The sequence below is a fragment of the Salmo trutta genome, chromosome 10, assembly GCF_901001165.1.
Source record: "Salmo trutta chromosome 10, fSalTru1.1, whole genome shotgun sequence".
Classification (NCBI taxonomy): Eukaryota; Metazoa; Chordata; class Actinopteri; order Salmoniformes; family Salmonidae; genus Salmo; species Salmo trutta.
In genome coordinates this window covers 4,214,378-4,271,001 of record NC_042966.1, presented here as the reverse complement: position 1 = coordinate 4,271,001, position 56,624 = coordinate 4,214,378, and the positions used below count along the sequence as shown (strand labels likewise).

Here is a 56,624-nt window from a genome sequence, read left to right as displayed (position 1 = left end):
AGCAGCCGGACCGCTACCTCCGCCTTTGTGCAAGGAGGAGCAGGAGGAGCACTGCCAGAGCCCTGCAAAATTACCTCCAGCAGGCCACAAATGTGCATGTGTCTGCTCAAACGGTCAGAAACAGACTCCATGAGGGTGGTATGAGGGCCCGACGTCCACGGGTGGGGGTTGTGCTTACAGCCCAACACCGTGCAGGACGTTTGGCATTTGCCAGAGAACACCAAGATTGGCAAATTCGCCACTGGCGCCCTGTGCTCTTCACAGATGAAAGCAGGTTCACACTGAGCACGTGACAGATGTGACAGAGTGTGGAGACGCCGTGGAGAACGTTCTGCTGCCTGCAACATCCTCCAGCATGACCGGTTTGGCGGTGGGTCAGTCATGGTGTGGGGTGGCATTTCTTTGGGGGGCCTCCATGTGCTCGCCAGAGGTAGCTTGACTGCCATTAGGTACTGAGATGAGATCCTCAGACCCCTTGTGAGACCATATGCTGGTGCGGTTGGCCCTGGGTTCCTCCTAATGCAAGACAATGCTAGACCTTATGTGGCTGGAGTGTCAGCAGTTCCTGCAAGAGAAAGGCATTGATGCTATGGACTGGCCCGCCCGTTCCCCAGACCTGAATCCAATTGAGCACATCAGGGACATCATGTCTCGCTCCATCCACCAATGCCACGTTGCACCACAGACTGTCCAGGAGTTGGCGGATGCTTTAGTCCAGGTCTGGGAGGAGATCCCTCAGGAGACCATCCGCCACCTCACCAGGAGCATGCCCAGGCATTGTAGGGAGGTCATACAGGCACGTGGAGGCCACACACACTACTGAGCCTCATTTTGACTTGTTTTAAGGACATTACATCAAAGTTGGATCAGCCTGTAGTGTGTTTTTCCACTTTAATTTTGAGTGTGACTCCAAATCCAGACCTCCATGGGTTGATAAATTAAATTTCCATTGATTATTTTTGTGTGATTTTGTTGTCAGCACATTCAACTATGTAAAGAAAAAAGTATTTAATAAGATTATTTATTTCATTCAGATCTAGGGTGTGTTGTTTAAGTGTTCCCTTTATTTTTTTGAGCAGTGTATTACAGACTGCAAAAGGGAAGCACAGCTGCAAGCTTCCCAGGGACACAAGCCTACCAGACGAGCTAAATTACTTCTGTTTGCTTCAAGGCAAGTAACACAAACATGCATGAGAGCATCAGCTGTTCCGGGCAACTGTGTGATCAAGCTCGCCATAGTTGATGTAAGACCTTTAAAACAGGGCAACATTCGCAAGTCTGCAGAGCCAGACGGATTACCAGGACGTATTCTCCAAGCATGAGCTGACCATTTTCAACCTCTCATCTGAATCTGTAATACCAACGTTTCAAGCAGACCACCATAGTCCCTATGGTGCGTAAATTACGACCGACCCGTAGCACTCACGTATGTGGCCATGAAGTGCTTTGAAAGGCTTGTCATGGCCCACAGCACCATTATCCCAGAAACCCTAGGCCCACTCCAATTTGCATACCACCCCAACAGATGATGCACTCTATTCAAGTCTCAGAGAATGTTGGGGCAAACCTTGCCTAGTTTAAAGTCATTGAATACCTTATTCAGAGGATTGTTGTTTATTAATACATGCCAAACTTCAGAAATTGTGGTAACATGTTGAAAACCAACTGAACTGGGAAATTAATGTGTGCAGAAAAGATTAAAGCAGTTCAAGCAGCAATCACTGAAAATGTGTCTACATACACTAGATGCTGTAGTCGTTACCATTACTAGACAATGTTTCTGATGTTACAATGGTCGTAAAGAATCAGTCAAAGCATGTATTCATTCAATGTTTATTTCGCAGGTCAACTGAAAAAACGTCACTTGACACATCTGCCCCGACTACACTGCCAAAAGAAAACCTGTCACACTGCAAATGCAGTAATCTTGTCAATACACAATTATTCAAAACTCAATTAGTCGAAAAAACATTCACTCGACAAAAAGAGTAGTCAATACTGATATTACACTGCAAAGTATTCATAGATACGGAAGCTGACAGTTTTCAAGCTGGGAAAGCTTATTAATGTTGTACAAAGGGAGAATAGTGTAGTAGAGGTGCAATGTCAAGTGATGTAACCCAAGATGATGTTTTGGAATGAAGACTGGCTGGCTCTGTTACACCAGGTTCCTCTGGCTCAGTAGTCTCTCCTATCCTGGTTCTGGTAGCCCCCTTTGTAGCCCCCCCTGTAGCCTCCCTGGTAGCCACCGCCTCCCTGGTAGCCCCCTCCCCCCTGGTAGCCCCCGCCTCCCTGGTAGCCCCCGCCTCCCTGGTAGCCTCCCCTGTTCTGGCCCTGGTAGCCACCACCACCTCTGTTTCCGTCTGTGGAGAGGACCAGAGATGGAGACAAAAAAAGAACGATTCAGAGATTAAATTAAGAAAATGTGTACAGAACAGTGACACTAAAATGTCCAGACAAAATGAGATGACAAGACATATCACAATATATGTGGGCTAATGCTAACAAGTTGTGCAAAGAACAGAAGTGAAAGACTGCAAGAGAGAATGGTGTGTGTGTGGGGTTAGAGTAGCCAAAAGGCTCAGGCATGGAGGGAGGATGAGAGGGGACTGCAAGTCACAGACTGTGGCTTTAACAAAAAACGAAAGTAAAATTCTGACATTAATAGGATAAAGGTGGCATAAATTCATAAGCACCTCTGTTGTAACCGCCCCTCTGTTGGTAACTGCCTCCATCTGAAACCAACCAGAAATGGTAAACATGTGCAAGGCATGTTCAGTATAACCTACAAATTACTTCTTTGTATTGGTGCTTATGCAGTGGTTAGTTGTTTTTATTTCCATGCAGGTTTAAGGTACTTTTTCTTCCTTCTCATAAAAATAAGTTTTTACTGGGTTCAAGACATGTTAATTCTGTTAATTCTGAGTTTTAGCTCAAGCGATCCACAAATAAAATAATTTCTTTCCAAAGAAAAATAAAGTTAATAGTAGGTTTGAAATACCGGTTTCTTTAGACCTACCTAAACATACCCAATGCATTGTGTTTTTACAATGGTATATATATTAAATGGAATTAGCACACTTAAAAAAAGTAGATTTTTACATTTTTATTCTATAGGCATGAAATCCCATTGGTTCTAGACTACTGTTAATAGTGCCCAAGGCTCGGGCATAGCGGAATGGGAGATAAAGGGGCGAGCAGCTTACTGAAGGTGGCTTTTAGAATAAACAGAAGAAAAAATGATGTCAGAAAATAAAGGTGGTATAAAATGGTTCATAAGCACCTCTGTTGTAACCGCCTTGCCTCTGTTGGTAACCACCTCCATCTGAAACCAACCAGAAACTGTAAGCACGAGCGAATCCACAATTCAACGTGGCCAATATAATTCACTACTTACTTGTGCACTTTTAGAACTACAGTTATTTTCCTTTATGTCTATACATTTGTGTTCTTTTAGGTGTTTGTCACTAGACCTTGCATGCGGGTTTAGGTAAAAAAATATATAATAATCTCATAGCAAGAAGCCGTTATTTGGTTCAATTACATGTTCTTTCGGTTTCATAGTTTTAGCTAGAGCAATCCAAAGCTGAAATGTATAAAACAGAAAAAAAACAATGACATAGTATGTACACAGTACAGTAATGAAAACATTGTGTTCTTAAAAATTCTAACTTATGGTCTCCCAATGTTTCTGAAGAACTGCCTAAAGACAACCAAGGCATATTATTGTGATGGTATACATTAAATGGAATTATTACACTTTAAAATGTAGACGTTAAAAAGATAGTTGTTGCCGCCACTCGGTGTCAAATGCAGATGTCTTATCATTCATAGACAGAGGGGAGTGCAGCTCACTCATAGTGACTTTAAAAATAGCCGGATCTCTCTTTTTTTCAAAGAAAGTCTTCAATTAGAAAATAAAAGAGGTATAAATTGGGTCATAAGCACCTCTGTTGTAACCTCCCTGCTTCGGTTGGTAGCTGCCTCTCTGACCATCTGAAAAAACACAACAGTTTAGACACACAGCCATGACACGTCTTGGGCATAGACACACAAAGGGGATTAAAAAATAAAATTAAAACATTTGACTACATACATATATACTAGTTATTTGTTTCTCACTTTCACATATACACTGAAATAAGACAAATATACAGTCGCTCTCATAATATTCCGACAATAATGCATTTCAATCAGTTATTTCAAACACCTCGGTTGTAACCGCCTTGCTTCTGTTGGTAACTGCCTCTCTGGTCTGAAACCGTACAGTGAAAACAGTTTAGAAAACACACAGCTGTGGCATGCAATGAGCGTGGGCGTAGACAAACAATAAAATAAAAATCATACAAAATATACAGTGCTTTCAGAAAGTATTCAGACCATGACTTTTTCCAGATTGTTACATTACAGCCTTATTCTAAGATATATATATATTTTTTTAAATCTACACACAATACCTTGACAAAGCAAAAACTGAAGTATCATATTTAGATAAGTATTCAGACACTTTACTCAGTACTTCGTTGAAGCACCTTTGGCAGTGATTACAGCCGCGAGTCTTCTTGGGTATAACGCTACAAGCTTGGCACACCTGTATTTGGGGAGTTTCTCCCATTCTTCTCTGCAGATCCTCTCAAGCTCTTTCAGGTACGATGGGGAGTGTTGCTGCACAGCTTATTTTCAGGTCTCTCCAGAGATGGTCGATCGGGTTCAAGTCCAGGCTCAGTCCACTCAAGGACATACAGACTTGTCCCGAAGCCACTCCTGCGTTGTTTTGGCTGTGTGCTTCGCCACAGTCTGAGGCCCTGAGCACTCTGGAGGAGGTTTCCATCAAGGATCTCCCAGTCCCTGCCGCTGAAAAATATCCCCACAGCATGATGCTTGCCACCACCATGCTTCACCGTAGGGATGGGGCCAGGTTTCCTCTAGACATGATGTTTGACATTCAGGCCAAAGAGTTCAATCTTGGTTTCATCAGACCAGAGAATCTCATTTCTAAATGGTCAGAGTCTTTAGGTGCATTTTGGCAAACTCCAAGCGGGCTGTCATGTGCCTTCTATGAAGGAGTGGCTTCCGTCTGGCCACTGTACCATAAAGGTCTGATTGGTGGAGTGCTGCAGAGATGATTGTCCTTCTGGAAGGTTCTCCCATCTCCACAGAGGAACTCTAGAGCTCTGTCAGTGACCATCGGGTTCTTGGTCACCTCCCTGACCAAGGCCCTTCTCCCCTGATTGCTTAGTTTGGCCAGGCAGCCAGCTCTAGGAAAAGTGTTGGTGGTTCCAAACTTCTTCCATTTAAGATTGATGGAGGCCACTGTGTTCTTCAATGCTGCAGAAATGTTTTAGTACCCTTCTCCAGATCTGTGCCTTGACACAATCCTGTCTTGGTGCTCTATGGACAATTCCTTCGACCTCAACTGTGGGACCTTAGACAGGTGTGTGCCTTTCCACATTTTTATTGTTGTTTATTGAACCTATATTTAACTAGGCAAGTCAATTAAGAACAAATTCTTATTTACAATGACGGCCTACCCCGGCCAAACCTGGACGACGCTGGGCCAATTGTGCACCGCCCTATGGGACTCCCAATCACAGCCGGTTAGGATACAGCCTGAATCATGTCCAATCTATTGAATTTCCCATAGGATGACTCCAATCAAGATGTAGAAACATCTCAAGGATGATCAATGGAAACAGGATACTGAATTTCACGTCCCATAGCAAAGGGTCTGAATACTTATGTGAATATGGTATTTCTGTTGAATTTTTATACATATGCAAACATAAAAAAATAATAATAATTTGCTTGGTCATTATGGTGTAGTGTGTAGATTGACGAGGGGAAAAAAATATTGAATCAATTTTAGAATAAGGCTCTAATGTAACAAAATGTGGAAAAAGGGAAGGGGTCTGAATACTTTCCGAGTGCACCGTACATATATGTTTCACACGATACATGTCTATTGCCTCCAGGCCCACATGCACACCAATATCTTTTTCACACTATCGTGCCAGTCATACTTGTATGTGCTAGCTTAATATTTTATTTTCACATTCTCTCCAGCACGGTTCCAGGGTTTATAGTGGATGTGTAATCAGCTTGGCCGGGCCCAGTACTGTGAAATAGGCAATACGCTCAAACATCTTCAATAAATCATCATAATTAACTTTCAATATCAGGGGCAATAATTTAAACATTCATGACAGCGACTTCCTGCGATGCATCTACTGTAAGAAACATGCAGGTTGGCTAAGGATAATGGTACGGAAACACACTCCCTAAGGGTCTACGGCAGACGCCCTGTTTGTTCAAGATTGGCACTTACCTCTGTTGTAACCACCCTGCTTCTGCTGGTAGCCACCTTTCTGATCTGTAATAGACACACACATACAGGACCCAACAAATCACTTACAGGCAGTGTTATTTGTGGAATGAGGTGCCTTATGTGTCAAGTCCCAAGGCACCAAGAGGATTCAGTAAGTGGTATTGTGGCAATTTTCAGCTCACTTAACAGGGCATATTTAAACAAAATACTGATACATAATCAGTATGCTTGTATTTGTGATTGTTGGGACTATGTACGAGTAAGGCATATCAGTCTACTCCAGAAGCAGCCACATTTTAAGCATATTTCAGTTAATTTGATAGTGCCATTGATAGACCACTCTATATGACTGATTTGATAAAAGACTGATCTGATTAAGACCCTGGGTGAACTAACCCTTGCATCTAGTAAATGGTGGGTGATACACTTACCCACTTCATTTTGGATTAAATTGACTACTACATGGCTAACGATAAAGAGCCTCTCCCCTGTCTCTGTAGTGTGGAGTTATTTTATGTTATATTTGCACATTAAGTAGAGGGGGAGATGCATGAAGAGGAGATCACATGAAATGGTGGACACGGGATCGAACACAGGATCATCACATGCTTCGTAAAGATAGATATATATTTACAGTACCAGTCAAAAGTTCAGACATCTACTCATTCAAGGTATTTTTTTTTTATTACTATGTTCTACATTGTAGAATAATAGTAAAGACATGAACTATAAAATAACACATATGGAATCATGTAGTAACCAAAAAACATTTTATATTTTAGATTCTTCAAAGTAGCCACCCTTCGCCTTGATGACAGCTTTGCAACACTCTTGGCATTCTCTCAACCAGCTTCATCTGGAAGTAGTTCCCACATATGCTGAGCACTCGTTGGCTGCTTTCCTCCAATCTGCAGCCCAACTCATCCCAAACCATCTCAATTGGGTTGAGGTCAGGTGATTGTGGAGGCCAGGTCATCTGATTCAGCACTCTATCACTCTCCTTGGTCAAATAGCCCTATATAGCCTGGAGGTGTGTTGGGTCATTTGTTGAAAAACAAATGATAGTCCCACTAAGCACAAACCAGATGGGATGGCGTATCGCTACAGAATGCTGTGGAAGCCATGCTGGTTAAGTGTGCCTTGAATTCTAAATAAAATCAGACCATGTCACCAGCAAAGCACCCCAACACCACCTCCTCCATGCTTCGTGGTGGGAACCACACATGCAGAGATCATGCGTTCACCTACTCCGTCTCACAAAGACACAGCGGTTGGAACCAAAAATCTCCAATTTGGACTCAAGACAAAAGGGCAGATTTCCAACGGTCTACTGTTTATTTGCTTGTTCTTCCTCGACCCAAGCAAGTCTATTGTTCTTATTGGTGTCCTTTAGTAGTGGTTTCTTTGCATCAATTCAACCATGAAAGCCTGATTCACACAGACTCCTCTGAACAGTTGATGTTGAGATGGGTCTCGTTACTTGAACTCTGAAGCATTTATTTGGGCTGCAATTTCTGAGGCTGGTAACTAATGAACGTATCCTCTGCAGCAGAGGTAACTCTGGGTCTTCCTTTCCTGTGGCGATCCTCATGAGAGCCAGTTTCATCATAGCATTTGATGGTTTTATGACTGCACTTGAGGATACTTTCAAAGTTCTTGAAATGTTCCGGATTGACTGACCTTCATGTCTTCAAGTAATGATGGACTGTCATTTGTCTTTGCTTAAATGAGCTGTTCTTGTCATAATATGGACTTGGTCTTTTACCAAATAGGGCTATCTTTGCCCTATTTGCGGAACAGCCCTGTCTGTTTCCATCCATTCAGCGACGCACACTGAACTTCCGCAACACGGCACGTTTCCTTGCTAGTCATTGCGCCCGCGCCCATTACCGTTGCGGAGAGCAAAGCATGTGTGGGCAAGAAAGTGTTCTGGCTTAGTTGACTAAACGCTGTAGCTAACTACCTTTGTCGTAATGACGCCTTAGCTAAGGAGCCAACTATGAAATAAATAGTGGATATGTGCTTGACTAACGCATACAATTTTGGAACATGTATTTGGCAAATCGTTGGTTCTCCATTTTTCCTACCCTTTCCCCCCCCTCACACATCAGTGGTATCAACAGACAAAGTGGAGTGCTGCCATCCAGCTTGAGAAAGGAAACTACTATGACTACGGGGGTGGGTTGGAGAGCTAGAGATGCCCAAGTCCTCTGATTGGCATCAACTTCAGATGGTTGAGTCAAAAACAACGTGATAAAATATGCGAAAATAGGCTTCTAGTTGAGGTAGTTTTTCATACTTTTTCATGTACTTTGGCCTCAAAATGTGTGAATGATAGGCAAAATGTGTGCAAGTTGGCAGGTCTGCATGTATTCTATGGGGCAGCCCCACTAACCTCTGTTGAAGTAGCCACCATACACGCCCTGCTTGAGGTCAAAGATGCGCTCATTGTTCTCCACCAGGCCGCCCAGCTTCTCGGCCAGCTGCAGGGCCATGTTCTGCAGGGAGGTGGGCTCTGTGCGGTGCATCACCACAGTCTGGGTGGGCTGGTCCAGGGACGCCTGCGTGAGGGGAGACACATGACACACGGACAGACAGATACACACAGGAGAAAGCCATTCAGACAGACATATCATATCTAGCTTAATTAAATCTATGGGGCTATACGATCTACATGACACACAGACAGATACCCATAGGAGAAAGCCATTCAGACACAGACATATTACACCTTCACACATCATATCATCTAGCTTAATTAAATCTATGGGGCTGAACGTCTACACATGACAACGCACAACCCTTTGAGATCACTGACGCCGTGGGTTTTACCATGAGCTCCTCATTGATGATCATCTTGCTGATGATGCTGTGCACTGTGGGCAGCTCCAGCTCAAACATTTCATTCAGTGTCTCCATGCTGAGACACAAAGAGGGGGGGAAGAAGAAATGTCTGAATTGTGTTTATCCATTCTTTAACCAGGTAAGACAATTATATGAGGAGGCACAGTAGATGTAGCCTAGTCCCAGACCACTTTGTGCTGTATAAGCAATGGTAGCCTTGGAAACGCAGGCTTCTCACATTAGTTTGAAAGCCTGGGGAAGTAACCTAAGCAAGACTACCCCGAAGGAGATTGTTAGACGGTGACGTCAACCATTGTCATATTGTGATTATGTACTCATAAAACTAACAAAAACTCGTAAAAACGACAGTTGGGCAATAACACGATATCGAATGCAACTAGACAAATCATGACGAAAGAATTTTGAAAGTCTGGGAAGAGGCTAAGTGCAGGCAATGGCAAAATCTTTTCTAATATTCCTTTCTGGTGGAGGAGCAAAACAGGTGTGTGTGTGGGGCGCGCACATGGAGCAGTGACTGATGAGGAACGGGCCGTTTTACCGTAGTGAGCTACATTATAGCCCTAAATCACTGTCTGCATAGAAGCAGTCTACCATTTTCAGAATTGTATAATTGCTTTAATTCTCTCTCATAAAGCTGTGATTGAGAATAGCCTATGCTACAGATTTCCTTTCTTGTTCTTTTTGAAAGCCACAACACCTGTGTAGGTCAGATTATTTGGGAAATAAGCTACTGTTCATAACTAAGTTGTCTTAAACCTTTTATGATCGGCCTAGTAAGAGGATAGGCTATCGGCCATTCGGTGTTCAACCTCACATGGAGGGATTTTCCCAGGAGCATTAATCATTTATTTCTTAATAAGCTTAAACTTGATTAAATTACCCGTCATCGTTTTATGCATGGCTTTCTCCCAAACAAACAAAATGTAACAGATCTATTTCAAAGTTATGTGAATAACCTAAAAAGTTAAGGTAACCAGAGGACTAATAATGAGAATGGCAGGTAGCCTAGTGGTTAGAGCGTTGGACTAGTAACCGAAAGGTTGCAAGATCGAATCCCCGAGCTGGCGAGGTAAAAATCTGTCGTTCTGCCCCAGTTAACCCACTGTTCCTAGGCCGTCATTGAAAATAAGATTTTTTTCTTAACCGACTTGCCTAGTTAAATAAAGGTCAAATACAATAGCCTATATTGTTTGTTCCCTCTCATTATTAGTCCTCTGGTTACCTTACGTTTTTACGTTATTCACATAACTTTGAAATAGAACTGTTACATTTTATTGTTTGATCGGGAGAAAGCCATGCATAAAATTTTGAAGGGTGGCCTTCAGCCATATTCATTGCCTATCGAATGGAGAGAGAAGGGAATATTGGCTACGTTTTTTTTTTAAACTAGACAAGATGGTGTGTCCGTTATAAAAAAATAATGTTTAGGCTATAGGCTAGTGTTCATGCGTCCTACAGACAACACAGAGAGAAAGTATTTTCTGACTGGACATTTTGGACTGCTTTGGTGGAATTCTCTGCTCCGTCTAGCCCACATTCCTCTCCTGCTTTCTGTTCTTTCCTGCTCTGTACCAGCCAAGTTCAAATAAATACAACTGGTTTAGCCTAACCTTTTTCAGCAGGGACAATTTTTTTGCCAGAATTTCTGGGGACCCAACCCCAAATCTAATGAGGCAACCTTAAAATTAAAATACAGTACATTTTGCATTGAGTGGAGTTCCAAAAAAGATGCCTGACTTGCAACAAACTAGCATGCATAAGACACAAATGAACGCCACACAGGCTACTAAAAAAGACAACAAAATGCCTTTCCTGAGGGGAAACGTAATTTCTACTTAAAGCTTATCAAATGTGAGTGCCGAATATGGTAAAAACCAAAATGTGAAGTTCGCCTGACTTAATAGTCAAGTGGGATTTTGGAAGGCTGGCTATTTTCGAAACACTAAGCCTATAGTAATCTCCATGGTCATTGCTGTCAGCTATACAACACAACAGTTGGGGACCAGGCAACAGTAGTTAAGAATCTCCACTAAATGTGCTTTTCAGTCCAAGACTAGGTGTACTCTGTAACTGGGGAACCACCTCTAACCGTTTTAAAAGTTATTACCTGATGGAGTCATAAACGCTGCTGTAGGTGAACAGGTACGTCCTCAGAGACTCTTCCTGGATCTTCCTGCAACCACAAACCATCAGGAAACGTTACAGGAATGCTACCTCTGAAGGATGCACTGTGTTGCCGAAACATTAGTTCAGTCATGAAATAACCAATTACTGTGAGAAATACAGTGTGCAACTTCATTTTTCTAAAGAAAGCTACTAAAAAGGTAGCGTTTAATTAGCCATTTGACAATCTTGATTGAATTAATTTTATTAAACCATTCCAGGACACGATTGCTTGATACTGACTACTGACCAAACTAGGGACAGTTGAATAAGAGGGGTGTTGATGCAGACCTTATTTATCGGCAATTTTCGAAAAACTCACCGGACGAGCATCTCTCGTACACACTGCGTCTCAGGGAACAGATCCCACACCTTGCTGTTCATCTTCTCGTTGATGATGAACGAGTGGCAGGTGCGCCAGTCGCCCATCTTCATGGACTTGCTGGCCGCCACCACGTGCTCGCGCATGCTCTCTGGGGGTCCTGGAGGATGCACGGATTTGTTTAGTGCTTGTATGTCCATTGTTGTGTCTGTACAGCTAATACAGACAAGTACCAATACAATCTTAACTTAAAAAGGTCTAATGCAGCCGTTTTTTATCTCAATATCAAATAATTTCTGGGTAACCAGTAAGTGCCTTACTGTGATTCTGTTTCTATTAAAATGGTCAAAAAGGATGTAAAAAAATAAATAGCTTAGAAAAATAGCAATTTCACAACCAACAATTTTGCTAGTATTGTCAGAGTGGTCTGAGTGGGGAGGGGAAAACTGAAAACTAGCTGTTATTGGCAGAGGTTTAGAACTCTTTCTTATTGGTGTATTAACTAATTTACTTCCTGGGGATGTCAACACAGTACTAGATAGAGCCATGACTACATGGAACTCTATTCCACATCAAGTAACTGACGCAAGCAATAAACGTAGATTTAAAAAACACCTTATGGAACAGCAGGGACTGTGATGCAACACAAACATTGGATTCAGTACTGTAGAAGTGGTAGTGGTGGAGTAGGGCCTGAGGGCACACAGCGTGTGAAATCTGTGAATGTATTGTAATGCTTTTAAAATGGTATAAACTGCCATTATTTTATTCTATATGCTTTTACAGTTACAATAATATAATTGAACTTAGCGGAATAAAATACAACATATATTTTTCCCAGTCCGGAGCGAGTGTGCATATGAAGTGCCCATGTTGAGCGTAAAAGTGATCCTTTCAAACAGGTTCTATATGCTAGATTGAGTTATTTGGCTAATTGAGTTCATGAATTACGCAAACCTTATGTCTTAGAAATCAAAACATATGGACTGCATGATGCGACTAATAGGCTATTTGAAAAAGTTGCAAAAAAAGGTTATGCTCTGTTCCTTGCCTCAGGCTGCACACGCTGTTCTCTCATCCAGTGATCATATTTTCACCCATCAGATTTCATGTAAAATATGTTTGACTTAGAATGGCCCATTATTAAATGGGCAGGAACAGGGGCAGGGGAAAAAAGACATGTCATCCGTATGCACTCGAAAAGCAAATGGAGGCCACTTTCCCACAATTTGTTTTAAAATGGATTAACTCCGGTTTTATAGCAGCGCAGCTGAGAAATAAATATAGCCTAGTAGCAGGTGGGATCCTCCTTTTTTTAGTGACAACCATTAAAAAAAATATATATATATATATATATATATATATATATATATATATATATATATATTCCTTCACGCAGGATTGTATATAGATATGTCTGTGCTTATTAGAGCTCCTATTTCACTTCACGCATCAACCACTGTTTGAGGACTATGCAGCCACTCGCTGCGCGACAGGTGAAATTCTGCCCAAACTCTGTAGGCCATGGGCTCTCCAATCATGTTCCTGCAGCTTCATTTGGGAAACCAAGTGAAATCTGTTCGGGAACATAGATAACATGTTTTCACAACAAAACATTTGTTAAAGTGTTGACAGCCCCCCCCCCCCCCCATCTCTGCACGCTCAAGAAAGGAATGAAGGAGAGAGGATATGAAAACACACGGTGGTGAGATTCTGTACCTAAAGGTAATGTCAGCCTATTAATTATAAAATTAAATAGAAAAAAAACTTTAAAAAAAAACTTACTAGGCTATTCAAAATCAAACACTATAATTGTAAGATACCGCCGCCGTACACAATCAATGTACCAACAGCGTCACCTAGGCCTATACGTTCTCTCCCAGACTAATGGATAGAACATTTGGAGCGTAGCAGTTAGCATAATAATACAGTCCCCACTCAAAGGCGAATACTTGAATGTGTTTAATTTTGGAGTATAAGCTAGACTAGTGGTCACCAACCGGTCAATCGAGATCGACTGGTCGATCTCCAAGGCATTTAGTCAACCGACAAACATTTCTGTAAAAAAAAAAAAAAAAGCCTTGCGGTCCAATTTTTTGGTAATCGTCTCGCACTGTTGGCGGTAAGTGCACCAGATTCAGCTGCCCTGCGTGCAAGGTAGGCAAAATGTTCTGATTTTGAGCCACTTCATGCCTCTGAAGGTACAAACTCTACCTTACTGGCGGACCCGGAGAGCAAATCAAGTGCACTATAGGCCTACCACTGGCCAATCGGATGGCTGAGATTACCGGGTCTGCAGTAACGTAGCAGGCGTAAAACAAAGCTACAGCAATGTTGATACTGTGAGATTTCAGAACGTTTAAAACCATGACTAGAGACTCAACAAATACAGCAAAGAGCTGCTGTTTTTATGAGTTCATGTTTAAGTTCTTACTCCACACTGTCAACACTTTTACAAGCCTTCCATTCGCGCTACAACCAGCACTGCAATGAATGTGAAGGAAGTAGGAAAGTGTATCGATAGGCTTGCGTTATTATTAGTGGCTTGGGTCATAATGTTGAGGAATATTTCACTTTCTGGGTTCATAGGAGTAACATGAATTTGTGCATGAGGCAGAAATAATGAGGTGCAACTGTAGTTTCACCATCAGCTGAAAGATGGTGTCCCTCTGGTCAGTGTCAGCGGAGAAAAGGGAGAGCGGAGGGACGTTGAGAGGCAGACCCCTCCGCTGAGACTGACCATCAGATGCAGGCACCATCCGCCCAGTAAAATAAAAAGCAAATCATTTAAACATATGTACACTCAGCTGTGCTTCACAAGTAACAACAATGCATTGGTAGGGCAACTGAAGCAAAGCCAATATGCGGTAATGTATTGGGCCTGAAGCCTACTGTACAAACCTCATTGCTACATCACTGTTTTTAATAGGTTAATGTTGCATAGGCTTACCTTTTTTAAGTAATGAGAGGTAGAGCTCGGCTTGCATTTCACCCCCCTTTTCTCCCCAATTTCGTGATTACGACCTTGTCTCGTCGCTGCAACTCCTTAACGGGCTCGGGAGAGGCGAAGGTCTAGTCATGCGTCCACCGAAACATGACACTCCAAGCCACGCTTCTTAACACCCGCTCGCTTAACCCAGCCGCACCAATTTGTCGGATGAAACACCTTTCAACTGACACTCAGCCTGCAAGTGCCCGGCCCGCCACAAGGAGTCGCTAGAGCGCGATGAGCCAAGTAAAGCCCGCCCGGCCAAACCCTCCCCTGGAAGATGCTGAGCCAATTGTGCGCCGCCCTATAGGACTCCCAGGCACGGCCGGTTGTGTGACAGCCTGGGATCAAGCCCCCCCGGCTTGCATTTTAACTTAAAAAAAAAAAAGTTGTTGGCTACTGGGCTAGACCAATTATGTACCAAATACATCTTAAATCAGTCTGCTATTTAATGTTTTTTTTTCTGCAGTGCGTAATATACGGTAGGATATCTGTGTGTTGTATAACGGCACAATCATTTTAATTAATCGTTTTTTGGGGGGGGGGCTTCGGCTCATATAGGTCAATGCATAAGCTCTAATATGCATATGGGTGTTCTACATTCAACCTTTTAAATGCTTTGATTTATTCGATCCCTTAGAAAGAGCTGTCCATTTCACTGTGTTTGGCTTTGAAACAACATCCACAATGACCATGTTTTCCACCGGTTTAACTTTTCTTCAAATTGATCATCACAGCGAGGTCAAAAAATGTAGCCTAACGGTGAGTTTTAAAATCGTCAAAACGTTTTGGTAAGTGTTTGATGTGACTTTCGATTGCATTTACATTGATGTCAGAGTTGTTAAAAGGGACAATAGAGCACTGAGTACAAGGTCGTTAGCGAATTCGGTACTACCAACGCATGTCCAGAGTGCATAAGAGATTACCGTGACTCAACGGTCATGTGAAATTTAACTGCGGTCATGACTACCTGTGGCGGTAATATGGTCACCACAACATCTCTAAATCATTGTGTTGACATCTCAGGATTACTGGATATTTGAGGCCAATCAGAATAAACCAACCTTTTTTGCCCGTCTTAAGTCTTGTCTCTTTTTAGGCATGAGTTACTTATGCCCACCCACCCTTTGGTCCTAAACTAGGCGGACTTCATTATGGCACGCAACGGAAAACTTTCTAAAACAAAAATGAGTTTCTTTTTTGGAAAGGTCGATGTAGTCCCTCTCCATTTCAGTCTGTTATCTTCCATTTGGGGCCTAATGAACACAACCCTGCTTTGTCACCATTGTCTACTGTACGTACCGAGAAGGGGCTGCCTCTCGCCCACCCTCAGCTGGTGGTGAAACTGCTTGCTGATCATCCTGCGGCGGGCGTCAAACTCGTGGGCTGCCATGTAGGGGATCTCCAGCAGCATGGCAGACACCAGGTACACGCACTCAAGCAGCTCCAGGTTAATGTGCATGTGGAAGGGCACCTGGAACAAGATGGACAACAATGTCACGTCGTAAACCAACCCCAGTCAGTGTAGTGTTTCAGTGTACAATAGTCAACAGGTTCCAGTGTATCATCCTTAACAAACGTGAAAATCTTTATTTAATCTTTCCAGACAAAGGCCTTACAGCTCGGAACCTACGCGGTCAAGTTGCCTAGCCCACATTTAGCCCAGCCTACCTGTCTGTCTAGCCGAGATTGGTCTACCAGTAGTCTCTTCTCAATCGTTTCCTGCTCGGCTGGGTTTATCCTTGCCTAGCCTACCTGTCACCTGTTCTGCTGGGTTGAGCCTACCTGTCAACTGTTCTGCTGGGTTGAGCCTACCTGTCAACTGTTCTGCTGGGTTGAGCCTACCTGTCAGCTGGTCTGCTGGGTTGAGCCTACCTGTCAGCTGTTCTGCTGGGTTGAGCCTACCTGTCAACTGTTCTGCTGGGTTGAGCCTACCTGTCAACTGTTCTGCTGGGTTGAGCCTACCTGTCAACTGTTCTGCTGGGTTGAGCCTACCTGTCAACTGTTCTGCTGGGTTGAGCCTACCTGTCACCTGTTCTGCTGGGTTGAGCCTACCTGTCACCTGTTCTGCTGGGTTGAGCCTACCTGTCACCTGTTCTGCTGGGTTGAGCCTACCTGTCACCTGTTCTGCTGGGTTGAGCCTACCTGTCACCTGTTCTGCTGGGTTGAGTCTACCTGTCAACTGATCTGCTGGGTTGAGCCTACCCTACCACTCGTCTCTTCTGCTCTGCATTTGACTAGCCTAGGCTACCTGTAGTGTATTTTCAATCCTCTACTGTTCTGCTTGCTGGCTTCAACCTATCCTAGCCTTAGACTACCAGTAGTTTCTTCCGCTGAGTTAAGCTTAGCCAAGCCGTAGCTTACCTGTCGCCTCTTCTCGATCTTCTCCTGTTCTGCATTCCTCTCCTGCATGTTCCTCATGAGCAGGCCCTGGCCCAGCAGTTCCTTGGCGCGGCCACTCGACTGGATGTCCAGCAGGGCATTGTGGGCGTCCTTGATCATGCCCTGGCGGAAGGCACAGATCCCCAGCTGCACCATGGTCCTGTTGTACAGGATCTGGAGGGGGAGACATGGTCACAGAGTTCTATCAGTCTGTGTGGGTGGGTGTACACAGTTTTTATGTGCAGGGCCCCAGAGTGCAATAATTCAGTTGAATTTTGAGACTGACTTTGTTGTGCAAGTTCAATGTTCTCTTCGTCACATCAGTACGAGCTGCAAATTCTAGTTGATCACTTTACAAGGCTTTCTGTTTTTGGGGTGGCTAAAAGCTTGATTTGGTCAAGCAGGCTTATCCTGATCCCTGCAATTAAAGTGTCTGCCCTGCCCCTGTGACGCTGGCAGGAGCGACTAACTCCCTCCCCCCTTAGCAGTTCGAGTAGACAGAAAGAAAGTGTTCTGATTGCGCAACATTTCAAAATTCAATCGCAAGAAAGAACGGTTTTGAAAGCAACTACTGTTGTGACAGTTGAGGAAAGGAAGGTCTCAGCTTTATGTAGGTATTACATGTTTGTTTATTTTCTCAACTCTAAATAGTCTTTTAGCACCGTTTTAAAAACAAATAAACTGGTATGGATCTTTGAGATTCGGATCGGGCAAAGCGCGTATTGGCCATCTCTGATGATTGCATAGGCTTATATAGACATCATTGGCATGGCTAAGTTTAGGACATTAAATGTACTGTTAGTTGGAATTAATCTAACAAGCAGTTCATTATATTTAGTGATCAGCATGATCCTAAAGTGCATCGTTGCCTTGTTTTGTAGCACATTCCAATGATAAAACGTACATATTTTTGATATACTAACATCCGAAAATATGTAAGTAAATTAATCTCTACTGAAAGAAATGAAATCAGAAGTTCTGGAGCCCAATTAGGAGTGTAAATATAGCAAGACTAATTGTCAACCCAAAATTCATTATAATCACTAGTTTAGGTTGCACATCAAAATATATTGAATTATGCATACCTATTTGGACATGTTAGAATAAACAGTTTCTTGAATCATACAATCTTAGTAGCACTGTGAATTACGTTATATGACTTTGTAAGATGATTGCAAAGGTTTTCTATTGTGTGACACGCAAAATGTTGTGACCAAATCATGGGCAGCTGCCACTAACTGAAAATTTGTGGCACCAGCGCCACCAGGGGAAAGAGTAAGTCTGGAGCCCTGTAGCATGCCGGATAACCAGTGGTGGAAAAAGTACCCATTCTTGAGTAAAATAAAAGATAGCGTAAATTTTTTTTGTGTCACCGGGTAAAAGTATATGGTTTTAAATATGCTTAAGTCTCAAAAGTAAATGCAAACGCTAAAATACACTTATACTTAATAATTTCAAATTCCTTATATTAAGCAAACCAGACGGCATCATATATTTTATTTATTTACGAGTAGCCAGGGGCACGCTCCAACACTCAGACATCATTTACAAAACGAAGCATGTGTTAAGTGAGTCCGCCAGATCAGAGGCAGTAGGGATGACCAGGGAGGTTCTCTTGATAAATGTCTGAATTAGACAGTTTTCCTGTCCTGCTAAGAATTCAAAATGTGATGAGTACTTTGGGTGTCAGTGAAAATGTATGGAGTAAAAAGTACATTTTCTTTAGGAATGCAGTGAGGTAAAAATAAAAGTGGTCAAAAATATAAATAGTAAAGTACAGATACCCCCCCAAAAACCTAAAGTAGTATTTTACATCCCTGCGGATGTTGCCCAGCAGGGTGTCCCTGCTTGTATGAACAGCTTGACATCCTGGGTGCTGTGTGCCCCCACACTCACGTGTTCATACCTGTACGGGTGGGTCAGCATGCTGAATATTATCCTGCAGGTGGCTCATGAGCATCAGGTCACGGGCCTGGTACCAACGCGAGTGCAGCGCGTGGTGGTAAATGTGACACAGGATGGCGCACGTGCGGATGCGGTCCGTGCGGTCCTTGGCGTAGATGAACTTGCACAGGCGGTCCATGATGAAGGCGCTGTCCTCACCCTCGCTCTCCTCCGCATCCTGCTCAGACTAGGGAGGAGAGAGAGAAAGGTGGAGAGGGATAACTCAATGGGAGGGGAGTACAAAGTTGGGTTATGACATTAGCTCATGGATAATAATTATTTTGTATCCAACTATCACTTCGTAGTCATGAAAAGCATTCCATTGACTATTTAGGGGGCCCTCAGAGGTCAGCCGATTAATTATGGCCGATTTCAAGTTCATACCAAAATCGGCAATCTGCCTTTTTGGATGCCGGTTACATTGCAATCCACGAGGAGACTGTGTGGCAGGCTGACCACCTGTTACACGAGTGCAGCATCAAAAGGAATTGGTGGCTGCAAGGAGCCAAGGTAAGTTGCTAGCTAGCATTAAACTTATAAAAAACTATCTTCACATAATCACTAGTTAACCTAGTAATATCATCAACCATATGTAGTTAACTAGCTTGTCCTGCGTTGCATATAATCAATGGGGTGCCTGTTCATTTGTCATCGAATCACAGTTTAGTTCAACTTTGCCAAACGGGTGATGATTTAACAAAAGCGTTTTCATGAAAAAAGTACAATCGTTGCACAAAATGTACCTAAGCATAAACATCAATGCCTTTAACATCAAGTCACTTAAGTATATTTATTTAAACCTGCATATTAAGTTAAGAAATTCATGTTAGAAGGCAATATTAACTAGGGAAATTGTCACTTCTCTTGTGTTCAGTGCAAGCAGAGTCAGGGTATATGCAGTAGTTAGGGCCGCCTGGCTCGTTGCCAACTGTGTGAACCCCATTTCTTCCTAACAAATCCCGTAATTAATTTACCAGAATTTTACATAATTATAACATGAAAGATGGCGCCAGAGAAGATGGCAGACATTTTACGTGCCCCCAACCAATTGTTTTTTGGTTCGTTTATTTCTTTTGTTTGTACCTAATTTTTTTAACTTATTTTGTACATAATGTTGCCGCTAGCGTCTCTTATGACCGAAAATAACTTCTGGACATCAGGACTGCGATTACTCACCACGGACTGGCAGAATCCTTTTTTTTTTTTTTTACCTTTAACGAGTCTGACGAGGCCGACGCGTACGATATACTGCTTTTTCAGGAACAGGCCCAGATCCCCGTGATTTGAGTGAAGAGGCGGAGAAAAAGGGGTCGGAGGGCAGGCTGCCTGCCTTCTGAGAATTTGTAGGCAACCGAATAAACCCTCACTTCCTTCCATTCTGCTAGCAAATGTGCAATCTTTGGACAATAACAATCGACGAGCTATGGGGAAGATTAAACTACCAACGGGACATTAAAAACTAACATCTTATGCTTCACGGAGTCGGGGCTGAATGACGACAATATCAACATACAGCTGGCTGGTTATACACTGCACCGGCAGGACAGAACAGCGGCGTCTGGTAAGACAAAGGGTGGCGGACTATGTATTTTTGTAAATAACAGCTGGTGTACGATATTTAAAGTAGTCTCAAGCCATTGCTCGCCTGAGGTAGAGAATCTCATGATAAAATGTAGACCACACTACCTACCTAGAGAGTTCTGTATTTTTCATATCTGTTTACATACCACCGCAGTCAGAGGCTGGCACTAAGACAGCATTGAATGAGATGTATTCAGCCATAAGCAAACAAGAAAACGCTCACCCAGAGGTGGCGCTCCTAGTAGCCGGGAACTTTAACCTATTTGGGATAGGGGGCAGTATTGAGAATTTTGGAAAAAATATGTGCCCATTTTTAACTGCCTCCTACACCAACTCAGAAGCTAGAATATGCATATTATTGTTCAGGTTTGGATAGAAAACACTCTGAATTTTCTAAAACTGTTTGAATGGTGTCTGTGAGTATAACAGAACTCCTATGGCTGGCAAAAACCTGACAAGGTTTCATGCAGGAAGTACCCTGTCTGACAAGGAGTCGTGCGTCTTGCATCTGTTTATTGAAAAGTAAGGATCTTAGCTGTAACGTGACAATTCCCAGGGCTCCGATAGGCTCTCAGAACCCGGGAAATACCTGAAGGTTGACGAGGCAGCCTCAGGCTGAAACACATTATCGCCTTTGGTAAGTGGCGGATCAGAGGACCTTTGAATGAGGCGCGTGCACGATTCGCTCCTGAGGAGAAATTTAATTCGGCTGTTTACGCTCAATGCATATTCCCGGTCGGAATATTATCGCTTTTCTACGAGATAAATGGCATAAAAATTGGTTTTAAACAGCGGTTGACATGCTTCGAAGTACGGTAATGGAATATTAAGAAAAAAAAAATTCACGCCAATGCGCCATGCGCGAGACTGTGATGTAGCATTCTGATAGTGTCTAGAACTCACGAACAAAACGTCGCTGTTTGGATATAACGATGGATTATTTGGGACCAAACCAACATTTGTTATTGAAGTAGAAGTCCTGGCAGTGTATTCTGACGAAGAACAAGCAAGGTAAGAACATTTTTCTTATAGGAAATGTGATTTTGGTGGAGGCTGACCTGGGTGGGTGTCTAAATAGCTAGCCCTGTGATGCCGGGCTATGTACTTAGATTATTGCAAAATGTGCTTCATCCGAAAAGCTATTTTAAAATCGGACATATCGAGTGCATAGAGGAGTAATGTATCTATAATTCTTAAAATAATTGTTATGCTTTTTGTGAATGTTTATCGTGAGTAATTTAGCAAACTGTTAGTAAATTCCCCGGAAGTTTGCGGGGGTTATGCTTTTTCTGAACGTCACATGCTAATGTAAAAAGCAGTTTTTTGATATAAATATCAACTTGATTGAACAGACATGCATGTATTGTATAACACAATGTCCTAGGTGTGTCATCTGATGAAGATCATAAAAGGTTAGTGCTGCATTTAGCTGTGGTTTGGGTTTATGTGACATGATATGCTAGCTTGAAAAATGGGTGTCTGATTATTTCTGGCTGGGTACTCTCCTGACATAATCTAATGTTTTGCTTTCGTTGTAAAGCCTTTTTGAAATCGGACAATGTGGTTAGATTAACGAGAGTCTTATCTTTAAAATGGTGTAAAACAGTCGTGTTTGAAAAATTGAAATGATTGCATTTGAGGTGTTTGTATTTCGCGCCACGCTGTTCCACTGGCTGTTGAATAGGGTGGGACGGTGACTTACCACTAGCCCAGACAGGTTAAACGTTAGCTTGTTTTACATGGCTCACACTTCACTTTGACTTTCTTCTTCAACACTTTGTTTTTGCATTATTTAAAACAAATTGACCATGTTTCATTATTTATTTGAGATGAAATTGATTTTATTTATGTATTATATTAAGTTCAAGTGTTCATTGTTCATTGAGTCTAATTGTCATTATTACAAATGTATATATAAAGAAAAAAGAAAAAAAATCGGCCGATTAATCGGTATCAGCATTTTTTGGGACCTCCAATAATTGGTATCGGCGTTGAAAAATCATATTCAGTCAACCTCTACCCTCAATAGTCTACTGATAGGTTCTGAACAAATTCCTAGTGAGTATCTGCGATATTGCTTACACCTCTCCCATCCTGAAATCTCAAACGAAAAAGAGATGAGGAAGTAATTTTAAACAATTGAGATGCAGCCTTGGGGTCCATAGAAATAAAATTACTAAAACAGACATTACCATTAGAGTTCTAGGATGTGTGGACCGGCTGCCATATTTAATGTACCCATGACAAGGATGTCATTCTGTCTATGTTGGAGTCTGTCCGTTTCCTTACCTTGGTCTCTCCCTGGAGGCCCAGTGCGCGGCGGTGAGCCTTGTAGTCAAACTTATAGTAGGTGTGCATGATGCGGCGTAGGTAGACACGGCACACCTCCTCCGTGCTGCCCTTGGTCTCCAGGTAGCCCAGCAGGCGGTCGATGATGCCGCACACACGCCCCTCATCCTTCAGGTTGTCCACATACTCTGGGGGAGATAGTGAGTGATTGATCATGTACGATTGCAAGTGAGTGTGAAAGATCAGCTCAAACTGCAGTGGTAAGGAAACACACTAATTATAGGTATGGGGTATTTATAGGTAAAGAATAGTGATCCCAATCATTTGTGGTGTACAGGTTTTCATAGGAATTTTATTGCCGTCTACTCTATCAATAATTTTACTTCATACGAGTCTATAGTGATTGAGTATCAATTTAGTTTGTCCTTGACAAACGCACAAGTGACCTCTATATTGTGAAAAGGGGGATGTGGATCCAAAATGGGCCTCACCTTGAGAGTGGGGGTCAGTGTTCTGCATGATCTTGGTGAATTCTTCATCCATCCTCTCCACCAAGGTCAGAATGCAGCCGCGCACCCTGAATGGCTGAGGAAGATAGAAAAACTGACTTTAGTTGGACAAAATACTTCAAAACTGTAGCCTATCACATGAAGTGTATTGTCATTCTTGCCATGCCTGCCTATTCTTGCCAAAAGGACCAATATGGAAATAAATAAAAGCTTGTTATATTTGAAAGGTTTTTCTAATGTACATACTGCTTGTTCTTGATTGTTTACGTATTTATTTATGTTTAAATTATATTAGAGCTTTATTTTCCTGTGAGGGAACTTCTTGTTTGGAGTAGTTCAAATAAATGTAACCAACCAATCAATAATTCTCTAAGAAATTCAATCAACTAAGAGTTTGAGAATTACCTGAGAGTCGGCTATGGCCAGGTTCTCACTGTCCTCTGCGATGTTCTCGCCGATAAATATGTTGTTGTTGTTAAAGAGGATGTCCAGCAGCTCGTCAATGCAGTCCAGACACGTCTTCCACATGTCAGCCTGGGAGAGGGGTTGTGCAGAACAGGTAAAGGGGATGAGGAGAATATTAGCGGGAATTGGGGTCACGCTCAGGGACAAATTCAGGAGAATCCGGGCTGTACACGGGAGTTTATGGCAGTCAGCACCATTTTGCCAGGACAAATTCCTTGTAAATATACTTGTACAGTGAATCCAAGATGGCGTTGCAGTCAGACGTCTTTGTCCTGTCCCTTGTATATATCTTTTTCTTCGCATATCTTTTTAAAATATTTTCCTAAACCTCAACTTCTAAATACTCTCCTACAACCCGCCTCACCCAATGTAGCGTGGATCTGTTTTTTTCGAAAGTATTTCTATTTACTTCAGATCTGGAATCCCTCAACTGAAGCTAGCCAGTTAACTACCTACCAGCAATCAGTCAGCAAACCATTGCTAGTGGTCATCAGCTAACCTTTAGCTCTCGCCAGTTCGAACAACGTGACTCAAACCAGAGCATAACGGACCTATTATTATTATTAATATTTTTTAAATTCCCCCGTATCCCCGGATTCCTAACGCAAACTCTGAACATTTTCATATGGATCTTCGCAACTAGCTAACCGCAATCCCGGGTGACTACTCCTGGCTAGCTTTTCTATCCCGGAGCAAGCACCAATTAGCCTGAAGCTAGCCCGGCCAGTGCTCCTGTGCTACCACCGAAGCCCACTCCTGGGCTATAATATCCGGACCCCTTCTACTGCCGGTACGGGGCACGGAACCCCGCCGATCCTCTACGACTGGAATATCGACATAATCTGCCCAAGGATTCCAATAGGCCCCTCAGGCGCGACGTCCGCTGAAGGCCCATTCTGCTAACCGCGGCCTACTAGCTACCTAGAGCTACTTGGGACCCTACTAATTCCACGACTGCTCTTAAACGCAAGTAAAACTAAATCTATGCTATTCAGTCGATCACTGCCCGCACCTGCTCGCCCGTCCAGCATCACTACTCTGGATGGTTCTGACTTAGACTACGTGGACATCTACAAATACCTGGATGTCTGGTTAGACTGTAAACTCTCCTTTCAGACTCACATTAAGCATCTCCAATCCAAAATTAAATCTAGAATCGGCTTCCTATATCGCAACAAAGCATCCTTCACTCATGCTGCCAAACATACCCTCGTAAAACTGACCATCCTACCGATCCTCGACTTCGGTGATGTCATCTATAAAATAGCCTCCAACACTCTACTCAACAAACTGGATGCAGTCTATCACAGTGCCATCCGTTTTGTCACCAAAGCCCAATACACTACCCACCATCGCGACCTGTACGCTCTCGTTGGTTGGCCCTCACTTCATACTCGCCGCCAAGTCTCTGCTAGGTAAAGCCCCGCCTTGTCTCAGCTCACTGGTCACCATAGCAGCACCCACTCGTTGCACACGCTCCAGCAGGTATATCTCACTGGTCACCCCCAAAGCCAATTCCTCCTTTGGTCGTCTTTCCTTCCAGGTCTCTGCTGCCAATGACTGGAACGAACTGCAAAAAATCACTGAAGCTGGAGACTCATACAGCTTTTCTCCCTCACTAGCTTTAAGCGCCAGCTGTCAGAGCAGCTCACAGATCACTGCACATAGCCCATCTGTAAACAGCCCATCTACCTACCTCATCCCCATACTGTATTTATTTATTCATCTTGTTCCTTTGCACCCCAGTATCTCTACTTGTACATTCATCTTCTGCACATCTACCATTCCAGTGTTTAATTGCTATATTGTAATTACTTCGCCACCATGGCCTATTTATTGCCTTAACTTCTCATTTGCACTCCCTGTATATAGACTTGTTTTATTTTGTTCTACTGCATTATTGACTATGTTGTTTATTCCATGTGTAACTGTTGTTGTATGTGTCAAATTGCTATGCTTTATCTTGGTCAGGTCACAGTTGCAAATGAGAACTTGTTCTCAACTAGCATACCTGGTTAAATAAAGGTGAAATAATAAATAAATACAGTGGCTTGCAAAAGTATTCACCCCCCTTGGCATTTTTCCTATTTTGTTGCATTACAACCTGGAATTAAAATTGATTTTGGGGGGGGGTTTGTATCATTTGATTTACACAACATGTCTACCACTTTGAAGATGCAAAATAATTTTATGAGAAACAAACAAGAAATAAGACAAACAACTTGAGCGTGCATAACTATTCACCCCCCCAAAGTCAATACTTTGTAGAGCCACCTTTTGCAGCAATTACAGCTGCAAGTCTCTTAGGGTGTCTATAAACTTGGCACATCTAGCCACTGGGATTTTTGCCCATTCTTCAAGGCAAAACTGCTCCAGCTCCTTCAAGTAGGATGGGTTCCGCTGACGTAAAGCAATCTTTAAGTCATACCACAGATTCTCAATTGGATTGAGGTCTGGGCTTTGACTAGGCCATTCCAAGACAATTGAATCTTTCCCCTTACACCACTCGAGTGTTGATTTAGCAGTATGCTTAGGGTCATTATCCTGCTGGAAGGTAAACCTCCGTCCCAGTCTCAAATCTCTGAAGACAAACAGGTTTCCCCCTCAATAATTTCTTGTATTTAGCGACATCCATCATTCCTTCAATTCTGACCAGTTTCCCAGGCCCTGCCGGCAAAAAATAGGCAGCATGACGCTGCCATCACCACAATTCACTGTTGGGATGGTGTTCTCAGGGTGATCAGAGGTGTTGGGTTTGCGCCAGACAGAGTTTTCCTTGATGGCCAAAAAGCTCAATATTAGTGTCTTCTGACCAGAGCACCTGCATCCATATGTTTGGGGAGTCTTCCACATGCCTTTTGGCGAACACCAAACATGTTTTCTTATTTTTTTCTGGCCACTCTTCCGTAAAGCCCAGCTCTGTGGAGTGTACGACTTAGTGGTCCTATGGACAAATACTCCAATCTCCGCTGTGGAGCTTTGCAGCTAATTTCAGGGTCATCTTTGGTCTCCTTGTTGCCTCTGATTAATGCCCTCCTTGCCTGGTCCGTGAGTTTTGGTGGGCGGCCCTCTCTTGGCATGTTTGTTGTGGTGCCATATTCTTTAATAATGGATTTAATGGTGCTCGTGGGATGATATTTTTTATAACCCAACACTGATCTGTACTTCACAACTTTGTCCCTGACCTGTTCGGAGAGGTCCTTGGTCTTCATAGTGCCGCTTGCTTGGTGGTGCCCTTTGCTTAGTGGTGTTGCAGACTCTGGGGCCTTTCAGAACAGGTGTATATATACACTGAGATCATGTGACACTTAGATTGCACACAGGTGGACTTTATTTAACTGATTATGTGACTTCTGAAGGTAATTGGTTGCACAAGATGTTATTTCGGTGCTTCATAGCAAAGGGGGTGAATACATATGCATGCACCCCTTTTCTGTTTTTATAATTTTTTTAAACAAGTTCTTTTTTTCGTTTCACTTCACCAATTTGGACTAATTTGTGTATGTCCCTTACATGAAATCGAAATAAAAATCAATTTAAATCCCAGGTTGTAATGCAACAAAATAGGAAAAAAGCCAAGGGGGGTGAATACTTTTGCAAGGCACTGTAAATTGCGATTCTGAGAAGACATTTCTAAAAACGGGCAAAGTGCAACTTGAACTTGTCCAATAAGTTCAAGTTGTACCCGTTTAACCCCCAACTACTATTGGGGGAATATTAAAAAGGGATAGAATTGCCATTATTGCAGGATTCTCAGAAAATGTATTTTTTTTTCTCTCTCCAAATGAGCAATCCTTTCATAGAGGTGGCGGAATTAAGGCCGCTCAGGCTCAACCCCATAAGACAACGACGGAAAGTCTTTCTGTCCCGTTAGCATGGCCACACATCCATGGAGGAGGCAGATGGGTGGTACTAAAAACACGAAGGTTTTAGCATTTGGCAATTAGTCATTTAACCTGTTAGGGTATAGGGGGCAGTATTGAGAATTTTTTGAAAAAAGATGTGCCCATTTTTAACTGCCTCCTACACCTACCCAGTAACTACAATATGCATATACTTATTATATATGGATAGAAAACACCCTAAAGTTTCAAAAACTGTTTGAATGGTGTCTGAGTATAACAGAACTCATTTGGCAGGCAAAACCCTGAGACAGATTCTGACAGGAAGTGGATACCTGATGTGTTGAATTGACTTTGAGCCTATGCCATTGAAAAACAAAGGGGGTGAGGTATATTCTGGCACTTCCTATTGCTTCCACAAGATGTCCCCAGCCTTTACAAAGTGTTTTGAGTGTTCTACAGTGAGATCTGACCGAATAAGAGCCATGGAACGTGATGGTCCATTATTCACCCTGGCGCGCGATTTGATGGTGGGTACTCTCATTCCGAAACGTTTGTGGAAGGACCACCAGAGGGCAGGCTGGGCTCACGGATAGTAGCCCAACAAGGCATGTGAGACCAGGTAACCAGAGTCAATTAAGCACAGCTGACGGTACTAATGAGATATTCTCTTTCCCCTACAAGAGAGAGGATGGAACTAGCAAGAAGGGAGGAAGATAAACTATCGTTGGGGAATGGCTACGGAGAGAGAGGTGCTATCCATGAAGAGCCATTAAGACGGTGATGAATATGTGATTGTTGTTATAGTTTGAAGATAATCGTAATGTGATCCTGTGTCATCTAAAGAAGATGTATGTTGTTCCTTTGGAGATTCTCATTGACTGTGTTGGAGTGTTTGTATTGTCAGAAATCCCTCAATAGAGAACTGTGTTGAATCAAGAAAACCTACTCTGGACTCGTTTATTCCACCTTTCCACTTTAGAGTGACACCAAATGACTTGGTCCGCTCACATTGGTGGAGAATGTGGGCATAGGTGGACGAGTGACACAAGGATAAGTGAGTAAATCAAGATTCTTCCAGTAGAAAGAGGAACCATTCAAGAACGATGGACAACGCCCTACTACAACAGTTGATCACGGCACAGCAGACAACCATAGAACTCCTGCAACGACAGCTGAGTGGGCGAGAAGAACCTAGAGTGAAGCCTAGAGCGGCTGCTCATGCCATCTTACCTCGTCTCTCCAAGGAGGATGATATCGAGGCCTTCCTCATGACCTTCGAAAGGACGGCCACCTTGGAAGAGTGGCCGCCCACAGAATGGGCGAGCGCATTAGCCCCTCTTTTGACCGGGGTGGCCCAGGAAGCCTATTTTGACCTGGATTCCCACGAAGCTGCGGACTATGGGCGACTAAAAACCGAGATCCTGTCCCGGTACCAGCTGACTGCCAGAGATAGAGCTGTGAAGTTCCATCAGTGGACCTATATGGCTGACCAACCCGTCCGTGCCCAGATCTTCGCTCTAATACGACTGATGAAACAGTGGCTGGAACCCGGAAAGGGAGTAGGACACGTAATAGAGACCCTCGTTGTGGACAAGATATTGAGGGAATTACCCAGTGACTTAAAAAGGGTTGTGGGTCAAACCAACCCGTTGTCAGCCGACGACATAGCCCAGGCGGTGGAAACATACCGATCTACAGGGGAGTTGTTAAAAGGGGACAAGAAGGAACTGAAGGATTCTGCAAATCCCGTACCACGACTCGCCCCGGCACGTCCGCCACCGAAACCTCCAAACCACCTCCGGAGGTGGGAGAAGTCATCCCCCACACAGCAGGGTCGGTGTTTTAAATGTCAGTCTCCAGACCATTATGCCTCACAATGTCCTAGCAAGGACGAGTCCATGGTCACGGAGTCATCGCTGCCCATCCCCACGCATCCCGGTTCGAGAGGGCATAATCAACACTGTTGGTTAACAGAAATAGCCCCAGCCCCAGAGATTCCGGTTCGAGTAGAAGGACAAGATGTGGTTGCCATTCTCGACTCGGGAAGTATGGTTACGTTAGTAGAGGAGCGGATGGTGACCTCAGCAACACTGCTACCAGACAAAGTAGCCGTGTCCTGTATCCATGGAGACACCCACTATTACCCCACCGTGAATCTGTCTATTCTCACTCCGAAAGGAAGGTGTACAGTCAGGGCAGGGAAAGTACCCCAGCTGAAGGTGCCATTATTGATAGGGAGAGACTGTCCTCTATATAAAGAGCTGCGGCAGATGACGTTATGCATGGGAAGAAGGGGGACAGGAAAGAAGAAAAAAAACAAATCCAAGCCCGAGGTAGTAGTCCTACAAGGCGACGTAGCCTCGTCCTTGTCCTCTGGAGCAGAGGAAGAAATAGAGACCCAACGTTTACGACAGATATTCCAGGAAACCACCGATGAAGACACCTGCGAAGGGTTATACACGACGCAGGAAGGAAGGAGCAACCAGGCGCTAAGAGATATATTTGAAGCCCCATCCGAGGAGGGAACCTGGAAGGGATTCTCCTCGGTCACCCCTGGAGGGGATGGGGAACAACCTCCACACCCCTCTACCGAGGTTGACCTGCCCCAGGAATTAAAGGGACAGTTCGGCACCTCGCAGCATAGAGACCCAGACCTAAGGGAGGCCATGAGGAAGGTGAAGGTGATCGACGGGAGGAACGTCGACGGATCAGGTGAGCCCCCTCTTCCTTACTATGCAATCAGGCGGGGTCTCTTATATTGGGTCGTGCAACGAAGGGGGGAAATCCAGGAATTACTAATGGTGCCTAGACCATACAGGGATACAGTCCTACAGTTAGCCCATTCCCACGTCCTAGGAGGACACCTGGCACGGGACAAGACTATTGACAGAATCATGCAGAGATTCTATTGGCCCCGTGTCACCCGGGATGTGGCCAGGTATTGTAGGACGTGTGATCAATGTCAGCGTACAGCTCCACGGCCACACCTACGTAACCCTTTGATTCCTCTCCCCATCATAGAGACTCCCTTTGAAAGCATAGCTATGGACCTCGTGGGACCCCTCCCAAAATCTGCCAGAGGACACGAGTACATCCTAGTGGTCGTAGATTACGCTACCAAGTTCCCAGAGGCCATACCCCTGCGTAACATGTCGTCCAAGGGAATTGCCAAGGAATTGTTCATGATGTTCTCTCGGGTAGGCCTTCCCAAGACGATCCTAACCGATCAGGGAACCCCGTTCATGTCCCGGTTGATGAAGGACTTGTGTCGGTTATATCAGGTTCAACAGATACGTACAAGCATATTCCACCCTCAAACAGACGGGTTGTGCGAACGCTTGAACAAAACGATTAAAAGCATGTTGAGAAGAGTGGTGTCCAGAGACGGGAAAAACTGGGACATGCTTCTCCCACACTTAATGTTTGCCCTGCGAGAAGTACCCCAGGCGTCCACTGGATTCTCCCCGTTTGAATTGCTCTACGGCAGACCCTGTCGAGGGATCCTCGACTTAGCCAAGGAGACCTGGGAGACCCAACCATGTCCCTTTCGATCCACAATAGAACATGTTACCCTGATGAGAGACCGCCTGTCGGCAGTATGGCCCATAGTAAAAGAGCATATGGAGAAGGCGCAAAGGACCCAAGGCTGGGCCTACGATAAGTCCGCGACATCCCGTGAGTTCTCCGTGGGAGAGAAAGTGATGGTGCTCGTGCCCACAGCGGAACACCGCTTGCTGGCGCAGTGGAGGGGGCCCTACGAGGTAATGAAAAGGGTCTCACCGGTCAATTACCTCATCAGACAACCCGACAGGAGGAAGAAGGTCCAACTCTATCACATAAACCTGTTGAAGAAGTACCATGGAAGAGAGGAGGAGGTGGCTTTGATGGCCATGGAGGGCCAAGGAAAAGAGGAGGTTCTACCACAGGTGCGCCATGGCCAAACTCTCTTGCCGGAACAGTCGAGACAGCTAGACAAGCTGATTATTCACTTCGGCCGGGTATTCTCTCCATTCCCAGGACAAACAGATGTCTTGTTCCACCATATCCACACTGAACCCGGCAAGAAGGTGCATATCCGTCCGTACAGGATTCCTGAGGCCCGCCGAGTCATCGCCAAGAACGAGGTAAGGGAGATGCTGAGGATGGGTGTGATCGAGCCATCGACGAGTGAGTGGTCCAGTCCTATAGTCCTGGTCCCCAAACCCGATGGTAGTATGAGACTCTGCAACGACTTTAGGAGCGTGAATGCAATCTCTACATTCGACGCGTATCCCATGCCCCGCGTGGATGAACTTTTGGAGCGCTTAGGAAAGGCCAAGTTCATCACCACCCTGGATTTGACGAAGGGATATTGGCAAGTGCCGGTGGCTCCAGAGGACCGCCCAAAGACCGCCTTCGCCACACCGGAGGGGCTTTTTCAGTATGTGAGGATGCCCTTCGGACTGCATGGTGCTGCTGCAACTTTCCAACGCCTCATGGATGCCATTCTACGGCCCCATCAAGAGTACGCAGCGGCGTACATAGATGATGTGGTCATCCACAGCGAGGACTGGGATAGTCACCTCCTACGACTACGGGCGGTGCTCATGAGTCTGGAAGCCACAGGGTTGACGGCCAATCCAAAAAAATGCTGCCTGGGTCTGTCCGAAGCGGAATACCTGGGGTACACCGTGGGGAATGGGAAAATACGCCCACAGGCAGAGAAGACCAGGGCAATTCGGGACTGGCCTCGACCCCAGACCAAGCGGGACGTTCGGGCCTTCTTAGGGATAACGGGATATTATCGCCGTTTTATCCCTGGATATGCAACCATTGCCAACCCCCTCACAAACCTCATCAAGAAAAACTTGCCAAACCGGGTAGAGTGGAAAGATGAGGCGGAGGAGGCCTTCCAATTGCTAAAAGAGGGCTTGTGTTCTGATCCCGTCCTACAGGCTCCGGACTTCTCACAAGAGTTCATTGTACAGGTAGACGCCTCGGATACGGGGCTCGGGGCCGTACTAGCTCAGGGTGAAGGCGAAGCAGAGAGGCCGATTCTCTTTATAAGTAGAAAGCTCAGCGATCGGGAACAGAGATATGCTACCGTAGAGAAAGAGGCCCTAGCCATTAAGTGGGCCCTCGATTATCTCCGGTACTACCTACTGGGTCGGAGGTTTGCATTAGTTACGGACCATGCGCCCCTCACGTGGATGGCTGGTAAGAGAAACAATAACAACCGAATAGCCAGATGGTTTCTTGCTTTACAACCGTTCTCTTTCCATGTCATCCACAGGGCCGGATCGAGGAACGGGAATGCAGACGCGCTGTCCCGACGCGACCAAGACGGTGCGTCTGGCGCCCGACCCTCCGGTCCGGTCCTGAGGGGGGAGGTATGTGGAAGGACCACCAGAGGGCAGGCTGGGCTCACGGATAGTAGCCCAACAAGGCATGTGAGACCAGGTAACCAGAGTCAATTAAGCACAGCTGACGGTACTAATGAGATATTCTCTTTCCCCTACAAGAGAGAGGATGGAACTAGCAAGAAGGGAGGAAGATAAACTATCGTTGGGGAATGGCTACGGAGAGAGAGGTGCTATCCATGAAGAGCCATTAAGACGGTGATGAATATGTGATTGTTGTTATAGTTTGAAGATAATCGTAATGTGATCCTGTGTCATCTAAAGAAGATGTATGTTGTTCCTTTGGAGATTCTCATTGACTGTGTTGGAGTGTTTGTATTGTCAGAAATCCCTCAATAGAGAACTGTGTTGAATCAAGAAAACCTACTCTGGACTCGTTTATTCCACCTTTCCACTTTAGAGTGACACCAAATGACTTGGTCCGCTCACACGTTTTAAAAGAAAACCCAATGGTCCGCCTTGAATTTTATTCATGTTCTGGTTAAAAAAGGCCCTAATGATTTATGCGATACAACGTTTGACATGTTTGAACGAACGGAAATATATTTTTTCCGTTCTTGAAGTGAAGTGAAGTCCGGCTGGCTTAGATCATGCGCTACAACACGGAGGTTTTTCGACATAAATTATGAGCTTTTTTGAACAAAACTACATTCGTTATGGACCTGGGACTCTTTGGAAGTGACATCTGATGAAGAGAATCAAAGGTAATGGATTATTTATATAGTATTTTCGATTTTAGATTCCTCCAACATGGCGGTTAGTCTGTATCGCGATGCGTATTTTTCTGGCGCAGTGCTCAGATTATTGCAAAGTGTGATTTCCCAGTAAGGTTAATTTAAAATCTGACAAGTCCATTGCGTTCAAGAGATGTAAATCTATTATTCTTTGAATGACAATATAATATTTTAGCAATGTTTTCTAATATTAATTAATTATTTTGTTGTCATGACTTGACTGCCGGTATTGGAGGGAAACGATTTCCTGAACATCAACGCCATAGTAAAACACTGTTTTTAGATATAAATATGAACTTGATAGAACTAAAAATGCATGCATTGTCTAACATAATGTCCTAGGAGTGTCATCTGATGGAGATTGTAAAAGGTTAGTGCATAATTTTAGCTGATTGTATGCTTTTGGTGAAGCCTGTCTTTGAATCGACAATGCATTGCACACCGCTATTGTCAATGTACTCTCCTAACATAACCTAACTTTATGCTTTCCCCGTAAAACCTTTTTGAAATCGGTAAACGTGGTTAGATTAAGAAGATGTTTATCTTTCAAAGGCTGTAAGTTAGTTGTATGTTTGAGAAATTTGAATTTGTACATTTATTTGGTTTCAAATTTGCCGCTCTTGAAATGCACCTGCTGTTGATAGGGTGCGCCACGGGGGGCACGCTAACGTCCCAGGTAGCCTCAAGAAGTTAACAATTAAGCATTTAACAAATGATCACTTTACAGCAGCGCATCTGACCTTCATGAAGGCGGCCAGGTTGGGGTTGTAGTCGTACAGGGAGGCGATGATGTTGAACTTGATCTTGACCAGGATGCCCTCACCCAGGTTGTTCTCGTTGGAGATGTTGGCCAGAGCGTGGAGAAGTTCAATCTGGGCAGCTCTGAACAGAGCAGAAGGTAGACGTGGTGGTAGACAGAACAGGGGGTGTAGGAACAGCGTTAAGTTAGTTTTGGGTCTTTTCAGGCGTTGATGTCATATCGGCTAGGGCTTTAACTACATTTTTTGGTCTGGTTGCAAAAGAAACCCCAAAACCCTACAGGATGTCCCCTTGTAGACAAAGTGCTATATCAGTGAAAGGCTAAAACTTTGTCTAGCCTTAGGAAGAACCGATACCATATTGTTTCCATCAGCCTGGATTTCAGATCTACAAAGGGCCAACGAGAAGTAACTAGGGGCTAATTTTGGGACAGAGCATATGCAAATGTTGTCAAATGAGTTGTACCTGTCTGTTCCCTTCTTTCCACGGGCCTGCAGAATCTCATTGAGTTTCTTTACCACAACTGTTGTGTTGATCTCTGTTCCCTTGGCAAACATCTTAAGCTTCTCCTGTCGGGAGAAGCAATTAGCACACACCACACATCCTCTGGCAGGTTTGGGTCTGTATAAAAAAATTCTCAGAGTAGGAGTGCTTATCGAGGATCAGGTCCCCTCTGTCTATTCATTACAATCTATAGACTTGATCCTAGATTAGCAGCACTTCTACTCAGAAGCGTTATGTCTCTGGGCCCAAGTCTATGGGACCATTGGGTTGTGTTCATTTGGGCACGCAACAGAAAATGCTTTACAACATTTTGCAATGGAAAATGAGCGTTTCTTGTTGGTAAAGTCCAAGTGGTCGCTCTCCGTTTCAAATCAGTTCTCTTACATTTGGTGCCTAATGAATACAAACCATATATACAGATAAGTGTAGTGAGGATACTCTTTGTATTGTCATGCCACGACTTGATCACCCACCTTGACAAGGGGCACTCCTCCCTTCACCTTCTCCCATTCGCCTTCACCCTCCTCTTGGGCTTCTTCTTCTGCCTCTTCCTCCAGGCGCTCCTTCCGCCTGTGCCTCTTCTTCCTATCCTCCTTTTTCTTTTCGCTTGTGTGTCGCTCTGCCTCACTACCGGGCCTTGAGAGACAGAATGGGGTGTTGTAATGTTTTACAATCAGACAAACAGTGTCTAAAACTTGTCAGAGACAAGCGTCTCTAGAGCAGGGGTAGGCAACTAGATCCTGTTGTCGGCTGATTTCTTCCCAGAACAGAAATCACGGGCCTGAATATGGCCCGCATACCATCTGTTGCTGACCCCTACTCTAGAGCATAGTTTTACATAGAGTGAGAGCTACTGAATGAAAGCAAAAGGCAGGATGTTTAGAATTAGAGCAATGTTCAGTCACACAGGCAGTGATGGGACAGAATGATTGTGGATTGAGTCTAACACGTGAGGTACAAAGGATGTTGTAGTAAAAAGAACAGGGAAAGGGACTGACTTCTTCAGGAAGATTTGGGCCATGGAGGCATTCTTGCCCTCTTCGTCTTCACTACCACTGCCACTTTCCGCGGTGTCCGAGTCCCAGTCTTCATCATCCTCATCACTGCTGCTGGAAGCCTCCTTGTCCTGTTGAAGATGACAATGTACACAGTCATTACACACATACAAGTTAGATTAAAGTGATGGTGGACAATAATAAAGATTGACTGTCGGTGGGAGAGGGCTTGGTAGGGAGAATGATAGTGCTTTATGATTAGGCAGCCCCTCAGCCAAAACAGAAATGTCACATTTCTGGCTTACTACACTACATTTTTTTACATTTTCAAGTGAGTGTGCTTGCCAATAACTGCACACTGCAATAGAGCCACTGAGGGCATCATCCTCTTACCGTCGCTGCCTTCAGGAACTTGCTGGCGTCCGGCGGAGGCGCTGCCACCTCGGCAGCCGGTTTCTTCTTCAGGAAGCTCTTGGCAACTCCCGGCACTTCGTCACTGTCTGACGACGACCCTACAGACAAAGCGATTAGAAAGAAAACTGCAGTTAAAACAGTGGCTAGTCCATAGAATTCATGTATCAATGGTGCACTGCGATTGTAAAGTTGGGGATTTGATCCCTAGTCAAATCATACCACTAAAAATGGGCCCAATGCCTTCTCAGCTAAAACAGTTCGGAAGCGTTTGTGCATATATTATGACAACATTTTGTGACATTTGTTTTGGATATCGGTAAGGGTTTAAGTTATTTCGGCCAGAGGTCGACCGATTAATCAGGACCGAATTCAAGTTTCATAACAAATCGGTTATGTCAGTTAAGAACACATTCTTATTTTCAATGACGGCCTAGGAACGGTGGGTTAACTGCCTTGTTCAGGGGCAGAACGACAGATTTTTACTTTGTCAGCTCGGGGATTCGTTTTTGCAACCTTCCGGTTACTAGTCCAACGCTCTAACCACCTGCCTTACATTGCACTCCACGAGGAGCCTGCGTGGCAGGCTGACTACATGTTACGCGAGGGCAGCAAGAAGCCAAGGTAAGTTGCTAGCTAGCATTAAACTTATCTTATAAAAAAACAATCAATCTTAACATAATCACTCGTTAACTACACATGGTTGATGATATTACTAGTTTATCTAGCGTGTCCTGCGTTGCATATAATCGATGCAGTGCCTGTTAATTTATCATTGAATCACAGCCTACTTCGACAAACGGGTGATTTAACAAGCGCATTTGCGAAAAAAGCACTGTCGTTGCACCAATGTACCTAACCATAAACATCAATGCCTTTCTTTAAAATCCATACACAACTATATATTTTTAAACCTGCATATTTAGTTAATATTGCCTGCTAACATGAATTTATTATAACTAGGGAAATTGTGTCACTTCTCTTGCGTTCCATGCAAGCAGTCAGGGTATATGCAGCAGTTTGGGCCGCCTGGCTCATTGCGAACTGTGTGAAGTCCATTTATTCCTAACAAAGGCCGTAATTAATTTGCCAGAATTGTACATAATTTTGACATAACATTGAAGGTTGTACAATGTAACAGCAATATTTAGACTTAGGGATGCCATCCGTTAGATAAAATACGGAACGGTTCCGTATTTCACTGAAAGAATAAACGTTTTGTTTTCGAAATGATTGTTTCAGGATTCGACCATTTTAATGACCAAAGGCTCGTATTTCTGTGTGTTATGTTATAATTAAGTCTATGATTTGATAGAGCAGTCTGACTGAGCAATGGTAGTCACCAGCAGGCTCTTAAGCATTCATTCAAACAGCACTTTACAGCGTTTTGCCAGCAGCTCTTCGCAATGCTTCAAGCATTGTGCCGTTTATGACTTCAAGCCTATCAACTCCCGAGATTAGGCTGGTGTAACCGATTTGAAATGTGAAACCCTTGCTCTGCATGGGTAACGCTGCTTCGAGGGTGGCTGTTGTCGATGTGTTCCTGGTTCGAGCCCAGGTAGGAGCAAGGAGGGGGACGGAAGCTATACTGTTACACTGGCAATACTAAAGTGCCTATAAGAACATCCAATAGTCAAAGGTATATGAAATACAAATCGTAGAGAGAGAAATTGTCCTATAATAACTACAACCTAAAACTTCTTACCTGTGAATATTGAAGACTCATGTTAAAAGGAACCACCAGCTTTCATATGTTCTCATGTTCTGAGCAAGGAACTTAAACGTTAGCTTCTTTACATGGCACATATTGCACTTTTACTTCTCCAACACTTAGTTTTTGCATTATTTAAACCAAATTGAACATGTTTCATTATTTATTTCAGGCTAAATTGATTTTATTGATGTATTATATTAAGTTAAAATAAGTGTTCATTCAGTATTGTTGTAATCGGTATCGGCGTTAAAAAAATCATAATCGGTCGAGCTCTAATTTGGGCACACATTTTTCCTTGAGGCAAGCTGAAGTCGGTAGCCCAAGTTTACGCCCCTTCGTCAGTGATTGGTCAACAGTAGGGAGTCTTCAGTAAAGGCTTTGTCATTCAATGAGAGACTACTCGTTTTAATGCACATTGTTTTCATTGAGAAATACTGCAAACATCTTAGTTGGATGTAAAATTGTGCGACTAAGATCTCAAGAAAAACGTCAAAATGAAATGGTATTTCTTGACTTATCTTTTTTGAGGAAATGTATACTGGCTACAACTTCTCAAAATGGACAAAGTACTATGGCAGCTTTTTTCTCGTTTCTCAAGAGAATGTCTTAAGGGAGTATGTAAGCACACTTATTCAGTTCGCCAAGCCGACAGCTGAACAGAAGCATGCCGACGCCTTAAGGTTGTACTAGTACATCAAGCTGCCTCATTATACCGAAACAGGAGGTAGTCTCATGCCCTATGGTCGGTTCTGGCTTTAACAAAAGCAGACTTGAGTCTTCCATTACTGGCATTTACTGTAGGCATAGCTCGAGGTGTAATGAAAAGGTGTGGTAAGAAACTCACCTGAGTCAACTTCATACTTCTCCTCCTCCTCCTCCTCCTCATCCGCTGACGCCATTGGGTTCTGAATGAGAGGGAGAAAAGTAAGATTGCCATTATGTCAACGGGCCATGCGTAGGAACTAAGCGTCTCACCCTGGCTCGGAGTATCTTGGGAAAGGTTCATTATTAAGTTGAAATCACAAGGGGGATGTCGGATTGAATTTATGCGTGCAGAAGTTACTTCAGACTGCGTAGTGTATGCCAGCATAATTGTCATGAAAAGCGAGCAGGCCTTTCTAATGTACCATCCTGTGTTGTTGTAGTGAAAAGCCTCACCTCCTTATAGCTGGTGATTTCCGTCTCATAATCCCTGTTGTACTTGCGGATCTTCTGCCGCAGGGTGCTGAGGGCTTTGGCGTTGTTCTTGTTCATCTTCTTCTTGCCTTCTTTGTCCTCCCAAAGCTGTAGGGAAACATCATGTCTTTAGGGATAGTGTTAAGAGTGTCTTCATAAATCACAGCGTTCCGGACATTACTTAATGTTTTTTTTTCCTTCTATGGATAGTTTCTTTTTCATAGTTTGGATAACCTCAAATCAATAGATCAAGACCTTGGGACTACAAGGTTCTCTGAAATTTTTGTATAATGTGTTAGTAACATAATTGATCTTTAGATGGTTTTTCATACAAATACAACATTTGAACTTGGCAACATACGGGTCTATCTGCAAACCAATCACAAGCCAGAACAAATACAGATGGACCCCCCATGGGTCCACATCTTGTTTGTTCCTACTAGCACTACACAATGGATTCAAATAATCAAATCTTGAGATGGTTATTTGAATCAGCTGTGCAGTGCTAGAGCAAAAACCAAAATGCGCATCCATGGTGGGCCCCATGAACAAGTTTGGGAAACCGTGATCTAGGCTAGTCAGCAATAACGGCTGGCAAGCAACAACAAAAAAGCTTAAATAAATGATGTTGTCATGATGTTAACACATTTACTAATGTATTTGACGATGTGTTCTGACTATCTTGGTAAAGTGTTATTCTATAATTTATGTATTCTAATATGTTCAGTTAAATTTTTTTTTTTTTTTTTTAATTCTAATTCAGAAGTGTGATAACTTTATGGCTGAGCCCAGATTGACATTTGAAAGCCATAAGGCTCTATCTGCGGTTACACCTAGGGCTGTTGCGGTGATCGTATTACCGCCACACCGGCGGTCACGAGTCATGAAGGCAGTCAAATTCCACGTGACCGTTTAGTCGCGGTAATTAGGCTTCTCCAAGCTCTGATGCTGCTGCTGGTCATTAGTAGCCTAGCTTAACTGCCTGGTACACAGCACTCTATAGTCCCTCTAAAATCACTCAATGCAAAACAAACACTTCATGAGAGCCCATGAGCTCATGTTGCGCAACGTTTCTATAGGCTATGCAATTGCCCGAGAAAACAGTGATGGCCTCTTAAAAAGAGGATCCATCAGCTTTCTATAGGCCAGGCCTGCTATATTTATTTCTCAACTTTCCTAATATTAAGCACATTGCTTATCTTTAAAACAGGAGTATAGCCTACCTGGCTGGCATGAATATGAACCACGAAAAAAGCCTCCATTCACAGCGGTTGACATGCTTCGAAGTACGGTAATGGAATATTTAGAATTTTTTTGTCACGAAACGCGTCGGGCGCGTGACCCTTATTTACCCTTCGGATAATGTCTTGAACGCACGAACAAAACGCCGCTATTTGGATATAACTATGGATTATTTGGGACCAAACCAACATTTGTTATTGAAGTAGAAGTCCTGGGAGTGCATTCTGACGAAGAACAGCAAAGGTAATAACATTTTTCTTATAGTAAATCTGACTTTGGTGTGGGCTAAACTTGGTGGGTGTCTAAATAGCTAGCCCTGTGATGCCGGGCTATCTACTTAGAATATTGCAAAATGTGCTTTCACCGAAAAGCTATTTTAAAATCGGACATAGCGAGTGCATATAGGAGTTCTGTATCTATAATTCTTAAAATAATGTTTTTTGTGAACGTTTATCGTGAGTAATTTAGTAAATTCACCGGAAGTGTTCGGTGGGAATGCTAGTCACATGCTAATGTAAAAAGCTGGTTTTTGATATACATATGAACTTGATTGAACAAAACATGCATGTATTGTATAACAATGTCCTAGGTGTGTCATCTGATGAAGATCATCAAAGGTTAGTGCTGCATTTAGCTGTGGTTTGGGTTTATGTGACATATGCTAGCTTGAAAAATGGGTGTCTGATTATTTATGGCTGGGTACTCTGCCGACATAATCTAATGTTTTGCTTTCGTTGTAAAGCCTTTTTGAAATCAGACAGTGTGGTTAGATTAACGAGAGTCTTGTCTTTAAAATGGTGTAAAATAGTCATATGTTTGAGAAATTGAAGTAATAGCATTTCTAAGGTATTTGAATATCGCGCCACAGGATTACACTGGCTGTTGAGTAGGTGGGACGCTAGCCCATAGAGGTTAAACAGCGTTTGACATGCATCAAAGTACAGTAAAGGAACATTTTGAATTTTTTTTGTCATGATATGCGCTCGCCTGTTACCCTTTGGATAGTGACCTGAACGCACGAACAAAACGGAGGTATTTGGACATAAATATGGATTACTTGGCACAAAAACAAAATGTATTGTGTTAGTAGCAGTCCTGGGAGTGCATTCTGACGAAGATCAGCAAAGGTAATACCATTTTTCTAATAGTAATTCTGAGTTTAGTGAGCGCCGAAGTTGGCGGGTGTCTGAATAGCTTGCCGTGATGGCTGAGCTATGTACTCAGAATATTGCAAAATGTGCTTTCACCGAAAAGCTATTTTAAAATCTGACATAGCGATTGCATAAAGGAGTTATGTATTTTGTCAACGTTTATGATGAGTAATTTAGTAAATTCACCGGAAGCTCTGGGTGGGAATGCATGTTCTTAACATCACATGCCAATGTTAAAAGCTGTTTTTGGATATAAATATGAACTTGATTGAACAAAACATGCATGTATTGTAAAACATAATGTCCTAGGAGTGTCATCTGATGAAGATCAAAAGGTTAGTGCTTCTTTTCGCCATGTTTTGGGTTTATGTGACATACAATGCTCAAAAAAATAAAGGGAACACTTAAACAACACAATGTAACTCCAAGTCAATCACACTTCTGTGAAATCAAACTGTCCACTTAGGAAGCAACACTGATTGACAATACATTTCACATGCTGTTGTGCAAATGGAATAGACAACAGGTGGAAATTATAGGCAATTAGCAAGACACCCCCAATAAAGGAGTGGTTCTGCAGGTGGGGACCACAGACCACTTCTCTATTCCTATGCTTCCTGGCTGATGTTTTGGTCACTTTTGAATGCTGGCGGTGCTTTCACTTTAGTGGTAGCATGAGACGGAGTCTACAACCCACACAAGTGGCTCAGGTAGCGCAGCTCATCCAGGATGGCACATCAATGCGAGCTGTGGCAAGAAGGTTTGCTGTGTCTGTCAGCGTCATGTCCAGAGCATGGAGGCGCTACCAGGAGACAGGCCAGTACATCAGGAGACGTCGAGGAGGCCGTAGGAGGGCAACAACCCAGCAGCAGGACCGCTACCTCCATGAGGGTGGTATGAGGGCCCGACGTCCACAGGTGGGGGTTGTGCTTACAGCCCAACACCGTGCAGGACGTTTGGCATTTGCCAGAGAACACCAAGATTGGCAAATTCGCCACTGGCGCCCTGTGCTCTTCACAGATGAAAGCAGCTTCACACTGAGCACGTGACAGACGTGTGCTCAGACGTATCACAACAACTGAAGTTACATTGATACCTCTAAATTAAGCATATAGGAATACCTATTACTTTGTTAACTGCTCAACACAGAATAGCCGCATATGCGCACTCCCCCAATTCGTTTGGAGAAAATATCCTTTCTATTTTACTCAGCTTTGTTCAACTGTATTCTTCATACTATAAAATAATGACAGAATTCTAACCAAAACTTGTCTTCCAAATGAACTAGTGTAGCCCACAGACATATCAGGAACTAACGTAAGGACAACTCACAGTATGCTATTCAGTTATTCTGAAATGGGCTACATTTTCTTCATATTATGCTTCTTTAGACTTGTCTAATTTAAACAATGGATTTTTGTGAAGGTGTAGGATATATTACATGGATTTAGACTTTTTAAAATGTAGATGTTGCAAAGATCTGCATCGATGGCTTGTGGGCTGTGTGGAAGCCAAGAGACCCTAAATGTGTTTGTTAATTGACGTCAATTACCGTAAGACCGAGTCACAGTTTAAGTTGGGAGTTTACACTTAGGTTGGAGTCATTAAAACTTGTTTTTCAACCACTCCACAAATTTCTTGTTAACTACAGTTTTGGCAAGTCAGTTCTCCAACAATTGTTACAGACAGATTATTTCACTCATAAATCACTATCACAATTGCAGTGGGTCAGAAGTTTACATACACTAAGTTGACTGTGCCTTTCAAAAGGTTGGAAAATTCCAGAAAATGATGTCACGGCTTTAGAAGCTTCTGATAGGCTAATTGACATCATTTGAGTCAATTGGAGGTGTACCTGTGGATGTATTTCAAGGCCTTCCTTCAAACTCAGTGCCTCTTTGATTGACATCATAGAAAAATCAAAAATAAATCAGCCAAAAATCGTAGACCTCCACAAGTCTGGTTCATCCTTGGAAGCAATTTCCAAGCGCCTGAAGGTACCACGTTCATCTGTACACAAGTATAAACACCATGGGAAGAAGCAGGCATCATACTCAGGAAGGAGACGCGTTCTGTCTCCTAGAGATGAACGTACTTTGGTGCGAAAAGTGCAAATCAATCCCAGAACAACAGTAAAGGACCTTGTGAAGATGCTGGAGGAAATAGGTACAAAAGTATCTATAGCCACAGTAAAACGAGTCCTATATCGACATAACCTGAAAGGCCGCTCAGCAAGGAAGAAGCAACTGCTCCAAAACCGCCATAAAAAAGCCAGACTACGGTTTGCAACTAAACATGGGGACAAAGACCGTACTTTTTGGAGAAATGTCCTCTGGTCTGATGAAACAAAAATAGAACTGTTGGGGCATAATGAACATCGTTATGTTTGGAGGGAAAAGGGGGAGGCTTGCAAGCCGAAGAACACCATCCCAACCGTGAAGCACGGGGGTGGCAGCATCATGTTGTGAGGGTGCTTTGCTGCAGGAGGGACTGGTCCACTTCACAAAATACATGGCTTCATGAGGAAGTAAAATTATGTGGATATATTGAAGCAACATCAAGACATCAGTAAGGAAGTTAAAGCTTGGTCACAAATGTGTCTTCCAACTGGACAATGACCCCAAGCATACTTCCAAAGTTGTGGCAAAATGGCTTAAAGACAACAAAGTCAAGGTATTGGAGTGGTCATCGCAAAGCCCAGACCTCAATCCTATAGAAAATGTGTGGGCAGAACTGAAAAAAGCATGTGAGGAAGGAGGCCTATAAACCTGACTCAGTTACACCAGCTCTGTCAGGAGGAATGGGCCAAAATGCACACATTTTATTGTGGGAAGCTTGTGGAAGGCTACCCGAAATGTTTGACCGAAGTTAAACAATTTAAATGCAATGCTACCAAATACTAATTGAGTATGTTTATTTGATTTTTTATTTTTGTCATTTAGCAGACGCTCTTATCCAGAGCGACTTACAGTAGTGAATGCATACATTTCTTTTTCTCCATACTGGTCCCCCGTGGGAATCGAACCCACAACCCTGGCGTTGCAAACACCATGCTCTACCAACTGACCCACTGGGAATGTGATGAAAGAAATAAAAGCTGAAATAAATAATTCTCTACTATTATTCTGACATTCCACATTCTTAAAATAAAGTGGTGATCCTAACTGACCTAAGACAGGGATTTTTTTTACCAGGATTAAATGTCAGGAATTGTCAAAAACGGAGTTTAAATGTATTTGGTTAAGGTGTATATGTAAACTTCCCAGTTGAAATGTTTTTGCTTGACAATCACCGGCTGACAATGTTGTGACCGCCACAGCCCTAGTTGCACCCCCCCCAAAAACTGATTTACAAAACATCTCAGGATTTTAACACTCTGCACTTTAGGTACCTTTAAGTCGAGACCCTTAAATGGGTTATGAAAGAAAAATCCACTACAAAACAATTAATTTATGAAAACTGATGTTCATTATCTCAGAAATATGCTTTTCGCTAGAACCTTATAGTCCCAAGATGTCACAGGCTGACATTCGAGCAGTTTCACATGCAGAAAAAGTGTGAACTGTGGAGGTTTACCTGATTCAAATAGTCTTCCAGGTCGGCCAGAAGACGGATGTAGAAGGGGGGTACCCCTTCCTTGTCCACTATAGTCTTGCTTTTGAGGAATGCTCGACATAGCTGCTCAAACTCCTCCAGACACTTGGACATGTCTCGGATCTTCATGGCGTTGCGGATCGTCTTGATCAGGTTTGTCAGCTCCTCAAACCTGGGATATAAGAATTGGTTAGATGGCATAGTCCAGAGCATACTAACAACACATACTGTCTGAGGCAGTCCAGTCAAAGGACACTAGTCTGGTCCCAGATACAGTACCAGTCAAAAGTTACGACACACCTACTCATTCAATGGTTTTTATTTTTACTACTTTCTACATTGTAGGATAATAGTAAAGACAGCAAAACAAATGATAGTGGAACTAAGCGCAAACCAGATGGGATATCGCTGCAAAATGCTGTGGAAGCCATGCTAATTAAGTGTGCCTTGAATTCTAAATAAATCTAAGTTCTTGAAATGTTCCGCATTGACTGACCTTCATGTGTTAAAGTAATGATAGACTGTTGTTTCTCTTTGCTTATTTGAGCTGTTCTTGCCATAATAATATGGACTCAGGATTTTACCAAATAGAGCCATCTTCTATATACTACCCCTACCTTGTCACAACACAACTGATTGGCTCAAACACATTACAAATTCCACAAATGAACTTTTAACAAGGCACACCAGTTAATTGAAATGCATTCCAGGTGACTACCTCATGAAGCTGGTTGAGAGAATGCCAAGAGTGTGCAAAGCTGTCATCAAGGCAAAGGGCAGCTACTTTGAAGTATCTCAAATACAAAACATATTTGGGTTTGTTGAACACTTTTCGCTACATGATTCTATGCGAGTTATTTCATTATTAATCAATGTAGAAAACAGGAAAAATAAAGCAAAACCCTGGAATGAGTAGGTGTCCAAACCTTTGACTGGTACTGTATGTTTATGCTGTACAGCCAAGTCCTATGGGTGGTAGCCTGGTCCCAGATCAGATATGCCTAGGGTTGCACATTTGGGGAATATTCAGAGGTGGAACCCTTCCGTGGGAATTAATGGGAGTATGCTAATTAATATTAATACCATTTAAATGTAGATGTTTTTTGCATTGGATATATTTACCATATCACATGGAGACAGAAACCTTTTACCTTATAAGTAGACAATTGCAAATGATTAAATCCTTCCATTAGAAATAAAAAACAATTTAGTTATGAATTGAACTTTAATTAAATTAGTTGACTCTTCACATGGGATGACTTCACTGAACAACAGCAAAAGGGAATATTGATCCCCAATGAGCCATCGCATCTGCCAAAAACATTTAACATACATCTGTAAAATGATAGTCTAGAAACGAAAGCTTTGGTTGTCTTCCTCTCAGGCTTCCATGTCTTCTCCTCAGTGTCCACCTCTTGAACATCAGACTGAGGCCTCATCTTCACGGTCACTTTCCCACCTTGTTGAGGATGGCTCGTTGTCAGGCTCAAATCCTCAAATTTGCCCGGATGGCCACCAATTTTTCAACCCTTGTATTGGTCAGCCTGTTGCGTGCTTTGGTGTGTGTTCCCAAACAAGGACCAGTTACGCTCTGAGGCAGCTGATGTTGGTGGGATTTGAAGGATGATGGAGGCAACAGGGGAAAGAGCCTCAGATCCACAAAGTCCCTTCCACCAGGTGGCTGATGAGATATGTTGGCACAACCACTATCCATATTGCATCTCCATCCCAAAGCCATTGCTTGGAAGTGTACTTCGACTGCCAAGAACCTTGCCCTCATCCAGGCTAAGGTGGCGAGACATAGTAATGATGACACCATAGGCCTTGTTGATCTCTGCACCAGACGGGACACTCTTGCCAGCGTACTTGGGATCCAATATTTACATTTACATTTAAGTCATTTAGCAGACGCTCTTATCCAGAGCGACTTACAAATTGTGGCGTGTATGGGTATCAGGCAGAAGTCTTCACTTTTGACGCATTTCAGAACTGCAGTTTCCTCTGCTGGGAGTAAAAGTGAAGTGGGCAGGGCAGTACAGATTTCTTCTCTTACGTCTGCAAGCAGTCTGAACATCAGACAGGATGGCATTGTCTCCCTCAATACATGCTATGGCTACTGCTATAGGTTTCAGGAGTTTCAGGCTGCATACCTTTCGTTCCCAAAATACATCATCCAGGAGGACACTTGATGGGGCTGTCCATATAAGCAGACTGATATGGCCATTTCTTGGAGAGAGTCCTTCCCCTCCAGGAGACTGTCAAACATGATGATGACAACACCACCCCAACAGGTGTTGCTGGGCAGCTTCAATGTGGTGCTCTTATTCTTCTCACTTTGCTTGGTGAGGTAGATTGCTGCTATGACCCTTCAAATACCTAACCATTTCCTTGGCTCTCTTGTAGAGTGTATCCATTGTTTTCAATGACATGATGTCCTTGAGCAGATTCAACGCATGAGCAGCACAGCCAATGGGTGTGATGTGAGGGTAGGACTCCTCCACTTTAGACCAAGCAGCCTTCATGTTCACAGCATTGTCTGTCACCAGTGCAAATACCTTCTGTGGTCCAAGGTCATTGATGACTGCCTTCAGCTCATCTGCAATGTAGAGACTGGTGTGTGTTGTCCTTTGTGTCTGTGCTCTTGTAGAATAATGGTTGAGGGGTGGAGATGTAGTTAATTATTCCTTGCCCACAAACATTCGACCACCCATCAGAGAGGATTGCAATAGTCTGCTTTCTCTAATGATTTGCTTGACCCCTAGAACTCTGCATGCAGCAAATGAGTAGATAAAGTGTCTGGTTGGAGGGGTGTATGCTGGGAGAACATTCAGAAATATCTTCCAATACACATTGCCTGTGAGCATCAGAGGTGAACCAGTTGCATAGACAGCTCGAGCAAGACATCCATCAGCATTTCTCTGAGTACCTTCCTCCATTGAGTAAAAAAACATCTGATTCCAGGAGGACCATGAGCTGTTGGCTATCGATAAGGTGCCCGATTCCTCATTTTCACCTCAAATAGAAGTAGAGGGACTTATGTCAGAAGTTGCTTGTTGTGAGCGCTGAGGGAACTTTATGCACTTGGCCAGATGATTCTGCATCTTTGTTGCATTCTTCACATATGATTTGGCACAGTATTTGCAAATGTACACAGGTTTTCCTTCTACATTAGCTGCAGTGAAATGTCTCCACACATCAGATAGTGCCCGTGGCATTTTCCTGTAAAGATTAGAAAAATAATTTAAAAAAGAACCCAAATACAATTCCATGTACAGATAAATAGTTATGCAGTTAGATTAAACAACTTCTTTGTAAGATAAATGTTTTAAAATGAAACATGTATGGAAACAGGTGAATTAACACTCCTCAGTTAGCAGGCTCAAGCAAGCTAAACAACATATGGTAGCAAAAACTAACTAGCAGAAATTGCTAACAAGTTAGAAATTATCTAAACACTTTGATGTAGGCTACTATTTACTAGTTCACAAAAACAATCATGCATGTCATATAAAATATATTCACCCCACCCAGTAATGTAATCAAAACTCACCAGAAAGCATGTAGTCCTTGGCTCAGACAGTGTAGTGTGGGCTCAATAGCATCTCATTAATGTGCAAGATCTTGAGAATCAGCTGTACATATGATGGAAGATTACACTGCACATCCCCATATTGTTAAACATTTTTGCACCCCAGTATCTCTACTTGCGCATCATCATCTGCACATCTATCACTCCAGTGTTAATGCTAAATTGTAATTATTTCACCTCTATGGCCTATTTATTGCCTTACCTCCCTAATCTTACTACATTTGCAGACACTGTACATAGATTCTTCCTACTATGTTATTGACTGTACGTTTGTTTATCCCATGTGTAACTTTTGTTTTTGTCGCACTGCTTTGATTTATCTTGGCCAGGTCGCAGTTGTAAATGAGAACTAGTTCTCAACTGGTCTACCTGGTTAAATAAAGGTGATTTTTTTAAAAATTAAAATGGAAGAATGCACTGTGCATGCAGAGGGTTGCAGTTCCATTTAATTGGGGATAGTTTAACCAAAATATGCCACAAGACCTTAGAATTGCCTTGTGTATCCCACAAAAAAGGGTCACTGTTATAAGATAACTTTTGATGAATTTAAGCAAAATTCCCCAAATTCCCGGGCTTAACTTCCCATGGAAAATTTCCAAGAAAGTTTCCAACCCTTCGCAACTTTAGTTATGCCTATGCTGTATTGCCAACTCCTATGATGGTTGATAGCCAAAGGGCATAATAACTACCACAGGAGCTGGCTGTACAGCACAACTAGATCAGGGACAAGGCTAAGATTGTTCTTTGGATCATGAAGTAGAGCAAATTCCTGACCTCTTGTCCTTGGCACTGCGCACCACTCTCTTGGTGTCCTCCTCATCGTCACTAAGTAGCAATGACCTACAGGGACCAAATGTGGAAAAGTGAGAGAGCTGTAGAAACAAAAGTTAGTGTGACTGAGGTTTTGACGAGAGAAAGTAGTACTGACTGCTTGGTGAAAGTAGTTCCAGGTGCTTTAGGGGTGATCTCGTCAGCCGACGAGGAGGATTCAGACTCACTGTCTGACCCGGTGGCAAAGAAACGTGACATTGCTGAAGGCTGCCGTCAATCTGTGGAAGTGGAATCATGATATCTTACAATGAGGTTCAAACATCTGGTGTGAAGGAGCAACATGAAATTACAGATAACATTTTGGTTTCTGTACTATTCTAGAATCAACTTCCCTGACTACGTGCTGTATTTATCTGTAGAAATTCCATGTCAGATGTAGGCCTACATGCAACTGGAAAGCTAACACGTACCAGTTGAACCAGAAAAATAAGTGGAAATCCCCACATCATCATTATTGAATTGATGCAGCTGGCTAGCTAAATTGCTGGCCAGTAGATGTTAAAGTTTGTCTCATGGCACAAGACTAATAGCTAGTTAGCTAGCAATTTAGCTAACACTTGCCCTGGCTCCTTTAGAATGTTATAGTGTCATTTAAATGCATCATAACGCTCAGTTTAGGCAATCAGTTGTATAGTATTTTTATTAATATTCCCCATGTAATTGGGAGTTGCCGAGTCCCCAACAACCGGATGTTCCATTTCCCCTGAAAACCGGAATAAGAGCCTGTGACGCGACTTCTGGACGTAAACAAGGCGACACCATATTAAAACACCTCCTCCACATTTACTGGATTGGTTGAACAGTGCAGAAGAGCACCTCCCGACATTTCATTTCAGGTGTTTCTTTTACGCCTGCGCCGTTAGGTTAATGTGGGGCTAACATGGCTGCCACACAATGTTGTAGTGTCATGTAAATGCATCAATGCAGAAACCCCATTGACAACTCTAAATACATAGCTACAGGTTGTCTTACAGATCAAGACAGGTGAGTGTCATGACATTCTGCACTTTGGAGTGGACCCACTCATCTCAATGAATGAGAGAAGACCGATGAATGGCGTCGTGTGGTTTGCTGATGTCAACGTTCTGAACAGAGTGCCCCATGGTGGCTTTAAGGTTATGGTATGGGCTGGCATAAGGTACGGACAACAAACACAATTGCATTTTACTGATGGCAATACCGTGAAAAGATCATGAGGGCCATTTTAGTGCCATTCATCCGCGACCATCACCTCATGTTTCAACATGTTAATGCACGGCCCCATGTCACAAAGATCTGTACACAATTCCTGGAAGCTGAAAATATCCCAGTTGTTCCATGGCCTGCATTCTCACCAGACATGCCATCCATTGAGCATGTTTGGGGATGCTCTGGATCGGCATTAATGACAGCGTGGTCCAGTTCCTGCCAATATCCAGCAACTTCGCACAGCCATTGAAGAGTGGAACATCCCACAGGCCACAATAAACAACCTAATCAACTCTATGTAAAGGAGATGTGTCGCACTGCTTGAGGCAAATGCTGGTCACACTAGATTGTGACTGGTTTTCTGGCCCACGCCCCTACCCTTTTTAAAAGGTATCTGTGACCAACATATGCATGTCTGTATTCCCAGTCATGTAAAACCCATAGATTAGGGCCTATTAAATTTATTTCAATTGAGCGATTTCCTTTTATTAATCGTAACTCAGTAAAATCTTAAATTGTTGCGTTGATATTTCTGTTCAGTATAGAATTTGTTTTATTTGTTCTACCAGTTATCAACATGTTCAATGTTTAAAACAATTCTGTGACTTTAGCTAATAAGCATATTTTTTTTGCCATGGTATCGTTTTGTATTGAGTACCGTTTTGGTATCGAGTATCGAAGTCAAAAATGTAGTATCTTGACAACACTAATAGAGAGGACTCACAGACATAACCCATTTTAGAATGGACACAGCAATTGGGGGCTTCCACCATTTTAAAAGTAGTCAACTGGTTGGGGATTCCTATGAGTCGGGATCAAAACAGCCAATGAAGAAAACTCACTACTTTTAAATGGAGATGGCCTTGATCACACGCATCTGCCCTCTCATTGGCTAGAATGGCCCCACCTGAACTCGCCTCCTCCCGTATGCCTTCCATCTTTGAGGACATGCATTTCTATCACTCGAATATCTTGTCAATCTAGAATCTTTGGATTAGATTTGAAATAGACAATATGGCGGCGTACACATTGTCAGATTACTTCATGGGGAAAACAGCTTTAATAACAGAGCATTTTCTAAATTCCAACGTACCATCTGCAACTGGACATTTTAGAAGAAATGTTTGGCCGAATCGAGAACTAAGATAGTAGAAAAATACTAGGTTTGTTGAAAAAAAATATCTGGCGAAGTTTTGGATCGGCAAACTCCCAGCAGTAATGGATACCAAATCTTTGGTTAAAAATCACATTATCGGGTGTAAGAATCTGCAGCTGGCTATAAATACATGGCTCTGGGCACGATCATCCATTATTGGCGGAGTAAGGCTGCCTATTAGTTAATTCATAAACTAGTTAGCAAGTAAACTAACCATTGGTTTCACATATTCCTCGCACTGTGAAATGGTAAAGGGTAGGACAGCTAGCGAACAACATCAAATAAACAGTGAACGCTTCCTTTTCAAGGCAACGACGACGACCCGCTAGCTAGTGTGCTGCTGACGCACTACTACTAGGCCCAGACATGCCTAGACAAAACGTTACCAGCAAATGTAAATTAAACACAGCTCCAACTAATCATTACATGGGACTCACCTATGTCCAGGAAAAATCTTCTGTTGTGTGTCTGACCACTTGGGAATGATTTCTACTCCACCTTTGCAATTTTACGGGTACAGCACTCGAGTGCAAAGCCTCTTTCAGGCACTGGCTTCAGGAAAGAGGTATAACGTGGTTCCAGGGACGTGACGTCACTTCCTCTTCTTCTTCTTCAGTGGGGTTTATCGGCGATTGGCATCCAACGTTATGGTGCATTACCGCCACCAACTGTACTGGCGTGTGGGCCAGAGACAGAGAAACTAAATGATAACAAAATATTTTAGACTATATCTGATCACGTTCTAATCAATAAACGAATTTACTGTTTCCCCTTCTCCCTCATACTAGATCTCAACCTCTCTCGTTCCCTCTGATGCTGCCCACACTGTAGCAATACATGCTCCACAGTCTGTTTCCTGGCAATAATCACACTTTACTGTTGAATGCTTTCCTATCACATTTAACCCTCCTGCTGTGTTCTGGTTGAATTGGACCGATTTACAAGTTTTCTCTCTGAAAAATGTAGTTCATTTAATCTGATTCTCATAAGGTTCCATGACTTTGTCCACACAGGGCATCTGATTTTCATAAAATGTTGGGTTTTATTTAACTTTTGTACACCTGTGGTGTTCCTGGTCAAAAATGACCAGTCATTAGAAATTAATGGGTGAGACTACAATTAGTGTAGCTTAACTTCCAACAGTATGGCCATCATCTTAGCCGTATATACAGCCAGATGATCTGTAATACGTTTCCTGATTGCCACCCCACATTCCTGCACTTCAAATACTGACCCAGTACATCCTGTCCTTGCATCTTTTGAACTATTTGTGTAAAAGGCCATAAAATCCTGATACACAGTATCCAGACGTCTCTTAAATAAATCAGATGGATCAACACCCTCCCTATCTTTCTTTAGTCTCTCCAACACTTCTAAATCAAATCAAATGTTATTGGTCACATACACATGGTTAGCAGATGTTATTATTGCGAGTGTAGCGAAGTGGCCAATGATTTCAAGTCTGTATATAGGCAGCAGCCTCTCTGTGTTAGTGATGGCTGTTTAACAGTCTGATGGCCTTGAGATAGAAGCTGTTTTTCTGTCTCTCGGTCCCAACATGCAACATACAAGGTCCTCAATGAGGAATGCCCAGCCCCGTACTCCTTCCCCGTCAGACAGCGCATCACATTTAGTACCTTCTTACACTTTCCCACCACTCTCTCAATGTGTTCTGCCCAGGTCAGTCTAGGGTCAAAGTACACCCCAAAGGAACCTGAAGGAACCCACCTTCTCCAAGTTTCTCCCATATAACCTCAAGTATACCGCTTCACCCACCTTGCTCCTGGTAAAGAACACTGTCTGAGTTCACTCTACAGAGAACCTGAATCCCCACATTAATGCCCACTGCTCTACCTCATGAATTGCCTCCTGTACCTTCCTGACTATGTATGGCACATTTCTTTCCCTCTTCCATAAGGCCCCATCATCTGCAAGTAACGACCTCCCAATATCCAGCGGTACCTGAGAATAGACATCATTGATCATGATTGAGAACAATAGAGGACTAATCACGTTCCCCTGTGGTGTACCATTATCCACCAGGTAGCTGCCTGATAGTGACTTTCCCACCCTCACCTGGATAGACCTTCCAAACAGGAAATCCTTTATCCAGTTGTACGTTCTTCCTCCTACCCCCATTATATCAAGCTTGATTAACAATCCCTCCTTCCACATCATATCATATGCCTTCTCCACATGAAAAATCCTGGTGCAACAGTCTCCTTGTTCACCTGAGCCTTCCTGACCTCTGCTTCTAAGCAGAGTACTGGGTCCATACTTCCCCTTCCCTTCCTGAACCCACTCTGATGTGGCAATACTAGCCCCCTGCTCTCCAGGAAGTAAGTTAGCCTCTCCGTAATCATACGTTCCATAATCTTACATACGTGACGTGAAAGCTATTGGCCGATAGCTTTTTAGCCTCGTTGGGTCCTTCCCTGGCTTCCGGATTGGTACCGCTACTGCCTCCTTCCAACTGCCTGGTAGTTTCCCCTCCTCGCACATGGTGTTGTACAACACCAAAACATTCTCCAATGCCTCATCACTAAGATGGGCCAACATAACATAGCACACCTCATCTTTCCCAGGTGAGGTTAACCCAGCCTTACTGTACATATTGCCCTTTTTACCTCTGCCATGGTAAATGGTGCATTCTCTCGTGGAAAATTGCAAGATTATGTTATAATGCTTGTATTGCATAATATGTGTATGTGATATACGTGTCTATTAGAATGTATTTCTAATAGACTCTAGTGTTGGCAGTTGCATTTCTTCCCTCAGCTGGGGCTCAGTCACTTGGGGCCCAGAGAGGGGAGAGGTCAGGCTTGTCTTTCACATATCCCTGGTGCTATGCAGAATATCAGAAAGGGAAGAGGACAGGATGGAACATTGTCTTCATATGTGAATGTGTCTTTACCTATTCTAAACCATGTGAAGGGATGGCGTGATTAATGGGGAACAAATTACTTGTCTCCACAATGTCTGTGCACAAGTCACTCCCTCCTTTTGCATTGGGGGAAGGTGTATGGCAGTGTCTGGAACCATTGTATGTCCTCTCTGATGTTGCACTTATCCTGGGATAGTGTATGACCTAGAGGCTCACTCCCCTCAGTGAGCTTGTCCAGGAGTGGGGTCAAGAAGGGGTTTTACTTGAGATGGGAGTATCTAGAGTTGACAATTGATTTATGCCATTGGATGAGATGGTGTTTTTGTGCTATGAAGTACCAGGAATGGGATTAGAACCCCGTCTTAGGGACCAAACTGAATGATAATTTATAGCGAATGCTATCTGGCTATGGGATACTCCTCTCTCAAGTAAACGTCTTTCTTTGTGAACAGTTCCTAAATATCTGTGGTTTGTCATGTCAAAGGGGGGTGGATCTTTGCTATAAAAGATCTCAGTAGTTATTTTGTTGACACTTTCAATGGTTCATTAGAAATGGTGCATCATTGAAAGTCATTGCTAATGCAAAGCTCATATGATTAAAAATGTAGTTTAAGTATAACTCTGACTGGTGTGTGAAGTTTGTAACTCTCCTCATTTGGTAATGCAGAAATGAACCACCACAATTCAACGCATCATTTACATCCTCCCTCCTATCCAGGATGCTCCTCTCTCGTTCTCTCTCTCCCTCTCGACTCCTCCCATACCTCCCACTCACAGATTCCTGCCATCACACTAGATACCAGAGTGAGGTCCAAGGCAGACTCTCTCCCTGTGGCTACATCAATCCTGGTCCCTCTGCCATCACTAGATCCCAGAGTGAGGTCCAAGGCAGACTCTCTCCCTGTGGCTACATCAATCCTGGTCCCTCTGCCATCACTAGATCCCAGAGTGAAGTCCAAGGCAGACTCTCTCCCTGTGGCTACATCTATCCTGGTCCCTCTGCCATCACTAGATCCCAGAGTGAAGTCCAAGGCAGACTCTTTCTCTGTGGCTACATCAATCCTGGTCCATCTGCCATCACTAGATCCCAGAGTGAAGTCCAAGGCAGACTCTTTCCCTGTGGCTACATCAATCCTGGTCCCTCTGCCATCCTTCAGGCACACCAGATCTGTCATTTCTATCAGATTTTCCATCACTTGCCCCCCCCCCTTCTACTTCTATCCTGGCCCTCCACCCTCTCCAGCACTTCTAGATCCAATATCTGACACAGATTATTTTATTGAACCTTAATTTAACTAGGCAAGTCAGTTAAGAACAAATTCTTATTGACAATGACGGCCCACCCCAGGCAAACCCTAACCCGGACAATGCTGGGCCAATTGTGCGCTGCCCTATGGGACTCCCAATCACAGCCGGTTGTGATACAGCTTGGAATCGAACCAGGGTCTGTAGTGACGCCTCTAGCACTGAGATGCAGTGCCTTAGACCGCAACGGCACTCGGGATTATATGTCAGGGGCGTCGTAAGGATAGGACCAAGGCGCAGCGGGTATAGTGCTCATTCTTACTTATTTATTTTAAGAGAACACTCAAACAAAGAAAAACAACAACGACAGCAA

The 56,624-nt window shown here is 43.3% G+C and overlaps 1 protein-coding gene across 3 annotated transcripts; it reads right to left on the bottom strand.

Moving 5' to 3' along the window:
• Positions 1-1,817: 1,817 nt before the first annotated feature.
• On the bottom strand, positions 1,818-52,716 carry LOC115200975 (eukaryotic translation initiation factor 3 subunit C). 3 transcript variants are annotated; one of them, XM_029764141.1, is made up of 28 exons: positions 52,560-52,716; positions 49,876-49,996; positions 49,722-49,787; positions 45,341-45,530; positions 39,354-39,479; positions 39,040-39,100; positions 36,464-36,582; positions 36,074-36,201; positions 35,549-35,711; positions 35,037-35,140; positions 34,553-34,694; positions 23,775-23,903; positions 23,352-23,445; positions 22,861-23,048; positions 18,953-19,177; positions 17,029-17,220; positions 15,967-16,138; positions 11,676-11,835; positions 11,298-11,363; positions 9,158-9,245; positions 8,721-8,886; positions 6,326-6,370; positions 4,211-4,255; positions 3,949-3,996; positions 3,284-3,325; positions 2,697-2,735; positions 2,346-2,363; positions 1,818-2,252 (listed from the first exon to the last, which is right to left on the bottom strand). In XM_029764141.1, the coding sequence occupies exons 2-28, from the start codon at positions 49,974-49,976 to the stop codon at positions 2,179-2,181; spliced, it is 2,991 nt and encodes a 996-aa protein (XP_029620001.1). In that variant the 5' UTR covers positions 49,977-49,996; positions 52,560-52,716; the 3' UTR covers positions 1,818-2,178. The 3 variants fall into 3 exon arrangements, with proteins under 3 accessions (XP_029620001.1, XP_029620003.1, XP_029620000.1); XM_029764143.1 differs by lacking the exons at positions 3,949-3,996; positions 4,211-4,255; XM_029764140.1 differs by lacking the exon at positions 4,211-4,255 and having other exon boundaries at positions 1,818-2,363; positions 35,037-35,128.
• Positions 52,717-56,624: the final 3,908 nt, after the last annotated feature.

What these genes read in the sequence shown, in the direction of transcription:
- LOC115200975 (XM_029764140.1), bottom strand. Translation starts at nt 49,976, where the DNA reads ATGTCACGTTTCTTTGCCACCGGGTCAGACAGTGAGTCTGAATCCTCC. An exon ending in TGGCCATAGCCGACTCTCAG is followed by an intron (nt 23,446 to 23,774) that starts GTAATTCTCAAA and finishes TATCTTCCTCAG; the next exon opens with CCATTCAGGGTGCGCGGCTG. An exon ending in TCATCAATGAGGAGCTCATG is followed by an intron (nt 8,887 to 9,157) that starts GTAAAACCCACG and finishes CCCCTCACGCAG; the next exon opens with GCGTCCCTGGACCAGCCCAC.